Genomic DNA, 59,038 nt, shown 5'->3' with positions numbered 1-59,038 from the left:
TAATCGCACCCCCCCCGGCGCGTTTCCCCCCCCCCCACCCAAAACACCCCCCCCGAACCCCCCCCCCCCCCTTTAAACACGACGACGGCGCCGCCGCTCTCCTTCCTCCTCCTCCTCCTCTCCTCCTCCTCCTCCTCCCGGGGACTCACCTGGGGGGGCTGTAAGGTTTTTTTTTTTTATGGGGGGGGGGGGGGCAAAGAGAGGGGGGGGTGCGCATGCAGCTGGGGGGGGGCGCGGGGGGGGTACTCACAGTGCATGTCCCGCTCGTGCTCGTACTCGATGAAGGCGTAGCCGCGGGGTTTGCCGGAGCGCTTGTTGTACACCATGTAGATCTGATGGGGGGGGGGGTTGGGGTTATTTGGGGGGGTTTGGGGTTATTTATGGGGTTTGGGGGGTATTTATGGGGTTTGGGAGGGAGTTAGGGGGTATTTGTGGGGTTATTAATGAGGTCTTGGGGGGTCTGGGGGTATTTATGGGGTCCTTTATGGGGCTTGGGGGGTATTTGTGGGGTCCTTTATGGGGTTTGGGGGGTATTTGTGGGGTCCTTTATGGGGTTTGGGGGGTATTTGTGGGGTCCTTTATGCGGTTTGGGGGGTATTTGTGGGGTTTAGGGCGGTATTTGTGGGGTCATTTATGGGGCTTGGGGGGTATTTGTGGGGTTTGGGGGGTATTTATGGGGTTCTTTATGGGGCTTGGGGGGTATTTGTGGGGTCCTTTATGGGGCTTGGGGGTTATTTGTGGGGTTTGGGGGATATTTATGGGGTCCTTTATGGGGCTTGGGGAGTATTTGTGGGGTCATTTATGCAGTTTGGGGGGTATTTGTGGGGTTTGGGGGTTATTTGGGGGGTTTGGGGGTTATTTACGGGATCCTTTATGGGGTTTGGGGGGTTGGGGTTGTGTTTGGGAGTTAATATATAGGTTTTTGGTGGTTTCAGTTATATTTGGGGGTTATTTATTGAGTTTGGGGTTTTTGGGAGAGCTTTGGGGGTTATTTATGGGGTTTGGGGGATACTTATGGGGTTATTTATGGGACTTGGGGGTTATTTTTATGGAATTTGGGGGTTGTTTACGGGGCTGAAGGTTTTGAGGTTATTTATGGGTTTTGGGGCATCTTGGGGATCATTTATGGGGTTTGTTTTTTTTGGCGGGATTACGTGGGATTTTGGAGTTATGGGGGAGTTGGGGTGGAGGAAGGGGATTGGGGGAGTTGGGGATTTGGGGATTTAAGGGTAAAATTATAGGATTTAGGATTTTTTTGGGGGGGGACTCACCCGCTTGATGGGGCCGTACACCTCAAATTCCCGGCGCAGCTTGGACTCCGTCGTGTCGTAGTTCTGTTTTTTTTTGGGGGGGGGACAGAAATAGGGTGAGGGGCTGTGGCCCTACAAGCCGGGGGGGGGGCTGACCCCATAAATTTAGGGCACGGGGGGGGCGCAGCACTCACCACCCTGGCCACGAAGAGGGTTTTGAAGGCGTCTCCTTGGGCGTTGGGGTCGTTGTGGGGGTCCCCTAAATTTTGGGATCAGAACGGGGGGGGGTCAGGTGAGAAGTGAACCCCCCCTCCTCCCTTTCCCCGCCCTTTTTTGGGGTAAAAACCCCAAAACTTACACATTTTGAGCTCATTTTCCACCTCCTGCTGCCTCCGCTCTATCTTCTCTCGCCGCTGGGAATTTGGGGGGGGGGACAAAAATTTGGGGTGAAGCCGTGGGGGGGGGCCCAAAACCACACACGGGGGGGGTTTTGGGGTCCCCAACCCCATAAAGGGGGGGGTTAGGGTGATCCCAAAGCCCATCCCGTGCCCCTAAAGGGGTCCCCAAATTTGGGGGGGGGTCGTTAATTGGGGGGGGGGCACCGTACCTTCCGCTCCATGCGCTCCTCCCGCGTCTCGGCACGGGTCGGGGGGGGGGCGTCACGCGGGTCCTGGGGGGGAAAAGGGGGGGGTTATAGGGTCGGGAGGGGTTTTAGGGGGGGTTATGGGGTCAGGAGAGGGTTTTGGGGTTGGCAGGGTTTTATTGGGGGGGTTATGGGGTCGGGAGGGGGTTTTGGGGGGGTTATGGGATCAGGAGGGGGTTTTGGGGAGGGTTATGGGGTCGGGAGGGGTTTTAGGGGGGGGTTATGGGGTCGGGAGGAGGCTTTAGGGGGGTTATAGGGTTGGGAGAGGGTTTTTGGGGGGCGTCATATGGGTGCTGGGGGAAAAAGGGGGGTGTTATAGGGTCGGGAGGGGAGTTTGGGGGGGGTGAGTGGTTTTACGGGGGGGTTATGGGGTCAGGAAGGGGTTTAGGGGGGTATGGGGTCAGGAAAGGGTTTGAGGGAGAGGTTATAGGGTCAGGAAAGCTTTTGGGGATCACATTATGGGGTTGTGAGGGGTTTTGGGGGAGTTACTGGATCACATTATGGGGTCGTGTGGGGCTTGGGGGTAAGGGCAGGATGTTATAGGATCATGAGGTGTTGTGGGGGAGCTATGGGGTTGTGTTATGGGGTCGTTAGGGATTTGGGGGGACATTATGGGATCGTGAAGAGTTTAGGAGGTAATGGAGGGGTGTCATAGGGTCATGAGAAGTTTTTGGGGAGCTACGGGGTCATGTTATGGGGTCGTGAGGGGTTTGGGGGTAATGGGGGGATGTTATAGGATCACGAGGTACTTTGGGAGAGCTATGGGGTCGTGAGGGGTTTTGGGGTCCTGTTATAGGGCCGCAAGGCTTTTGTGGGGGATTATGGGGTCGTGAGGGGTTTTGGGGCAGTTACGGGTTTGTAAAGGTTTTTTGGGGGGGTTGGGGGGTAGGAGGGGATTCGGGGGGGTCTGGAAAAAGTGGGGGGGGTCTGGAGAAAGGGGGGGCTGACCTCGAACTCGCGGATGTAGGGCGCGATGCCGCTGTAGGGCTGGTTGTGGTGTTTCTCATGGGGCAGCTTCTCCAGGGGGGGCAGGTAGGGGATGGGGTCGCGGGGGGCGAAGAGCGCCAGCAGGTTGGGGGGCAGGAACTGCGTCATGGTGGGGCGATCTGGGGGGGGGGGGACACACAAAAAATAAGGGGAGGGGGCCTTAGGGATGCCACCCCCAGCCCCACAGACCCCAAGCCCCCAGCCCTGTGCTGCTGGACCCTATAGGAGGCCGGGCCAGGCCCTAAAATTGTCCCCATGCCCCCCCCCCCAAATGACCAACCCCCAGCCCCACCCCCAACCCTATAACCCCCCCGTAACCCCCCAGCCCGACCCCACAGACCCCAAGAGGCCCCCAGGCTCCCCCAAACCCCATAAATTCCCCCCCCCTCAAACCCCACACGCAGCCCCCAACCCCAAAAGCCCCCTCAGAGCCCCCCCCAGGCCTCACAACCCCTCACAGCCCCCCCCAAACCCCAAAATCCCCCCCAAAGCCCCCCCAGGCCTCCCTCTAGGCCTCCCCCAGGCCCCAAAGCCCCTCACAGCCCCCCCCAAACCCCCCAAATCCCCCCCAAAGCCCCCCCCCTTTGCTCCTCAGACCCCCCCCCAGGCCCTATACCCCCCCAAAACCTCCCAGCCCCCCCAAACCCCAAAAGCCCCCCCCAAAACCCTCAGAGCTCCCCCCCAGGCCTCACAGCCCCCCCCCAGGCCCCACAACCCCTCACAGCCCCCCTCAAACCCCAAAATCCTCCCTCAAAACCGCCCCCCTTTTGCTCCCCAGCCCCCCCCCAGGCCCTATAACCCCCCCCCAAAACCCCCCAGCCCCCCCAACCCCCCCCCAAACCCCTCAGAGCCCCCCCCAGGCCTCACAGCTCCCCCCCAGGCCCCAAAACCCCTCATAACCCCCCCAAACCCCAAAATCCCCCCCAAACCCCTCAGAGCCCCCCCCAAACCCCAAAATCCCCCCCCAAAGCCCCCCAGGCCCCCCCCAGAGCCCCCCCCTAGGCCTCACAGCCCCCCCCAGGCCCCACAACCCCTCACAACCCCCCCCCAAACCCCAAAATTCCCCCCCAAACCCCAAAATTCCCCCCCAGAGCCCCCCCCTTTTGCTCCCCAGGCCCCCCCCGACCCCCCCATCCCGTCACGTGACCTCCCCCCCCCCTCAGGCCCCCCCCTCACGGACCCCCCGGGCGCTCGCGCTCCCTCCGCCCGCTCCGGCCTGGCCGCCCTCGCGCCCTCTGCGCATGCGCGGCCGCCTCACGGCGGCGGCGCGCGGCGGGAGCCGGAACTCGCTGCGGGAAGGGGGCGGGGCCTGGCGGGAGGGGGGATGTGGGCGGGGCCTCTCCGGATCCCTCCGCGGGAGGAAAGGGGAAGGGGGGTGGAGCCACAGTTGTCATGGCAACAGGCGGGATCCTTCCGCCGATTCCCGCCACAAGTCCCCGCCCTAGCAACGGGGGGGCGGGGCCTTGCCACGCCCTAGCAACCGAAGGGGCGGGCCCTTAGCAACGGTGGTGAAGTGATTGACAGCCCCGCCCGTTGCCTAGCAACAAGGGGCCCGGCCATAGTAACCACCTGGGATCCCCCGGCCCCCCCCATAGCAACGGCCTGGCAACACCCCGCCTGTATCCTAGCAACGGGGGGGGGGTGACACCGCCTGTCGTTACCATAGCAACCGCCTGACAACCCCCTGCTCATCAGCTTTACCCCTTTACGGGGGGGGGAGCCACTGGGGCCTGGCCTGTTGTCACCCCCCCAGGCTTGTTGTCACCCCTCTGAGCCTGTTGTCACCCCCCCGGGCCTGTTGTCCCCCCCTCTCCGCTTGTTGTCACCCCCCCAGGCCTGTCGTCACCCCCCTCGGCCTTTTGTCACCCCCCCAGGCCTGTTGCCACCCCCCAGGCCTATTGTCACCCCCTCTCTGCTTGTTTTCACCCCCCCAGGCCTGTTGTCACCCCACTCAGCCTTTTGTCACCCCCCCCCAGGCCTGTTGTCACCCCCCCTCAGCCTGTTGTCACCCCCCCCTCCATCTTCTGTCACCCCCCCAGGCCTGTTGTCCCCCCTTGGCCTTTTGTCACCCCATTGGCCTGTTGTCACCCCCCTCCGGTCTGTTGTCACCCCCCCCCCCACATGTTGTCACCCCCCCCTCCTCCTGTTATTTTTAGCCCTGGGGGGGGTGACATGGCCGGGGAGGGGTGGGGGGGGGAACCCGACACCGTCCCCACGGTGTTTACGGGACAGAGCCGGCGGCGGGACGGCGGGGTCGGGGACACCCGGTGACGGGGGACACCCGGTGACGGAGGGGGGGACATTGGGGGGGGACACCCGGTGACAAGGGACAGAGGGGTTGGGGACACCCAGTGACAGGGGACGGAGAGGGGGGGGACGCCCGGTGACAGGGGATGGTGGGGTTGGGGACAACCGGTGACGGGGGACACCCGGTGACAGGGGACAGAGGGGTTGGGGACACCCGGTGACAGGAGACCCCCGGTGACAGGGGACGGGGGGGACACCCGGTGACAGGGGACACCCGGTGGGGGGGACACTGTAGGGGGGGGACACCGGGTGACAGGGGACAGTGGGGTTGGGGACACCCATTGACAGGGGACACCTGGCGACAGGGGACACCCGGTGACAAGGGACAGAGGGGGGGGACACCCGGTGACAGGGGACACCTGGTGACGGGGGCCGGGGTCACCCGGTGGTGGCCCCCCCCCCGGCCATGGAGCAGTGACAGGGGACAGCGGGGCTGGGGACACCCCAGTGACAGGGTTTGGGGACACTGTGACAAGTTAGGGACCCCCCAAAGACTTTGGGGGGGGGCAGTGGCACCCAGGGGACGTTGGCACCCCCCCATAACCCTATAGGGGACCTTGAGGCCTACACAGAATTTGGGGGGGGGGTGACCCCATATAGGGCCCTGTGGGGCCACCAAGGGCTGAGGGGTGGCCCCACACCGGCAGGGACCCCAAGGACCCTTTTGGGGGGGGCTCAGTGTGACAGAAGGTCCCAGGGGACCCCCAAAAGCTTTTAGGGCCCCCCCAAATCCATAGGGGCCTTGTGGGGCCTTCAAGGACTTTTAGGGTCCTCCCAAGGCCCTAGGGGCCTTATAGGGCCTCTAAGGACTTCTAGGGTTCCTCCATACCCATAGGGCCCATTTGGGGCCTTCAAGGATTTTGAGGGGCCCCCCAACTCCATAGGGTTCTTCTGGGGTCTTCAAGGACTTTTAGGGTCCCCCCAAGTCCACAGGGGCCTTGTGGGACCTTCAAGGACTTTTAGGGTCCCCCCATCCCCATAGGGTTCTTGTAGGGTCTCCAAGGACTTTTAGGGTGCCCCCATCCCCATAGGGTTCTTGTAGAGCCTCCAAGAACTTTTAGGGTCCCCCTATCCCCATAGGGTTCTTGTAGGGCCTCCAAGGACTTTTAGGGTCCCCCCAGCTCCATAGGATTCCTGTAGGGTCTCCAAGAACTTTTAGGGTTCCCCCATCCCCATAGGGTTCTTGTAGGGCCTCCAAGGAATTTTAGGGTCCCCCCATCCCCATAGGGTCCTTATAGAAACTCCAAAGACTTTTAGGGTTCTTCCATATTTATAGGGTCTTTATAGGACCTCCAAGTCTTTTAGCGGTTCCTCCACCACTATAGGGCCCTTATAGGACCTCCAAGTCCTTTAGGGCTTCCTCCACCCCCACAAGCCCCTTGGGGGGACCTCCAAATCCCTTAGGATCTCCCCACCTTCGCAGAAACCCCCCCCTCCCCGGGAGACCCCCTAAAACCTCACCCCACCCCGCCATTTCGGGGGGTCGTCCCCGAATCCTCGACGGGGACCATGGTGGAACCCACGGGCTGCTGCGAGCGGGTGGCCATCAACGTGGCCGGCCGGCGCTTCGAGACCTTGGGCCGGACCCTTCGGCGTTTCCCCGATACCCTCCTCGGGGACCCCCGGCGCCGCCGCCGCTTCTTCGACCCCCAACGCCGCGAATATTTCTTCGACCGGCACCGGGGAGCCTTCGGCGCCGTCCTCTACTACTATCAATCCGGTGGGAGGTTGCGCCGCCCTCCCGACGTCCCCTTGGACGTCTTCTTGGAAGAGTTGAGGTTCTACCAGTTGGGCGCCGAGGCCGAAGGCCGGGTGCGCGAGGCCGAAGGCTTGGGGACGGAGCCGGTGAGGCCGCTGCCCCGGGGCCGCCTTCGCCGCCGCGCTTGGTTGTTGTGCGAGCACCCCGAGAGCTCGCCCGCCGCCCGCGCCGTCGCCCTGCTCTCCGTCCTCGTCATCCTGGTCTCCATCGTCGTCTTCTGCTTGGAGACCCTGCCCCAATTTCGGGGCGGGGGGGAGGCGGCCGCGCAGGTGAGTTGGGGGCCGGGGGAGGCGGCGGCCTCGTCGGGGTCCTCGTCCTCGTTGTTTTCTCCTTCCTCGTCCTCGTTGTGCTCTTCTTCCTCGTCCTCGTTGTCTTCTTCTTCCTTGACCTCGTTGTCTTCTCCTTCCTCATCCTCGTTGTCCTCTCCTTCCTCCTCCTCCTCGTGTTCCTCATCCTCATCCTCCTTGTCCTTGTCCTCGTTGTCTTCTTCTTCCTCGTCCTCGTTGTGCTCTCCATCCTCCTCCTCCTCCTCGTGTTCTTCATCCTCGTCCTCCCTGTCCTCATCCTCATTGTCTTCTCCTTCCTCATCCTCGTTGTCTTCTTCTTCCTCATCCTCGTTGTGCTCTCCATCCTCCTCCTCCTCCTTGTGTTCTTCATCCTCGTCCTCCCTGTCTTCATTCCCATTGTCTTCTTCCTCATCCTCGTTGTCCTCTCCTTCCTCCTCCTCCTCATGTTCCTCATCCTCATCTTCGTTTTCCTTCTTGGCCTCATCCTCGTCCTCTCCATTCTCATCCTTCTCGTCTTCCTCATCCTCCTCATCTTCCCCATCCTCATCCTCCTCGTGTTCTTCATCTTCATCCTTGTTGTCCTCCCTGGCCTCATCCTCATCCTCTCCATCCTCATCTTCGTGTCCTCCCTGGCCTCATCCTCCTCGTCCTCTCCATCCTCATCCTCCTTGTGTTCCTCATCCTCATCTTCATCGTCCTCATCTTCATCGTCCTCTCCATTCTCGTTCTCATCCTCATCCTCACTCTCTTCTCCATCCTCATCCTCACTGTCCTCTCCATCCTCATCCTCACTGACCTCCCCAGCCTCATCCTCACCTTCCCCACCTTCATCATCATCTTCATTCACTTCTCAGCCTCCTTCTCCTCCTCCTCATCTTCATCATCCTCCCTCTCAGCCTCCTTTCCGCCACCACCCTCCGCATCTTCCTCATTCTTCTCGACCTCCTCTTCCTCATCAGCCTCCTTTTTAACTTAATTTTCTTATTTTTTTTTAATTCTCAGTCTCATCCTTTCCACCACCATCCTTTTCGATCTGCTCAGCGCCGCCACCACCACCTCAACTTCATTTCCTCAACTTCTCCCTCCTTTCCGCCACCATCTTCATCGCCTTTCTTCCTCCCGAGCTCTCCCTCATCATCCTCACTGTTGGCGCTCTCTTTTCCCGTCTTGCGATCATTTTTCATCATTTTCTCGTTGTCCTCGTTAGGTTCTTGTTACATTTTTATTCATCATTTTCCCGTTTTTCCATAATTTCTCTCCTTCATCTGTTTCACAATCGGCCTCGTCCCCGTTTTTCCACTCTTCCTCTTCCTCCTCCTCCTCCTCCTCTTTCTCCTCCTCCTCCTTCTTCCTCCTCCTCCTCTTCCTCCACATCTTTTTTCTGCTTTTTTCCCATTTCTGGTTGTCCTTCTCCTTTTCCTCCTCCCTCCTCCCTTGTTCTCATCGTTCTCATCTTCATCCTCCTCGTTGTCCTCCTCCTCTTCCTCCTCCTGGGACCCCAAGGCTTTGGTGGGCCCCGACCCTAATTAATCGATATCTGGGTGGGCTTCGACCTCAATTAACGGGCATCTGGGTGGGCTCTGACCCCAATTAACCAACGTTGGGGGGGGATCCCAGTGTCTGGGTGGGCTCTAACCCCAAAAAGCCATCATGGGGAGGGGGCCCCAATGTCCGGGTGGGCTCTGACACCCCATAACCCATCCTATGGGGGAGAACCCAACATCCGGGCAGGCCCTGACCCCAAAAACCCATCCTATGGGGGAGACCCCAACCTCTGGATGGGCTCAAACCCCAATAACCCATACCAGGGAGGGGACCCCAATCTCTGGATGGGCCCTAACCCCAATAATCCATTATACTGAGGGGACCCCAATGTCTGGGTAGGCCCTAACCCCAATAACCCATCCTGGGGAGGGAACTCCAGTCCCTGGGTAGGCCCAAACCCCATTAAGCAATTTTGGGGAGGGGATCCCAACCTCCAAGTAGGCCCTAACCCCAATAACCCATTCGATGGAGGCGACCCCAACCCCTTTAAGCTATTATGAGGAAACGACCCCAATATCTGGACGGGCCCTAACCCCCAAAACCCATCCTGGGAAGGGAACCCCAACCTCTGAGTAGGCCCTAACCCCATTAAACTATTATGGGGAGAAGACCCCAATGCCTGGGTGGGCCCTAACCCCAAAAACCCATTCTATGGAGGCGACCCCAACCCCTTTAAGCTATTATGAGGAAACGACCCCAATATCTGGACGGGCCCTAACCCCAATAACCCATCCCGGGAAGGGGACCCCAACCTCTGAGTAGGCCCTAACCCCATTAAACTATTATGGGGAGAAGACCCCAATGCCTGGGTGGGCCCTAACCCCAAAAACCCATTTGATGGAGGGAACCCCAACCCCATTAAGCTATTATGGAGAGAGGACCCCAATATCTGGGTGGGCCCTGACCCCAAAAACCCATCCCAGGAAGGGAACCCCAACACTTGGGCGTGCCCTACTCCCAAAAACCCCATTCTACCGAGCTCACCTCACCCCCTACCCATCCCCTAACCCCAATAACCCATTCTATGGAGGCGACCCCAACCCCATTAAGCTATTATGAGGAAATGACCCCAATATCTGGACGGGCCCTAACCCCAAAAACCCATCCAGGAAGGGGACCCCAATACTTGGGCGGGCCCTAACCCCCAAAACCCATCCCAGGAAGGGGACCCCAACCTCTGGGCAGGCCCTAACCCCAAAAACCCATTTGATGGAGGGGACCCCAACCCCATTAAGCTATTATGGAGAGAGGACCCCTATATCTGGGTGGGCCCTGACCCCAAAAACCCATCCCGGGAAGGGAACCCCAATACTTGGGCGTGCCCTACTCCCAAAAACCCCATTCTACCAAGCTCACCTCACCCCCTACCCATCCCCTAACCCCAATAACCCATTCTATGGAGGCGACCCCAACCCCTTTAAGCTATTATGAGGAAACGACCCCAATATCTGGACGGGCCCTAACCCCCAAAACCCATCCCAGGAAGGGAACCCCAACACTTGGGCGTGCCCTACTCCCAAAAACCCCATTCTACCGAGCTCACCCCACCCCCTACCCACCCCCTACCCCCCATAACCCCCCCTTTACACCTCCCCCACCCCTCCCTCACCCCCATCTCCCCCCTCCTCACCCCCATCTCCCCCCTCCTCACCCCCATCTCCCCCCTCCTCCTCCAGCAGCTCCCCTCGCCGCCCCCCAACACCAGCGACCCTACAACCTCTCCGACCACCCCGACCACCGCCCGCCCTTGGCTGGACGACCCCTTCTTCTTGGTGGAGACCCTCTGCATCTGCTGGTTCACCCTGGAGCTCCTGGTCCGGCTGCTGGCCAGCCCCAGCAAGGCGGCCTTCTTCCGCAACGCCATGAACCTCATCGATTTGGCGGCCATCGCCCCGTATTTCGTAGCCCTGGGCACCGAGTTGGCTCGCCGGCGCGGCGTCGGGCAACCGGCCATGTCCTTGGCCATCCTGCGGGTCATCCGTTTGGTGCGGGTCTTCCGCGTCTTCAAGCTCTCCCGCCACTCGCGGGGGCTTCAGATTTTGGGGCAGACGCTGAAGGCCAGCATGAGGGAGCTGGGGCTCCTCATCTTCTTCCTCCTCATCGGCGTCGTCCTCTTCTCCAGCGCCGTCTACTTCGCCGAGGCCGAAGACGCCGGCACCAGCTTCACCTCCATCCCCCAAGCTTTTTGGTGGGCCGTGGTCACCATGACCACCGTGGGCTACGGGGACATGGCCCCCGTGACGGTGGGGGGCAAGCTGGTGGGCTCGCTCTGCGCCATCGCGGGGGTCCTCACCATCTCCCTCCCCGTCCCCGTCATCGTCTCCAATTTCAGCTTCTTCTACCGCCGCGAGCTGCGGGGGGAGGAAGGGGGCGAGTGCGTCCCGGCCCCCCCTTGCCCCTTGCACCCCCCCGGCCCCGAGACCCCCGAGCCTGGATCGAAAGCTGGGGAGGGGGAGATGGTGGATGGGGAGGTGGGAGGGGGGGGCACCGGGGGGCCCCCGCCGTGGAGGTTGGTGACGCAGGTGTGAAAAGGGGGGGTAAAAAGGGGGTAAAAAGGGGGAATTGGGGGGGGAAATGGGGTGTGGGGGGGAGAGGGGGGAGAGAGGAGGAAGGGGGGGTGAGGATGGGGGTGCACGGGGGTGCAGGAGGGCGTGCGAGGATGGGGGGTGCACGGGGGTGCACGAGGGTGTGCAAGGATTTGGGGTGCACGAGGTTGTGCAAGGATTTGGGGTGCACGAGGGCACACGGGGGTGTGCAAGGATGGGGGGTGCACGAGGGTGTGCAAGGATTTGGGGTGCACAAGGATGCACGAGGATGCACAAGGACATGGGGTGCACGAGGGCGCACGAGGGTGTGCAAGGATGTGGGGTGCACAAGAGTGTGCAAGGACACGAGGTGCACAAGAGCGTGCAAGGATTTGGGGGTGCACAAGGGTGTGCATGGATATGGGGTGCACAAGAGCGTGCAAGGACACGGGGTGCACAAGGGTGTGCGAGGCTGTGGGGTGCACAAGGATGCACGAGGTCATGTGAGGACACGGGGTGCACAAGAGCACACGAGGCTGTACAAGGACCTGGGGTGCACGAGGGCGTGCAAGGATGTGGGGTGCACAAGGATGCACAAGGCTGCACGAGGACACGGGGTGCACGAGGGTGCACCAGGGTGCACAAGGACACAGGGTGCACGAGGATAAAGGGGTGCACAAGGACACGGAGTGCACGAGGGTGCACGACGGTGCACGAGGACACAGGGTGCACGAGGGTGCACAAGGACACGAGGTGCACGAGGACACGGGGTGCACGAGGATGCACGAGGGTGCACAAGGGGGCACGAGGATAAACGCGTGCACGAGGACAGGGGGTGCACGAGGATGCACGAGGCCAAACGGGGGCGCACGGGGCACAAGCGGCGTCGCACGAGGATGCACGAGGACTCATGAGGATGCACGAGGACTCACGGGGATGCACGAGGACTCACGAGGAGGCACGAAGGGGGTCGCACGAGGACACCTGGGGGGGTGCACGAGAGGGCGTGAGAACGCACGAGGACGTGCAAGCGTGCACGAGGACTCACAAGGACTCACGAGGGTGCACGGGGGGGGGGGGAAACACCCCAAGAACAGCCCCCCCCCCTCCCTGTACCCCTCTTTGCACCAGGACCCCGGGGGATAACGACGCACGAGGGGGGTGGGGGAGCACGGGGGGGGGTTCACGAGGGTGCACGAGGACACGGCGCCCCCCCCTCCCTCCCCAACCCCCCCCCCGGCCCTCCCCAACCCCCCCCCCTCTCCGGTTACGGCCCCAAATAGCCGCCGGCGGCCGCGGTGGCATCCGGGAACCCGATCCGGCCTCGTGCGACGCACGAGGGGCACGGGGGGGGGGTGGGGGGCAAAAGGGGGGGGCCAAAGGGGGGAGGAGAGGGTTTTTTTTGTGGGGGGGGCACGGTGGGTGTCCCCCCCCCCCCCCTCGAGTGTGGTGACCCCGCGGGAGGACAATAAAGGTGACGGCTGGTGACTGAGAGGGGTCGCGGGGATGGGGGGGGCACGGGGGGGGCACGGGGGGGGTCATAGGGAAAGGGGGGGGCATGGGGGGGAAAAGGGGGGGCATGGGGGGGTCATGGGGGGTCATGGGGGGGTCATGGGAAAGGGGGGGTCATGGGGAAAAGGGGGGGGTCCAAGGGGGGTTTTGGGGGGGTGTAATGGGGCTGGGGGGGTCACAGGGAAAGGGGGGGTCACAGGGGGGTCATGGGGGGGTCATGGGAAAAATGGGGGAGGCACGGGGGGGTCATGGGGCTGGGGGGGGCACGGGGGGTCTCTGGCTCCTGCTGAGGTTAAATTGGGGGGGGGGGGGGAAGCAAAGAGGGGGGATACCCGGGGGGGGAGGGACGGCACCAGAGTGCGGGGTGGGCCCAGTGGTTCCCAGTGATTCCCAGTCAGTTCCCAGTCCCTTCCAGTCTCCTCCCAGTCCTTCCCAGTGCCTTCCAGTCCCTCCCAGTTCTTTCCCAGTCCCTCCCACTGCCACCCAGTCCCTTCCCAGTGCCCTCCAGTCCCTCCCAGTCCCCTCCCAGTCCTTCTCAGTGCCCTCCATGTGCCCTCCAGTCCCTTTCCAGTCTCCCCCAGTCCCTCCCAGTCCCAACCCAGTCCTGCCCAGTGCTCTCTAGCCCGCCCCCAGTCCTCTCCAGTTCCCTCCCAGTCTCTACCAGTCCCCCCCAGGTCCCACCAGTTCCCTTCCAGTCCCTCCCAGTCTCTCCCAGTGCTCTCCCAGTCCCCTCTCAGTCCTCCCCAGTACACCCTAGTCCACCCAGTCCCTCCCAGTAACTTCCCAGTAACCTCCTAGTGCCCTCCCAGTGCCCTCCAGTCTCCTCCCAGTCCCCCCCCACTTCCTTCCCAGTCCCTCCCAGTGCCCTCCAGTCCCCCCAGTCCCTCCCAGTCCCCCCCATTCTCTCCCAGTCCCTCCCAGTCGCCCCGGCCCCCCCTTGGAGGACCAACCACTCCCTTGGAGGACCGACGCCTCCGTCCTCCACCAGGGGGCGCTGTGGCCCCGCCCCTAACCGGAAGCTACCTCTACGGACCCGGAAGCGTTGCCAAGAGAAACCGGAAGCGTCCCCAAGCGGACCGGAAAGGTCCCCAAGCGAACCGGAAACGGCACCGAGAAGACCGGAAACAGCACCGAGCGGCCCGGAAACGGCACCGTTCGGACCGGAAACGGCACCGAGCGCACCGGAAGCGCCCCCTAAACGCCCCCGGAAGCGGCGTTAAACCGGAAGCGGAAGCTCCCCGGTGCCGGCGATGCGCTGCGAGCTGCTCGGTGAGGCCGGGCCGGTGCCGCTGCCCGACGGCGTCCCCGTGCTGCTGGGCCGCGGGCCCGAAACCGGCGTCACCGACCGGAAGTGCTCCCGGCAGCAGGGTACGGGCGGGGGGAGGGGGGCACTGGGAGCCCCCAGGGCCCCCCCAGGATCCCCCCGACCCCTTCAGGACCCCCTCAGACCCCCCCGGGACCCCCCCGGCCTCCCCAGACCCCCTCAGGACCCCCCCGGGACCCCCATAAACCCCCCCGGGACCCCCCAGGACCCCCTGGGACCCCTCCGGGACCCCCCCGGGACCCCCATAAACCCCCTAGAGACCCCCCAGAACCCCCTCGGACCCCCCCAGACCCCCTCTGGACCCCCCCGGGACCCCTCAGGACCCCCCCGGGACCCCCCCAAATTGAGGGGGGGCTCTGGTGCCTTTGTTTCTCATCCCCCCTCTCCGTTTTCCCTCCCCCCCCAGTGGAGATCGTCGCCAACTACGCCGAGGGCACGGCCGAGGTCACCCAGGTGGGGGGGGAGGATTTGGGGGGGTCCTGGGGGATTTGGGGGATCTGAGGGGTGTTTAAGGGGGTTCTGGGGGAGATTTGGGGGTCCTGGCGGAATTTAGGGGGGGATTTGGGGGTCCTGGGGGGGGTCCTGGGGGATTTGGGGGGCGTTAGGGGGGTCTGAGGGGCATTTGGGGGGGTCCTAGGTGGGATTTGGGGGGGTTGATGGGGTCTGAGGGGTATTTAAGGGGGTCCTGGAGACGTTTTGGGGTCCTGGGGGGGTCTGGGGTAGATATGGGGGGTCCTGGGGGGATTTGGGTGTCTGGGGGAGGGTCTTGAGGGGGTTTGGGGGGGGTCCTGGGGGAATTAAGGGGTTTGGGGGGATTTGGGGGTCCTGGGGGGGGTCCTGGGGGATTTTGGGGTCCTGGGGGGATTTAGGGGGGCTAAGAGGCATTTAAGGGGGTCCTAGGGGGATTTGGGGGATCCTGGGGGTACTTGGGGGTCCTGGGGTGTTATGGGGGGTTGGGAGGGTCCTGGGGGCATTTGGGGGGGGGTCTCAGGGGCATTTGGGGGGGTCCTGGTGGGATTTTTGCACCTGGGAGGGGGGAAATTGGATAATTTGGGGCAGATTTGGGCAATTTTAGCTTTCGGGGAGATCGCAGGGATTTAGGGGGGCACCTGGGGGTCTCCCTGACGCCCCCCCCCTCAAAAAAAAAACAGCGAGGGGTCAACCCCACCTCAGTGGGGGGGGTCCCGTTGGGCCGGGGGGGCCGGGCCACGCTGCGGGGGGGGCAGCGCCTCTGCCTGGTCAACGGCCTCTACCCCCTGGAGCTGCGCTTCCATGACCCCCGCCCGCCCCCCCGAGCCCAAAAACGACCCCGAAGCCCCTCGCCGGGACCCCCCCGGCCTCTCCGACGCCCCCCCCCACCGCGCCCCCCCCCTCGTGGGAGCACCACGGCCCCCTCCTTGTCTACACCCCCCCCGGGGTCCAGCCCCGCAGCCAGGTAAAGGGGGGGGGGGGCACAAATTTGGGGCTTTCCCCTTATTTAAAATTATTTTTTTCAATCCGGGGGGGCTCCTCTCAATGTGGGGGGGCTCCCTCTTCTTTTTAACCACCCCTTTTTTAATTTATTTTTAATTCCCCCCCCCCCAGATCGCAGCTTTTGACCTCGATGGGACCCTCATCACCACCAAATCGGGGAGGGTCTTCCCCACCGGCCCCGATGATTGGAGGTGAATTTTTTTTTTAGGGGGGGGGAAACGGGGACTGGGGGGGGCAAATTTCAAGCTGCCCCCCCCTCAAAATCCCCCCCTTTTTCCTTTTTCAGGATCCTTTACCCCGAAATCCCCAAGAAGCTCAAGCAGCTGCAGAGCGACGGCTACAAGGTGAGCCCCCCCCTCTAATTTTACCCCCTCCCACCCCCCAAAAAAACATTTTCTGACCCCCCCCGGATATTTTTGGGCCCCCCCCCGCCCCGTTAACCCCCCCAGCTCGTCGTTTTCACCAACCAAATGGGCATCGCCCGGGGGCGCCTGCGAGCCGACGACTTCAAGGCCAAGGTGGAGGCGGTGGCGCGGCGCCTGGGGGTGCCCCTGCAGGTGGGTGCCCCCCCCCCAAAAAAAAAAAGCCCCCCCCAAACCCCCCCCGGGGCTTTTTGGGGTCTCCCGGGACCCTCCTCGTTCCTGGGGGGGGTTCCGGGGTTCTGTGGTTTAAGGGGGGGCGCTGGGACCCCCTGATTTGGGTGCCCCCCCCCCCCTTCTTCCAGGTGATGGTGGCGACGGCGCCGGGGATCTACAGGAAGCCGGTGTTGGGGATGTGGGACCATCTGTGTGAGAAGGTGGGGGGACTGGGAGCACTGGGGGGGGACTGGGAGCACTGGGAGGGGCTGGGAGGGGCTCAGGGGTGGCTGGAGGGGCACTGGGAGGGGTCTGGGGAGGTTCATGGGGGAGTTTAGTGGGGTTTTGGGGCACTGGGAGGGGACTGGGAGCACTGGGAGGGGGTGAGGGGGCACTGGGAGGGGCTGGGGGGGCACTGGGAGGGACTGGGAGGGGTTTATGGGGGGTTTAACGGGGTTTTGGGGCACTGGGAGGGGACTGGGAGCACTGGGAGGGGTTCATGGGGGGTTTATGGGGGGTTTAATGGGGTTGGGGGGCACTGGGAGGGGACTGGGAGCACTGGGAGGGGCTCAAGAGGGACTGAGGGGGCACTGGGAGGGGTTTATGGGGGGTTTGATGGGGTTTTGGGGCACTGGGAGGGGACTGGGAGGGGCTCAGGGGGAACTGGGAGGGGCTGGGAGGGCACTGGGAGGGGCTCTGGAGGGACTGGGGGGGAATGGGAGGTCCTGGAGGGGGTACTGGGAGGCACTGGTGAAGAGTGGGAGGGGACTGGGAGGTGTTGGGGAATGCTGTGAGGCACTGGGAGGGAACTGGGAGTTACTGGTGGGAAACTGGGGGCAACTGGGAGTTACTGGGGGTCACTGGGAAGGAACTTGGGCCAGCTGGAAAGGAACTGAGGGGAAACTGGGAGCTGCTGGGGGGCACTGGGAGCAACTGGGAACTACTGGGGGTCACTGGAAGGGAACTGGGAGGGAACTGGGAGCTACTGGGAGGGAACTGGGAGCTACTGGGAGGTCACCACCCCGGGTTTCTCCCCCAGGCCAACGGAGCCGTGGCGGTGTCAGTGCCGGGCAGCCTCTACGTGGGGGGTGAGTTTGGGGGGGGGTTGGGGGGGTGAGGGGGGGTCGTGGGGATTTGGGGGGGGGTCAGGGGGGTGGGGGAGGGGCTCTGCCCCCCCCTCACCCCCCCCTTTTTTTTCCCTCCCCCCCCCAGACGCCGCCGGCCGCCCCCCGAATTGGGCCCCGGGGCGCAAGAAAAAAGATTTCTCCTGCAGCGACCGCCTGGTGCGACCCCCCCCAGCGCCTCCCAGTCCCTCCCAGTGCCCTCCCAGTATCCCCCCAGCGCCTCCCAGTCCTTCCCAGTGCCCCCCAGTTCGCTCCCAGCCCCCCCAATTCCTCTCCCCCCCCCCCAGTTCGCCCTGAACGCGGCGCTGCCCTTCCACACCCCCGAGGAATTCTTCCTGGGCTGGGCCCCGGCGCCCTTTGACCTGCCGACCTTTGACCCCGTGAGTAGCCCCCCCCTTTGCCCTCTGACCCCCCCCGTGACCTCTGACCCCTAATTTTGACCTTTGACCCCCCAAAAAAGCGAACTTTGGACCCCGAGGCTCCGCTCCACGACCCCCCCGACGTCCCCCTGCTCGCCCCCGGCCCTGAGGTGGTGGTGGCCGTCGGCTTCCCAGCGGGTGAGTGACCCCTGACCTTTAACCCCAACCTTGACCTTTGACCCCTAACATGACCCTTGACCTCTAACCGTGACCTCTGACCCCTAACCTTGACCTCTGACCCCTAACCTTGACCTTTGACCCCCCCACACAGCGGGCAAATCGACCTTCCTCAAGACCCACTTCGTCCCCGCCGGCTACGCCTACGTCAACCGGGTAAAAAAAGGGGGCATTTTTTGGGGGGAGGGGGCGTTTTTTTGGGAAGGGGGGGCCCAGCTTTTATTGGGGAGGTGCCTGGGGGTCCCGTAACCCCCCCGGACCCCCCCATTTTTGCCCCCCTCCCCCCCCCCCCCAGGACACGCTGGGCTCCTGGCAGCGCTGCGTGGCCACCACCGAGGCCGTAAAGAAAAGGGGAGGGGGCGTTTTTTAATTTGGGAAGGGGGGGCCCAGCTTTTATTGGGGAGGTGCCTGGGGGTCCCGTGACCCCCCCAGACCCTTTATTTTCCCCCCCCCCCAGGACACGCTGGGCTCCTGGCAGCGCTGCGTGGCCGCCACCGAGGCCGCCCTGGCTCAGGGGCGCAGCGTGGCCGTGGACAACACCAACCCCGACCCCGAAGCGAGGCAGCGGTGAGCCAAAACCCCCCCAAATTAAAAAAATTAAATAGGGGAGGGGGCACGGACCCCCCCTACATTTAAATTACCCCCCCCTCATTTAAATTACCCCCCCACAGGTACATTGCATGCGCCCGGGCGGCCGCCGTGCCCTGCCGCTGCCTCCTCTTCACTGCTTCCCTGGAGCAGGCGCGGCACAACAGCAGGGTGGGTGCAAAAAGGGGGGGCCCCCCCGCGTCCCCCCCAAAATTTGGTGGTCGGGGAGACCCCCCCCAACTCGTTAACCCCCCCCCGGTTTATAAAACTTTGCCTTTTTTCCCCCAGTTTCGGGATATGACGGAGAGCGGCCACGTCCCCGTCACCGACGCCGTCCTGCATGGCTACAAGTAAGTGGGGGGGCCGGGGGGGGTTTGGGGGTCCTGGGGGGGCTTTTAGGGTCCGGGGGGGTCCCTGGGGAACAGCCCCCCCCATGCAATTCCCCTTTTCCTCCAATTTCCCTTTTTTCATCCCTTCTTCCCATGGGGATTGCCCCATTTTGCTCTATTTTTTCCCATTTTGCCCCATTTTTGCTGCCCCCCCCCCCCCAATTTTTCCCCTATTTCCTCCCATTTTCGCCCTATTTCGTCCCCATCACCTCCTTTTTTTGCTGTCCTCTCCATTTTTGCCCCCTTTCCTCTCTTTTTTTCCTTCTTTCCTCCTATTTTTACCGATTTCCTCCCATTTCTCCTTCATTTCCACTCCGATTTTCTATTTTGCCCCTTCCTTCCCATTTTCCCCCAGTTTCCTCCAATTTTTGCCCTATTTTCTTCCATTGACCCCCCATTTCTTCCCATTTTATATTTTTGCTCCCTTTTCCCCCATTTTTCCCCTATTTTCTTCCCTTTTACCCCCATTTCTTCCTATTTTGCCCATTTTTTCCCCATTTTTCCTCCATTTCTCCCCATTTTGGCCCTACTTTCTTCCCATTTTGACCCATTTTCTCCTATTTTTGCTCCATTTCTCCCTATTTCCTTCCACCTTTCTCCAAACTTTTCCTCTTTTTACCCATTTCATTCTTTTTTCCCCAAACTTTTCCTCCCTTTTTCCCAAACTTTTCCACTTTTTACCAATTTCACCCCTTTCCCCCCAAAACTCTTCCCCCATTTCCTCCCATTTCTCCCCGATTTCCTCCCATTTTTCAATTTCTGCCCCATTTCGGCCCCATCTTTTCCTCTTTTTACAAATTCCCCCCTTTTTCCCCAAAAAAACCTTCCCCACCCTCCACCTCCTCTTGAGGATCTCCCCTCATTCCCCTCCCCCCTTCCCCCAAATTTCCCCCATTTTTCCCCCATTTCCCTTAAACATTTCTCCCCCCTTCCCACCCATTTCACTCCTTCACCCCCGTTTTGCCCAAATCTGCCCTTTTTCTCCCCAGAAACCGCTTCGTGGAGCCGACGCTGGCCGAGGGCTTTGTGGGGATCCTGCGCGTCCCCTTCGTGCCCCGTTTCCGCGACCCCGCGCGGCGTCGCCTCTTCGCCCAGTTCAGCGACGGATGAGCCCCCCCGGACCCCCCTTTGACCCCCCCCCTTTTAAATAAAGCTGTGAGACCCCCCCCAAAGGCTTTTTTTTGTGCCCCCCCCTCTTTTTGTGCCCCCCAAGTCATTTTATGCTGCCCCCAGTTTCTTTATGGCCCCCCTCGAGCCTTTTTGTTCCCCCCCAAGTCTTTTTGTGCCCCCCCAGCCTTTTTTATGCCCCCCCCAAGTCTTTTTGTGCCCCCCTGAGACTCTTTGTGCCCCCCCCAAGCCTTTTTTGCCCCCCCAGTTTCTTCATGGCCCCCCCTTGACCCTTTTTGTGCCCCCCCAGCTTTTTTTATGCCCCTCCCAAGCCTTATTTTTGCCCCCCCCGCCTTTTTAGTGCCCCCCCCAAGCATTTTTTTATGGCTCCCTCAAGTCATTTTGTCCCCCCCCACCTTTTTTATGCCTCCCCGAGACTTTTTGCCCCCCCCCAAAGTCTCTTTGTGCCCCCCCGAGCCTTTTTTTGTCATCCCCCCCCCCAGGCCAGAGGCAGCGGCTCCAAAACGGGGGGGTTTTATTGTACAAACAGCTGGGGGGGGGGGTGTGGGGGGGTCACGGCGTCTCCATGCTCTCGCCTTCTGTCGGGGGGGCGGTTTTGGGGGGTGAGGGGCCAGGTTGTGCCCCCCCCGTGTCCCCAAATCCCCCACGGAGCCCCCCCAAACCCCCTTCTGCCCTCCCCAACCCCAAAAAGCCCCCCCAAAGCCCCCTCCCACCCCCCTCCCCACCCCATAACTCCCCACTCATCCTATAAACCCCACCCCATAGCCCCCCTAAACCCCCCTCTGGGCCCCCCCAACCCCAAAACTCCCCCCCCACACCCCAAAAAGCCCCCCCCGACCCCAAAACCTCCCCCAAAGCCCCCTCCTGTCCCCCTTCCCCACCCTATAACTCCCCATTCATCCTATAAACCCCACCCCATAGCCCCCCCAAACCCCCTTCTGGGCCTCCCCAACCCCAAAACTCCCCCCCCACACCCCAAAAAGCCCCCCCCACCCCAAAAAGCCCCCCCTCAACCACCAAAAGCCCCCCCAAAGCTCCCTATCCACCCCCCTCCCCACCCCATAACTCTCTTCTCATCCTATAAACCCCACCCCGTAGCCCCCCCAACCCCAAAACTGCCCCCCCCAACACCCCAAAAAGCCCCCCCACACACCCCAAAACTCCCCCCCAACCCCAAAAACCTCCCCCAGAGCCCACTTCCCCACCCGATAACTCCCTTCTCATCCTATAAACCCCACCCCGTAGCCCCCCCAACCACGAAACTCCCCCCCCAACCCCTTGTCTGGGCCCCCCCAGACCCCAAAAAGCCCCCCCAACCCCAAAAAGCCCCCCCCGACCCCAAAAAAAGCCCCCCCTCACTGAGCTCGTTGAAGAGGAAGGCCTCCTGGTACTCCTTCATGTACTGCGTCGAGCGTGACTCGTCCAGGAACAGCGAGTACACCCTCTTGATGTCCTCCACCTGCACTTCCGCCCCCTGGGGACCCCCCCAAAACCCCCCCCGTCACCCTTAGAGACCCCCTCCGTAAATTTCCAGGGCGGGGGGGGGCACCCCGAACCCCCCCGTACCCAAAAATCCCCCCCCATACCCCAAAATCCCCTCCCAGTTCCGCGAAATCCCCTCCAAAAACCCTCCCCGTGCAACGAATCCTCCCCAAATTCACCGCTTTTAAAGCTGGGGGGGGGCCAAACGGCTCTGCCCCCCCCCAGACTACAAAAGCAGCCCCCCCCCAGCAAAAAAAAGCCCCCCCCACCTTGCGTTTTCGGGCCACGAGGCTGGCGGCCGTGATGAGCTGGATGGCGTAGCGCAGCGACGTCTCCAGCCCGATGCGGGTCAGCACCGAGTAGGCGTCCTCCGTCATCTCCACGTCCTCCTCCTCGCAGCTGGGGAGGGTTTTTTTAATGGGGGGGGGCACGGGGATAAAGTGTGGGGGGCGTGGGATAAAATGGGGGGGGGCACGGCGAGATTTGGGGGCGCCCTGTGAGGTTTGGGGGCGCCCCAAGGCGAAAGGACGCAGCAAAAAGCGGCGAGGGGCGCACAAGGGAAGGGGGGGGTTAATGATTTAATTGTGGGGGGGGGATTTTAGGGTCTGGGGGGGAGATTTATGGCTTGGGGGGGATTTATGGCCTGGGGGGGGATTTTAGGGTCTGAGAGGGGGGAATTTTACGGTCTGAGGGGGGGAGATTTATGGCTTGGGGGGGGATTTTAGGGTCTAAGGGGGGGGATTTATGGTTTGGTGGGGGGATTTTAGGGTCCGGGGGGGTAGATTTTAGGGTCTGGGGGGGAAGATTTATGGCTTGGGGGGCATTTTAGGGTCCGAGGGGGGGGATTTATGGCTTAGGGAGGGATTTTAGGGTCTGAGGGGGGGATTTATGGCTTGGGGGGCAGATTTTAGGGTCTGAGGGGGGGGAATTTATGGCTTGGGGGGGGATTTTAGGGTCTGAGGGGGGATTTTAGGGTCTGAGGGGGGGGATTTATGGTTTGGTAGGGGGATTTTAGGATTTCGGGGGGGGATTTATGGCTTGGGGGGGATTTTAGGATTTCAGGGGGGGGATTTATGGCTTGGGGGGGATTTTAGGATTTCAGGGGGGGGATTTTAGGATTTCAGGGGGGGGATTTATGGCTTGGGGGGAGGATTTTAGGGTCTGAGGGGGGGATTTTAGGGTCTGGGGTGGGATTTTAGGGTCTGGGGTGGGATTTTAGGGTCTGAAGGGGGGAATTTTAGGGTCTGGGGGGTGGATTTATGGCTTGGGGGGGGCCCCTACCGGATTTTAAGGATCTGCTTGGTCTCCTTGTCGCTGTAGGGCGCGGTGGAGATGATGAGCAGCCGGTCCAGGAGGTCGATGGGGAGCCCGTGGGGGCTCTGATAATTGGTACCACGGATGCTGGAGAGGCGGGGGGGGGCCAGAAATATTCGAGGGGGGGGCCCAGGTTGGCGTGGGGCCCCCCCAGACCCCAAAAAAGCCCCCCCTTTACCGGGTGATGCCACGGTTTGTGGCCATGATGAGGACGGGGGCCATGTCGCTCTCCAGCGCCCGGTTGAGGAAGGAGAAGCACTCGATGTCCAACATGTGCACCTCGTCGATGAATAAAACCTTTTTGGGGGGGCCCGGGGGGGTTAAATTGGGGGGGGCACATCGCAGGACCCCCCCCCGGTGTTTTTTTGCCCCCCCTTTTTACCCCGGGGATGACTTCGGCTTTGCCTTCCTCGCGCCACTCGGCCACCTTGGCGTTGATCTGCTCGCGCACCTCGGTTTTGATCTCCCCGGTGTCTCCTGCAGGGGGGGGGCAAAAAACAGTAAAAAAATAACCGTGGGGGGGTTAAAATAAATTGGGGGGGGTCCGGGGGGGGCGTCATTACCCGAAAAAAGGGCGAGGAAGCCCTGAGTGCGGCTGTTGATGACGTCGATCTCGTGCAGGGACACGGTGTGCACCACCTCCTTGCGCTTCTGCAGCTCGCCGTCGGGGCACTGCACGAATTTTGTCTGGGGGGGGGGGACACTTAAAGGTCAAGGACCCCCCCTCAATACCCAGGAGCCCCCCGGGACCCCCCCCAAATTAAAAACCTGGGAGCCCATGGCGTCGTAGTCGCGCGCCCGCGTGAAGGAGCGGCCCAGCTTGGAGATCTTCCCCGTCGCCTTGTCGATGGTGATCACGTCCCTGGGGGGGGTGGAAATAAAAAAAAAAGGGGCTCAGCCCCCCCAGCTCAGCACCATTTTACCCCCTCCCCAAATTGGGGAGGCTCCCGACCCCCAGCCCCTTTCGTTTTGGCTCATTTCACCTTTTTTTTCTGCTTTTTCCCCCCGTTTTTCCGCTTTCTTTCGCTCCACTCCAAAAAATATATTTTTTTTTTCCCATTTTTTGGCCCTTTTCACACCTTTTTTGGTCTTTTCACACCTTGTTTTGGCTTTTCCACACCTTTTTTGGCTTTTTTCCACACCTTTTTTGGCCTTTTCACCTCTTTTTTTGCCCTTTTCACCCCTTTTTTTGCCCTTTTCACCCCTTTTTTTTGCCCTTTTCACCCCTTTTTTTTGCCCTTTTCACCCCTTTTTTTTGCCCTTTTCACCCCTTTTTTGGGGCTTCTTCACCCATTTTCACCCCTTTTCGGGACTCCCCTGTCCACTTCTTTTCCCTTTTCACCCCATTTTGGGGGTTTATTGCCCTTTTATCCCTGGTATCCCTGCCCTTTTTATCCATGGTTTTGGGGGTCCCACTCCATGATTTTGGGGCCTATCCCCACGATTTTGGGGTCCCTGCCCCATTATTTGCCCCCCTCCGATAAATTTGGGGTCCCCCCCATAATTTTGGGGCCACCCCACAGATTTTGGGGTCCACTTACCCCACCTGAACCTTCTCCTCGGTGACCAACTCCATCATTTTGGTGCCTCCTCACGATTTTAAGATCGCTCCCCATGATTTTGGGGTCCCTGCCCCATTATTTGGGCCCCCCCGATAAATTTGGGGTCCCCCCGATAAATTTTGGGGTCACCCCATAAATTTTGGGGTCCACTCACCCCGCCTGGACCTTCTCCTTGGTGAGCGACTCGATCATTTTGGTGCCCAGGTCGTAAATGGTTTCCATCTCGGTGGTCTTCAGCGTCAGCTTGCCCACCTTGGCGCCCTGGGGGGGGGTTTATGGGGTCAGGACCCCCCTCCCAGTGCCCCTCAGTACAAACCAGTACAAACCAGTGCCCTGCTCACCGTGCCGGTGGCCGGCCGGTCGATCTGGATCTCCACCACCTCGCCCTCGATGATCTCCGTCTCCTCCCTGCGGGGATGGAGGAGTCCCCAAATGATCCCAAAATCGCCATAATTTACCCCAAAGTCACCCTAAATGACTCCGGAATCGGCCTAAATTACCCCAAAATCATCCCAAAGTGTCCCCGAAGCACCCAAAGCTACTCCAGAGCATCCCCTAAACACCCCAGAATGTCCCCAAAGCGCCCCTAAACTCCCCAAAGCGCCCCTAAACTCCCTAAAATACCCCTTAAATGCCCCAAACTGTCCCCAAAGCACCCCCAAACTCCCTAAAATACCCGAAAGCGTCCCCAAATTCACTAAAAGACCCCTTAAATGCCCCAAAGTGCCCCCAAAGCACCCCTAAACTCCCTAAAATACCCCTTAAATGCCCCAAATTGCCCCCAAACTCCCTAAAATACCCCAAATTGCCCCCAAATTCTCTAAAATACCCCAAACTGCCCCCAAAGCACCCCCAAACTCCCTAAAATACCCCTTAAATGCCTCAAAGTGCCCCCGAACTCCCTAAAATACCTCTTAAATGCCCCAAGCCACCCCCAAAATGCCCTAAAATACCCCTTAAATGCCCCAGTACTCCCCAAACTGCCCCCAAACTCCCTAAAATACCTCCTAAATGCCCCAAACTGCCCCCAAACCATCCCCAAACTCCCTAAAATACCCAAAAGCGTCCCCAAACTCCCTAAAATTCCCCTTAAATGTCCCAAACTGTCCCCAAAGCGCCCCCAAACTCCCTAAAATACCACAAACTGCCCCCAAATTCCCTAAAATACCCCCTAAATGCCCCAAACTGCCCCCAAACGCCCTAAAACACCCCTTAAAAGCCCCAAAGCGCCCCCAAACTCCCTAAAGTACCCCAAAGCGTCCCCAAATTCCCTAAAATACCCCTTAAATGCCCTAAAGTGCCACGAAAGTGCCCCAAAACTCACCAAAATACCCCTCAAATGCCCCAAAGCGCCCCCAAACCCCCCCCAGAACGCCCCCAAAGCACCTCCCAACCCCCCCCCCAACATCCCTAACCACCCCGTACGCCCCAAAATCCCCGGAATCCTCCCCAAAACCCAGCCCCTCACTTGATCCGGACACCGATGGAGCGGCGGAAAGCCTGGGTGAGCGCCTCGGTGCGGCTCATCTCCAGCGAGAAAATCTCGCTGCCGGCGATGGCCGTGAAGGGGGTGTCAGCCCCCAACGCCTGCGCCATCCCTAAAAAGAAACAAAAAAACACCTCGAAAAGGCTCGAAACGATATCGCGACAGGCGTTATGTCGCGATAGGGCCCTACCCATGGCGATAGCGGTCTTCCCCGTGCCGGGCTGGCCGGCGATGAGGACGGCGCGCCCGGCGATTTTCCCTTCCTTGATCATCTCCAGGATGACGCCGGCCGCCCGCCGAGCTGCCAGTTGGCCCACCATGCCCTGAGAAACCTTGGGGGGGGGCGTGGGGGGGTCACAGGGACGTCCATGCCCCCCTGTGACCCCCCCCAAATTATTTTGGGCCCCCCTGAAAAGGGTTTGGGGAAATTCGGTACCTGGCGGGGTTCCAAAGCGTCGTCCAAGCCCAGCCCGCGGATGTGGGAGTGGGCGCCTGGGGGGATGGGGGGGGAAAAAAAGGGGTTATGGGGGGGGCATGGAAATTTGGGGGGGGGGTAGGAAGATGGGGAGGGGGTGAGGAAAGTGGGGAGGGGGGTAAAAAGTTTAGGGGGGGGTAAAAAGTTTGGGGGGGGGTGAGGGAATTGGAGAGGGGGATAAAAAGTTTTGGGGGGGGTCAGGAAATTGGGGAGGGGGTAAAAAGTTTTTGGGGGGGGGGGTCAGGAAATTGGGGAAGGGGGTAAAAAGTTTGGGGGGGGGTCAGGAAATTGGGGAAGGGGTAAAAAGTTTTTTGGGGGGGTCAGGAAATTGGGGAGGGGGTCAGGAAATTGGAGGGGGGCAGTAATTTATGGGGTGGGGGGGTCAGGAATTTGGGGAGGGGGTCAAGAAGTTTGGGGAGGGGACACAAATTTGGGAACGGGACTAAGAAATTTGATGGGGGGGGGGTCAGAAATTGGGGGAGGGGATTAAGAAGTTCGGGGGGGGTCAGGAATGTGGGGAGGGGGTGACGAAGTCGCCCCCCCCCCCCACCCGAGCACCCACCGATGCGCTCGATCCGTGTCACGTCCCGGACCTCCGGCACCTTGGGGGTCTGCGATGGGGGAAGGGGGGAGAAATGGGTGGGTGAGGGGGGGGCCAGGACCCCCTCTTGTGCCCCCCCCCGCTCCATCTGCATCTCCTGAGCCCCCCCCCATCACCCTCAAACCCTCTCAAGACCCCCCCCCAGACACTCAAGACCCCCTCAGGACCCCCCCAGGCCCCCTCAAGACCCCCCCAAGACCCTCTCAGGACCCCCCTCAAGTCCCCCCAGGCCCCCCCATCCCCTCAGGACCCCCTGAACCCCCCCCCAGACCCTCAAAACCCCCTCAGGAAACCCCTAGGCCCCCCCCAGGCCTCCCCTCAGCCCCCCCCCGGCCCCTCAAGGCCTCTCTCAGCCCCCCCCCACCCCCTCAGGACCCCCCCAAAATCCCCCCAGACCCCCTCAAAACCCCCCCAAGACCCCCCTCAAGTCCCCCCAGGCCCCCCCATCCCCCCAGGATCCCCCCAGGACCCCCCCATTTGCCCCCAGGCCCCCCCCCGGCCCCGCACCGCCGTTGCCATGGCGCTGCTGCCTCGCGCGCGCGCTCCTCTCCCCCCTTTCCTCCGCGCTGCGGAAGTGACGCCACACGCCGCGCGCGCCGGAAGCGACACTCCCCCCTATACCCTTCCCCTTCACCTCTCTATGGTCTTGCGGTCCGCCAGCCACGCCCACTTCCCCGAGTAGGCGGGGCCTCCACCCCGGTCCCTCACGTGGCAAGCGGCTCGCCCAATCCGCGGCGGAGAGGGGCGGGGCCGAGGGGGTGGGCGGGGCTTCGGGAGGGGGCGTGGCCAGGCGGGGGTGGGGGGCGCCAGGGGTCAGACCGCGCGCGGCCGGGGGAGCGCGAGGGAGGTGAGAGGGGGCGGGGCCCCCCCCCGCGACCCCCCCCCCGGGGGCCCCCAAAGGTCTGGGGGGGGGCTTCAAGGGGGGGGGGGGGGGGCTTAAAAGGGGGGTTGGGGGGTCCTGGGGAGGGGCTGGGGGGGTCAAGGGGGGGCTGGGGGGTCCCAAGGGGGGGTCCCAAAAATTTTTGGGGGGGGGTCCCAAATTTTTTGGGGGGGGTCAAAGGGGATTTTTTTGGTGGGGGGGGCTGCGGGGGTCCCAAAAGTTTTTTTGGGGGGGGGGGGGGGCAAGGGAGGGGCTGGGGGGGGCCTGGGGATTCGGGGGGGGTCCCAAAATTTTTTTTGGGGGGGCAAAGGGGATTTTTTTGGTTGGGGGGGGCAAGGGAGGGGCTGGGGGGGCCTGGGGGGACCCAAGGGGGGGTCCCAAAATTTTTGGGGGGGCTCAGGGCTCAAGGGGGTTTTTTGGTTGGGGGGGGTCAAGGGAGGGGATAGGGGAGTAAAGGGGGGGCCTGGGGGGTCCCAAGGGGGGGTCCCAAAGTTTTTTAGGGTGTGGGGGGGGCAAAAGGGGGGGCTGGGGGGGTCACGGGGAGCCGGGGGTTCTCAAGGGGGGTCCCAAAAGTTTTTAGGGGGTGGGGGGGGGCAAAGGGGGGGGCTCAAGGGGATTTTTTTGGCATGGGGGGGTCAAGGGAGGGCTGGGGGGGTCGGGGGGGTCCCAAAAGTTTTTTTTTGGGGGGGGGGGGGCAAGGGATTATTGGGGGGAGGTCCTGGGGGAGGTCTGGGGGGGTTTTAACAATTTTTTTTGGGGGGGGGCGGTCCCGGAAGGGGCTCAAAGGGAGGGGTTGGGGGGGGGCGGGGGGGTCTGGGGGGGCAGGGTGTTTTTTTTTTTGTGGGGGGGGGTCTCAAGGGGGGGTCCCAAATTTTTATTTTTTTTGGGGGGGGGGTCAAGGGGGAGATTGGGGGGGGGCAAAGGGGGAGTTGGGGGGGGGGACAAAGGGATTTTTTTTAGGGGGGGCTAAAAAGGGGATTTTGAGGGGGGGGCAATAATTATTGGGGGGGGGGTCCAGTGATTAATGGGGGGGGGTCTGTGATTATTTGGGGGTCCTGCGATTATTTGGGGGGGGGTCCAATAATTATAGAGGGGGGGTGCACATGGGGGGGGGGGGCAATTTTTTTTTGGGGGGGGGGGCTCCTATGGGGCCAAAACCAAATTGGGGGGGGCCACACAGAGCCCCCATTTTTTTTTTTTTGGGTGACTTTTTTCCTTGGGGGGGTCACTAAAAGGGGGGTGCCCCCCCCCAATTTTAGTGACCCCCCCCCCGTGCCCCCCCCCCCCTTCAAGGCACCATGCCGCTGGCCCGCAGCGTCTCGGTGAGCTCCCTGCCGGGGCTGGAGGATTGGGGGGGCCCCCCCGAAAACGCCATCCTCTTCGAGGTCGCCTGGGAGGTGGCCAATAAAGGTGACCCCCCCGCGGCCCCCCCCCAATAATTTTAGGTGCCCCCCCCCTCCATTATACCCTATAATAACCCCCCCATGCCCCCCCCAAATCCCCTCCCAGTCCACTTTGGCCACCCTTTAGCCCCACTTCACCCCCCCAAATCCCCTCCTGCGCCCCCCCCCTCAATTTTTTTCCCCCTTAACGCCCCCCCCGTGCCCCCCCCCAATATTTTTCATGCCCCCCCCATTTCTACACACTACAAAATCCCCCCCATGACCCCCTAAATCCCCTCCCAGTCCACTTTGGCCACCCTTTAGCCCCATTTCACCCCCCCAAATCCCCTCCTGCGCCCCCCCCTCAATTTTTTTCCCCCTTAACGCCCCCCCCGGGCCCCCCCCATATATTTTAGCCCCCCCATCCCCATTATATTCTACAATTCCCCCCCCAAACCCCCCCTAAATCCCCTCCCAATCCACTTTGGCCACCCTTTAGCCCCACTTCCCCCCCCCATATCCCCCCCCTGCGCCCCCCCCTCAATTTTTTTCCCCCTTAACGCCCCCCCCGGGCCCCCCCCCATAATTTTAGATGCCCCCCTTTTTTATACATGACAATATTCCCCCCCCATACCCCCCCCAAATCCCCTCCCAGTCCACTTTGGCCACCCTTTAGCCCCATTTCACCCCCCCAAATCCCCCCCTGCGCCCCCCCCCAAAATAAATTTCCCCCCTAATGACCCCCCCGGCCCCCCCCCATATATTTTAGCCCCCCCATCCCCATTATATTCTACAATTCCCCCCCCAACCCCCCCCTAAATCCCCTCCCAATCCACTTTGCACACCCTTTAGCCCCACTCCACCCCCCCAAATCCCCTCCTGCGCCCCCCCCCTCAATTTTTTTCCCCCCCCCGCGCCCCCCCCGCAGTGGGGGGCATCTACACGGTGCTGCAGACCAAGGCGCGGGTGACGGCGGACGAATGGGGGGAGGGCTACGTGCTGGTGGGACCCTACGTGGAGAGCAGCGTGCGCACCCAGGTGGAGCTGCTGGACCCCCCCCAGCCCGCCCTGCGCCGCACCCTGGAAGCCATGAACGCCCAGGGGTGTAAGGTGGGGGGGGGACATCGCGGGGGGGGCGTTAAATTTGGGGGGGGGGCTGTTAAAGTAAAGAGGGGTGGGGTATGGGGTCGGCAAAGGGGGATGTGGGGGGTATGGGGTGGTTAAAGGGGGGAGTGGGGGGCATAGAGGTAGGATGTTTGAGGTGGGGGGGGGATAAAGTGGGGGGGGGACATCGTGGGGGGGTGTTAAATTTGGGGGGGGGGCTGTTAAAGTAAAGGGGGGTGGGGTATGGGGTCGGCAAGGGGGGATGTGGGGGGTATGGGGTGGTTAAAGGGAGGAATTGGGGGCTCAAAGGGGGGGCACAGGGGTGGGATGGGCAAGGAGGGGGGGATAAAATGGGGGGGGGACATCGTGAGGGGGGTGTTAAATTGGGGGGGGGGCTGTTAAAGTCAAGAGGGGTGGGGAATGGGGTCAGCAAGGGGGGTATATGGGGGGTATGGGGTGGTTAAATGGGGAGTGGGGGGCATAGGGGTAGGATGTTTGAGGTGGGGGGGGGATAAAGTGGGGAGGGGACATCGTGGGGGGGGGTTAAATTGGGGGGGGGGCTGTTAAAGTAAAGGGGGGTGGGGTATGGGGTCGCCAAGGGGGGATATGGGGTGGTTAAAGGGGGAGTGGGGGGGAATGGGGGGCATAGGGGTGGAATTTTTAAGGTGGGGGGGGATAAATAAGGGGGGGACATCGTGGGGGGGTGTTAAATTTGGGGGGGGGCTGTTAAAGTAAAGAGGGGTGGGGTATGGGGTCGGCAAGGGGAGATGTGGGGGGTATGGGGTGGTTAAAGGGGGGAATTAGGGGGGATGGGGGCACACTGGGGTGGGATTTTTAAGGTGGGGGGGGGATAAATAAGGGGGAGGCATCGTGGGGGGGTGTTAAATTTGGGGGGGGGCTGTTAAAGTAAAGAGGGGTGGGGTATGGGGTCGGCAAGGGGGGATAAGGGGGGTATGGGGTGGTTAAAGGGGGGAATTGGGGGAGATGGGGGGAGTGGGGGGGATGTTTAATGGGGGGGGGACACCGTGGGAATAGGGTCTTTGGGGGGGGGGCATGGTGCTTGTAGGATTGGGGGGAAATGGGGTCAGGGTCGTTAAGGGGGGGCAAATAGGGTCAGGGGTCACCGGGGGGGGAATGGGGGCAAATATGGGGACAGGGGTGCCAAGAGGGGGGCAGAATATTCAAGGGGGGGGGACATGGGGATAGGGTCTTTGAGGGGGGGGCACGGGGTGCTTATAGGGTCGGGGAGATATGGGGTCGGGGAGGGCAAATAGGGTCACAATGGGGACAGGGCCCCCGAGGGGTGGTTGGGGGCACCCAGGGACACATCGGGGGGGGTTGTGGGGCCGGGGGGGGGCTCAGGGGCCTTATAGCACCCATGGGTGGGGGTGACCCCATTGGGGCCCCTCCCCTCACGCGTGGGGGGGGTTATTTTTAGCTCCCGGTTCAAATTTCCCCCCCCCAGCCCCGTGCGGGAAAGGGCAGAAAAGGTCACGGCCCCCCCCCATCCTGCCCCCCCCCCAGCAGTTGTGTCCCGGGGGGGTGGGAACGGATTTTTTGGGGGGGTTTTAACCCTTTCTGGGAGGATCCCAAGCCCTTTTGGGGAGAATTAGCCCATTTTGGGGAAATATTAACCAATTTGGGGGAGTTTTAGCCCATTTTGGGGGGGCATTAGCCAATTTGGGGGAGTTTTAGGTCACTTGTGGGGAGTATTAACCAATTTGGGGGAGTTTTAGCCCATTTGGGGGGGGTATTAGCCAGTTGCAGGGGGTGTTAGCTCATTTTGGGTGAGTACTATCCAATTTGGATGATTTTAGGTTATTTGGGGGAGTTTTAGCCCATTTGGGGGGAATATTAGCTGTTTTTAGGGGAGTTTTAGCCCATTTGAAAGAGTTGTAAGGCCATTTTGGGGGAATATTCGCTGATTTGGGGGAGTATTAACCAATTTTGGGGAGCTTAAGCCTGTTTGGGGGGAATATTAGCCAAATTTGGGGAGTTTTAGCCCATTTAGTGGAGTATTAGGCCGTTTGGGGGTACCACTAGCCCATTTTGGTGAAGTCTTAGCCAACTTTGGGGAGTTTTAGCCCATTCTGGGGAAGCATTAGCCCATTTTGGTGAAGTATTAGCCAACTTCAGGGAGTTTTAGCCCATTCTGGGGAAGTATTAGTTAATTTCGTGGAAGTATGAGTCAATTTGGGTTAGATTTAGGCCATTTAGGGAAGCGTTAGCTTGTTAGGGAGGGTGTTGGCCCGTTCTGGGGAAATATTAGCCAATTTTGGGGGAGTAGTAGCCCATTTTGCTGATCTTTAGCCCATTTTGGGGAGCATTAACTGGTTTCAGAGAGTATAAGCCCATTTTATAAACTCATTTTGGGCTCCAGGAACTGGTTTTGGGACCCCATTCATTCATTTTGGGTGGCTTAACCCAATTTTGCTATCATTTACCCCATTTTTTACAGTCCATTAGTTGATTTGGTGGGGCTCACAAACCCATTTTGGGGGGCATTAACCCATTTTAGGGCCCTATTAACCCATCAGTGGACCATTAACCCATTTTTGGGGTCCATTAACCCATTTTAGGGCCCTGTTCACCCATTTTGTGAGGCATTAACCCCTTTCAGGGCCCCGTTAACCCATTGTTGTGGGCATTAAACCATTTTTGGGGTCCCATAAACCCATTTTAGGGCCCTGTTTACCCATTTCAGTGCCTCATTAACCCATTTTTGGGGGCATTAACCCATTTCAGGGCCCCGTTAACCCATTGTTGTGGGCATTAACCCATTTTAGGGCCTTGTTCACCCATTTCAGGGCCTCGTTAACCCATTGTTGGGAGCATTAACCCACTTTTGGGGTCCCATAAACCCGTTTTAGGGCTGTGTTCACCCATTTTGTGAGGCATTAACCCATTTCAGGGCCCCATTAACCCATTGTTGTGGGCATTAACCCATTTTAGGGCCCTGTTCACCCATTTCAGGGCCTCGTTAACCCATTGTTGGGAGCATTAACCCATTTTTGGGGTCCCATAAACCCATTTTAGGGCCCTGTTCACCCATTTCAGGGCCTCGTTAACCCATTTTTGGGGGCATTAACCCATTTCAGGGCCCCATTAACCCATTGTTGGGGGCATTAACCCATTTTTGGGGTCCCATAAACCCATTTTAGGGCCCTGTTCACCCATTTTGTGAGGCATTAACCCATTTCAGGGCCCCATTAACCCATTGTTGTGGGCATTAACCCATTTTAGGGCCTTGTTAACCCATTTCAGGGCCCCGTTAACCCATTGTTGGGAGCATTAACCCACTTTTGGGGTCCCATAAACCCATTTTAGGGCTGTGTTCACCCATTTTGTGAGGCATTAACCCATTTCAGGGCGCTGTTAACCCATTTCAAGGCCTATTCACCCAGCCCTTCCAGCATCACCCTATACCCACGCAGACCTTTTTGGGACACAACGGGGTACTTTTGGGGTTGCTAACCCTTTTGGGGTGCCCCTTTTGGGGTTTTAGGTGCATTTCGGGCGCTGGCTGATCGAGGGGAGCCCGGCCGTGGTGCTCCTGGATGTGGGGGCGACCGCCTGGAGCCTGGAGCGTTGGAAGGGGGAGCTGTGGGAGAGCTGCGCCATCGGCATCCCCTGGTACGACCGCGAGGCCAACGACGCCGTCCTCTTCGGCTTCCTCGTCGCCTGGTTCCTCGGGGAGGTGGGTTTTGGGGTCCCTTAGGGGGTTTTGGGGTCCCTTAGGGGGTTTTGGGGTCCCTTAGGGGGTTTTGGGCATCTTTTGGTGTGTTTGGGGTGCCCTGGTGCGACTACGAGGCCAATGATGCCGTCCTCTTCGGCTTCCTCGTCGCCTGGTTCCTCGGGGAGGTGGGTTTTGGGGTCCCTTAGGGGGTTTTGGGGTCCCTTAGGGGGTTTTGGGGTCCCTTAGGGGGTTTTGGGGTCCCTTAGGGGGTTTTGGGCATCTTTTGGTGTGTTTGGGGTGCCCTGGTGCGACTACGAGGCCAATGATGCCGTCCTCTTCGGCTTCCTCGTCGCCTGGTTCCTCGGGGAGGTGGGTTTTGGGGTCCCTTAGGGGGTCTTGAGGGTCCCCAGGGGGGTTTGAAGATCCCTAGAGGGGATTTGGGGTGTCCTGGTATGAGTGGGAGATCAATGATGCACTCCTTTTTGTCATCTTTGTTGCCTGGTTCTTTGGAAAGGTGGGTTTTGGGGTCCCCTAGGGGGTTTTGGGGTCCCTTAGGAGCTTTTGGGGTCCCTTAGGGGGTCTTGAGGGGCCCTTAGGGGGTTTTGGGCGTCTTTTGGTGGGTTTGGAGTGCCCTGGTACGACCACAAGGCCAATGATGCCGTCCTCTTCGGCTTCCTCGTCGCCTGGTTCCTCGGGGAGGTGGGTTTTGGGGTCCCCTAGGGGGTTTTGGGGTCCCTTAGGGGGTCTTGAGGGTCCCCAGGGGGGTTTGAAGATCCCTAGAGGGGATTTGGGGTGTCCTGGTATGAGTGGGAGATCAATGATGCTCTCCTTTTTGGCATCCTTGTTGCCTGGTTCTTTGGAAAGGTGGGTTTTGGGGTCCCCTAGGGGGTTTTGGGGTCCCTTAGGAGCTTTTGGGGTCCCTTAGGGGGTCTTGAGGGGCCCTTAGGGGGTTTTGGGCGTCTTTTGGTGGGTTTGGAGTGCCCTGGTACGACCACGAGGCCAATGATGCCATCCTCTTCGGCTTCCTCGTCGCCTGGTTCCTCGGGGAGGTGGGTTTTGGGGTCCCTTAGGGGGTTTCGGGGTCCCTTAGGGGGGCTTGAGGATCCCTAGAGGGGTTTGGGGTGATCCCTAGAGGGGTTTGGGGTGCCCAGGTATGAGTGGGAGATCAATGACACTGTGCTCTTCGGCTTCCTTGTCATCTGGTTCCTTGGGGAGGTGGGTTTTGGGGTCCCCCAGGGGCTTTTGGGGTCCCTTGGTAGTGTTAGGAGTGGCCAGAGGGGTTTTGAGGGACCCTTAGGGGGGTTTTGAGGGTCCCTTAGGGTGTTTTAGGGTCCTTTAGTGTGGGGTTTGCAGACCCCATGGAGGATTTAGGGCTCCCTGGTGGGCTTTGGGGGCCATCCGTGTGAGGATTTAGGAATCCTGTATAGGATTTGCAGGCCCAGGGAGAATTTTGGGATCCTGTGTGGGGTTTGGGGGCCATCTCTGAGAGGATTTAGGGATCGTATATAGGGTTTGGGGACCCCATGGAGGATTTAGGGATCTTGTGAGGGGTTTAAAGTTCATCCCTTTAATGATTTAGGGATTCTGTGTAGGATTTCTAGGCCTCAGAGAGAATTTAGGGATCTTGTATGGGGTTTATTGGCCATTCTTGTGAGGATTTAGGGATCCCTAGTGGGATTTTCAGGCCCCAGACGGGATTTAGGGATCCTATGTAGGGTTTGGGGACCCCATGGAGGATTTAGGGATCCTGTGTGGGGTTTGAGGGGCTTCCCTATGGGGATTTAGGGATCCTGTGTGGGGTTTAGGAACCCCGTGGACGATTTAGGTCTCCCTGGTGGGCTTTGGCTGTGCCGGGGTGGAGTGGGGTGTATAGTTTTGGGGCTCCCCACATTTTTTGGGGCCCTTTTGTGACCGATGGGGGGGGGTTTTGGGGCCAGTTCGCAGCGCAGAGCGAGGGGCACCCCTTCATCGTGGGCCACTTCCACGAGTGGCTGGCGGGGCTGGGGCTGGTGCTGAGCCGGGCGCGGCGCTTGCCGGTGGCCACCATCTTCACCACCCACGCCACCCTCTTGGGCCGCTACCTCTGCGCCGGCAGCGTGGATTTCTACAACAACCTGCAGAACGTGAGTTGGGGGGGGGAATTTGGGGTTTAGGGGGTGTTGGGGGGGGAAATTTGGGGTTTGTGGGGTGTTGGGGGGGGGGAATTTGGGGTTTTGGAGGGGGAAATGGGGGAGAATTTGGGGTGTTGGGGGGTGTGGGGGGGGTGTAGGGGGTATGGGGATGGAGGGGGTGTGTGGGGGATTTCTACAACAACCTGCAGAACGTGAGTTGGGGGGGGGAATTTGGGGTGTTGGGGGTGTGTGTGTGGGGAATTTGGGGTGTTGGGGGGGGATTTGGGGTGTTGGGGGGGAATTTGGGGTGTATGGGGGGGGAATTGGGGAATGGGGGCTTGGATGGGGAGGAATTGGGGTGGGGAGGATTTCTACAACAACCTGCAGAACGTGAGTTGGGGGGGGGAAATTTGGGGTGTTTGGGGGGGGATTTGGGGTGTGTGTGGGGAATTTGGGGTGTTGGGGGGGGAATTTGGGGTGTTGGGGGTGTGTGTGGGGGAATTTGGGGTGTTGGGGGGGTATAGGGGGGAATTCAGGTGTGGGGGGGCTGCTGGGGGGGGAATTTGGGGTGTTGGGGGGAATTTGGGGTGTGGGGGGTGAATTGGGGTGTGAGGGGGTGTGGGGATGGGGCATATGTGGGAGGAATTGGGGTGGGGGGTATGGGGGGGGAATTTGGGGTTTTAGGGAGTGTGTGGGGGGGAATTTGGGGTGTGGGGGGGTGTGGGGATGGGGGATAAGTGGGGGGAATTGGGGAGGGGGGAGGTTTATGGGGGGAGGAATCACCCATGGGAAGGGCCGGAACCACCGGAGGGCGGAACCTTGGGCGAGGGCACACGGGGCCGGGGGGGACCCTTGAGGCAGCTGCACCCCGAGCCCCTGGGGGACCGGAATAGGGGGAACACCTCCCAAAATCGGGTCTGGGGGGGCTCTGGGGCGCTCTGTGACCCCCGGGACCCCCCCGTAACCCTTCTGGGACCCCCCCCCTGCAGTTTGATGTGGATAAGGAGGCGGGAGAGAGGCAGATTTACCACCGCTACTGCCTGGAGCGGGCGGCCGCCCACTGCGCCCACGTCCTCACCACCGTCTCCCACGTCACCGCCGCCGAGGCCGAGCACCTGCTCAAGAGGAAACCTGGTGGGGACCCCCCCCCAAAAGCCCCCTGGCTTGTGGGGACCCCCCCGAAGCTTCCCCGGGGAGTGGGGACCCCCCCCCCAGCTTGTGGGGACCCCCTTGAGTCTCCCCAATAACCCCCACAGGGATGGGGACCCCCATGACCCCCCCAAAGTCCCCCTGGGGATGGAGACCCCCCTGAAACCCCCCCGGGGGTTGGGGACCCCCCTGAAGACCTCCTGGGTTGTGGGGACCCCCCCAGGGCCCCCCCAGCTTGTGGGGACCCCCTTGAGTCTCCCCATGGCTCCCCACAGGGATTGGGACCCCCATGACCCCCCCAAAGTCCCCCCAGGGGTTGGGGACCCCCCCGAAACCCCCCCGGGGGTTGGGGACCCCCCCAGAGCCCCCCCAGCTTGTGGGGACCCCCTTGAGTCCCCCCAAGAACCCCCACAGGGATGGGGACCCCCCTGAAGACCTCCTGGGTTGTGGGGACCCCCCCAAAACCCCCCCGGGGGTTGGGGACCCCCCCTAAATCCCCCCCAGGGGGTGGGGACCCCCCCCAGAGCCCCCCCAGCTTGTGGGGACCCCCTCGAGTCTCCCCATGGCCCCCCACAGGGATGGGGACCCCAAACCTCCCTGAAACCTCCTCAAAACCCTCTTCCAACCCCCCCAGACCCCCTCAAAATCCTTCCCAGGACCCCCAATCCCCCCCCCCAAAACCCCCCCAAACTCCCAGGATCCCCCCCCAAAAAAAAAACAACACCCTAAAACCCCTCCCAAGAGCCCAAAACCCCTTCCAGGAGCCCCTAAACCTCCCCAAAACCCCCCCAGGACCCCCAAAATCCTTCCCAGGACCCCCAACCCACCCCCAGATTCCCCCCCCCAAAAAAACACCACCCTAAAACCCCTCCCAAGAGCCCAAAACCCCTCCCAGGAGCCCCTAAACCTCCCCGAAACCCCCTCAAAACCCCCTTCCAATCCCCCCAGCCCCCCCAAAATCCCTCCCAGGACCCCAAACCCCCCCTCAAACCCCCAGGACCCCCCCCTCCAAAAAAAAAAAAACACCCTAAAACCCCTCCCAAGAGCCCCAAACCCTTCCCAGGAGCCCCTAAACCTCCCCGAAACACCCCCAAACCTCCCCGAAACCCCCCCAGGCCCCCTCAAAATCCTTCCCAGGACCCCCAACCCCCCCCCCCAAAAAAAAACAAAAAAAACAGGAGCCCCCCCCAAAAAAAACCCACCCTAAAACCCCTCCCAAGAGCCCCCAAACCTCCCCCAAACCCCCTCAAAACCCCCTTCCAACCCCCCCAAAACCCCTCCCCGCCTCTAACCCCCCCCCCTTTACCCCCTGGGGGGGGGATCTCCCCTTCACCCCCCCTTGTGACCCCCCCGTGCCCCCCCCCCAGACCTGGTGACCCCCAACGGGCTGAACGTGCGCAAGTTCTCGGCCATGCACGAGTTCCAGAACCTGCACGCCCAGAGCAAAGCCCGGGTCCAGGAATTCGTCCGGGGGCACTTTTACGGGTGAGGATTTATTTTTTTTGGGGGGGGGGGGGACACGCGACACCCCCAAATCGAGGGGCTGGGGGGGTTGGAAGGGGATTTGGGGGGGTTTGGGGAGAGTTTTGGGGAGTTTTGGGGGGGAGTTGGAGGGGTTTGGGAAGTTTTTTGAGGGGTTTAGGGGATCCTGGGAGGGGTTTTAGGGTATTTTTTTTGGGGGGGGGGGGCCTGGGAGTTTTGGGGGGTTCTGGGGGGGGGCTTGGGGGTCCTGGGAGGGATTTTGGGGGGGGTCTGGGGCGGGTTTGGGGAGGTTTGGAGGGGATTCAGGGGGTTTTGGGGAGGTTTTTGGGGGGTTTGGGGGAGGTTTAGGGGCTCTTGGGAGGGGTTTTAGGGTGATTTTTTTTTGGGGGGGGGTCCTGGGAGTTTGTGGGTTTTTTTGGGGGGGGTCGGGGGTCCTGGGAGGGATTTTGGGGGGGTCTGGGGGGGTTTCGGGGAGATTTGGGGGAGTTTTGGGGGAGTTTAGGGGCTCCTGGGAGGGTTTTTGGGCTCTTGGGAGGGGTTTTAGGGTGATTTTTTTTTTGGGGGGGGGTCCTGGGAGTTTGGGGGGGTTCTGGGGGGGGGTCGGGGGTCCTGGGAGGGATATTGGGGAGGTCTGGGGGGGTTCGGGGAGATTTGGGGTGGGGTTTGGGGTCTCTTTTTTGGGATCTGTTGGGATTTTTTGGGCTCTGTCGTTTATTTTTGGGATCTGTAAGTTTTTGGGGTCTGTTGGGGTTTTTTGGATCTGCATTTTTTTGGGGGGCTCTGTCGGGGTTTTTTGGGCTCTGTCAGGATTTTTTGGGGTCTCATTTTTTTGGGATCTGTCAGGGCTTTTTGGATCTGTGTTTTTTTGGGGGACCCTGTCGGGGTTTTTTGGGTCTGTTGTTTATTTTTGGGATCTGTCGGTTTTTTTGGGCTCTGTCGGGGTTTTTTTGGATCTGCGTTTTTTTGGGGGGCTCTGTCGTTTTTTTGGGGGGTCTGTTGGGGTTTTTGGGCTCTGTTGTTTATTTTTGGGATTTGTCAGTTTTTTTGGGGGTCTGCCGGGGTTTTTTGGATCCGTGTTTTTTTGGGGGGCTCTGTCGGGGTTTTTTGGGGTCTCATTTTTTTGGGGTCTGTCATTTTTTTGGGGGATCTGTCATGTTTTTTGGTCTCTTTCGGGTTTTTTTGGGCTCTGTCGGGGTTTTTTTGGATCTGCGTTTTTTTGGGGGGCCCTGTCGGGGTTTTTTGGGGCTCTGTGGGGGTTTTTTGGGGTCGGGGGGCTGTGCGTGACCCCCCCCTCGTTGCAGGCACCTGGATTTCGACCTGGACAAGACGCTTTTCTTCTTCATCGCGGGGCGCTACGAGTTCTCCAACAAGGGCGCCGACATCTTCCTGGAGGCCCTGGCGCGGCTCAACTACCTGCTGAGGGTGGGGGCGCGGGGGGGGGACACCTGGGGACATTTGGGGACACTTGGGGACACTTGGGGACACGTGGGGACACTTGGGGACATCGGGGAGGGGGACACCAGGGGGGATATTGGGGTGGGAGGGACATCAGGGGACATTGGGGTGGGGGGGGACATAGAGGGGACGCTACCTGCTGAGGGTGGGGGCGTGGGGGGGGACATTTGGGGACACCTGGGGACACTTGGGGACACGTGGGGACATGTGGGGACACTTGGGGACATCGGGGAGGGGGACACCAGGGGGGATATTGGGGTTGTGGGGACATAGGGGGGACATCGGGGGGACATTACCTGCTGGAGGGGGGGTGTGTGGGGGGAAATTGGGGGAGGGGAACATTTGGGGGGGTCACCGGGGTGGGGGGGACACTTGGGGACATTTGGGGACACGTGGGGACACTTGGGGACATCAGGGAGGGGGACACCAGGGGGGATATTGGGGTGGGAGGGACATCAGGGGACATTGGGGTGGGGGGGACATAGAGGGGATGCTACCTGCTGAGGGTGGGGGCGCGGGGGGGGGACACCTGGGGACGTTTGGGGACACTTGGGGACACGTGGGGACACTTGGGGACATCGGGGTGGGGGACACCAGGGGGGATATTGGGGTTGTGGGGACATAGGGGGGACATTGGGGGGACATTGCCTGCTGAAGGGGAGGGGACATGAGGGGTTGGGGGCATTGGGGGGGGTCACCGGGGTGGGAGGGACACCTGGGGACACTTGGGGACACTTGGGGACATCGGGGAAGGGGACACCGGGGGGACATTGGGGTGGTGGGGACATCGGGGGGACATTTGGGGACAAGGACATTGAGGGTTATTTGGGGTCATGGGGGTTATTTGGGGACATGGGGGGTATTTAGGGTCATGGGGGGAATTTAGGGTCATGGGGGACATTTGGGGACATGGGGGACATTTAGGGACACAGGTTATTTGGGGTCATGGGGGTTATTTAGGGTCATGGGGGTTATCCGGGGACATTTGGGGACAGGGGGGACATTTGGGGTCACAGCACATACCCGGGACCAGACCAGGAGGACACACTCGGGGATGGGACACCTCTGAGTCCCGGGGTGTCCTTTTAGGGCCGGGGGGGTGACATTTGGGGCTTTTTGGGGCCATTTGGGGCCATTTAACCGTGTCCCCCCCCCAGGTGAACGGCAGCGAGACGACGGTGGTGGCTTTCTTCATCATGCCAGCTCGCACCAACAACTTCAACGTCGAGTCCCTCAAGGGCCAGGCCGTACGCAAGCAGCTCTGGTGAGCCCCCCCCCGACCCCAAAAACGTCCCTAAAATGTCCCCAAATCCCCCCCCCGGCTTAATTTTGCCCCCCCCCCCCAAAAAACAGGGACACGGCCAACACGGTGAAGGAGAAATTCGGCAAGAAGCTCTACGAGTCCCTGCTGGTGTAAGCAAAAAAGGGGGGGGAGAAGAGCTTAGGGGGGGGTTCGGGGGACACGAGGGGACCCCAAAAAATTGGGGGGGTCCCTCTGAAGCCCCCCCTTTGCCCCCCCCTCAGGGGGAACCTCCCCGACATGAACAAAATGCTGGACCGGGAGGACTTCACCATGATGAAGCGCGCCATCTTCGCCACCCAGGTGGGCTCCCCCTTAATCCCAAAATTGGGGGGGGCACGCAGGGTCTTCATGTGACCCCCCCCCGACCCTATTTGTCTCCCTGCCCCCCCCCCAGCGCCAATCCTTCCCCCCCGTGTGCACCCACAACATGCTGGACGACGCCACCGACCCCATCCTCACCACCATCCGCCGCATCGGGCTCTTCAACAGCAGCAACGACCGCGTCAAGGTGACCTCGGGAAGGGGTCCTGGAAGAAAAAGGGGGGGCCCGGGGGGGGGCTTTTATTAACCCTGCCCCCCCCCCCCGTGTCTTCTGTGCCCCCCCAGATCATCTTCCACCCCGAGTTCCTCTCCTCCACCAGCCCCTTGCTGCCCGTCGACTACGAGGAGTTCGTGCGCGGCTGCCACCTCGGCGTCTTCCCCTCCTATTACGAGCCCTGGGGCTACACCCCGGGTACTGAACCCCCCCCCCCGAGACCCCCCCCGTTTCCTCACAGCCCCCCCCGACACCCTGGGACCCCCCCCGCGTCGCTGACCCCCCTAATTTTTTGTGTGCCCCCCCCCTCAAGCTGAGTGCACCGTCATGGGCATCCCCAGCGTCTCCACCAACCTCTCGGGCTTCGGGTGCTTCATGGAGGAGCACATCGCCGACCCCTCGGCCTACGGTGAGCCTATAGGGTCAGGGCTGTCCCCCTGTCCCCTTTGTCCCTTTGTCACCTCGTCCCCTTTGTCCCTTTGTCCCCTTGTCCCTTTGTCCCCCTGTCTCCTTATCCCATTGTCTCCCTGTTCCCGTTGTCCCCTTCTCCTCTTCTCTCTTCGTTCCCGTTTCTTGTTCCCTGTTCTTTGTCCCTTTGTCCCATTGTCCCCCTGTCCCTTGTCCCACTGCCCCCAAACCCCTTTTGGTGTCCCCATTACCCATCCCCACATCCCTCCATTCCCCCCTTCCCTGCGTCCCCACGTCCCCCCCATCCCCGTGACCCCGTATCCCCGTGCTTTGACCCCGTTTCCCCACCTTCTGACCCCATTTCCCCACGTTTTAACCCCATTTCCCTGCATTCTGACCCCGTTTCCCCGCGTTCTGGCCCCATTTCCCTGCATTCTGACCCCATTTCCCCACGTTTTAACCCCATTTCCCCACCTTCTGACCCCATTTCCCAACCTTCTGACCCCATTTCCCCACCTTCTGACCCCATTTCCCCGCGTTCTGACCCCATTTCCCCGCGTTCTGACCCCATTTCCCCGCGTTCTGACCCCATTTCCCCGCGTTCTGACCCCATTTCCCCGCGTTCTGACCCCATTTCCCCGCGTTCTGACCCCATTTCCCCGCGTTCTGACCCCATTTCCCCGCGTTCTGACCCCATTTCCCCGCGTTCTGACCCCATTTCCCTGCGTTCTGACCCCATTTCCCTGCGTTCTGACCCCATTTCCCTGCGTTCTGACCCCTTTTCCCCACATTCTGACCCCATTTCCCCGCGTTTTGACCCCCCTTTCCCTGCATTTTGACCCCCTTTCCCTGCATTCTGACCCCATTTCCCCACCTTCTGACCCCTTTTCCCCACGTTTTAACCACGTTTCCCCGTGTTTTGACCCCATTTCCCTGCGTTCTGACCCCATTTCCCCACATTTTGACCCCATTTCCCCGCGTTTTGACCCCATTTCCCCACGTTTTAACCCATTTCCCTGCGTTCTGACCCCATTTCCCTGCGTTCTGACCCCATTTCCCCGCGTTCTGACCCCATTTCCCCACATTTTGACCTCATTTCCCTGCATTCTGACCCCTTTTCCCCACATTCTGACCCCATTTCCCCACATTTTGACCCCATTTCCCCACGTTTTAACCCCATTTCCCCACGTTTTAACCCCATTTCCCCACGTTTTAACCCCATTTCCCCACGTTTTAACCCCATTTCCCTTCATTCTAACCCCATTTCCCCACCTTCTGACCCCCGTTTCCCCGCGTTCTGGCCCCGTTTCCCCAATTCTGACCCCATTTCCCCACGTTTTAACCCCATTTCCCCACGTTTTAACCCCATTTCCCCACGTTTTAACCCCATTTCCCTGCATTCTGACCCCTTTTCCCCACGTTTTAACCACGTTTCCCCGCGTTTTGACCCCATTTCCCCACCTTCTAACCCCATTTCCCCGCGTTTTGACCCCATTTCCTCAATTCTGACCCCGTTTCCCCGCGTTTTGACCCCGTTTCCCCGCATTTTGACCCATTTCCCTGCGTTTTGACCCCGTTTCCCCAGGGATTTACATCGTGGACCGGCGATTCCGGGCCCCCGAGGAGTCTTGCGCTCAGCTCACCGCCTTCCTCTACGGCTTCTGCCAGCAGAGCCGGCGGCAGCGCATCGTCCAGCGCAACCGCACCGAGCGCCTCTCCGACCTCCTCGACTGGAAATACCTGGGCCGGGTGAGCTGGGGGCACTGGGAGGGTCCTGGGGGGGCTTTGGGGGGGTCCTGGGGGGCTTTGGGGGGGTCCTGGGTGTGCATCGTGCAGCACAACTGCACCCAGCGCCTCTCCGACCTCCTCGACTGGAAATACCTGGGCTGAGTGAGCTGGGGGCACTGGGGGGGCTTGGGGGGGCTTTGGAGGGGTCCTGGGGGGCGTTGGAGGGGTTCTGGGGGGCTTTGGAGGGGTCTTGGGGGCTTTGGGGGGGTCCTGGGGGGCTTTGGAGGGGTCCTGGGGGCGCATCGTGCAGCACAACTGCACCCAGCGCCTCTCCGACCTCCTCGACTGGAAATACCTGGGCCGGGTGAGCTGGGGGCACTGGGAGGGTCCTAGGGGGGCTTTGGAGGGGTCCTGGGGGGCTTTGGAGGGGTCCTGGGGGGCTTTGGGGGGGTCCTGGGGGGCTTTGGAGGGGTCCTGGGGGCGCATCGTGCAGCACAACTGCACCCAGCGCCTCTCCGACCTCCTCGACTGGAAATACCTGGGCCGGGTGAGCTGGGGGCACTGGGAGGGTCCTGGGGGGGCTTTGGAGGGGTCTTGGGGGGCTTTGGGGGATCCTGGGGGGCTTTGGGGGGGTCCTGGGGGGATGAGGAGGGACCTGAGGAGATGAGGAGGGGTCCTGGGGGGATGAGGAGGGGTCCTGGGGGTTTCAGAGGGGTCCTAAGGGGATGAGGAGGGGTCTGAGGGGGTTTGGAGGAGTCCTGGGGGGCTTCAGAGGGGTCCTGGGGGGCTTTGGAGGGGTCCTGAGGGGCTTCAGAAGGGTCCTGGGGGGATGAGGAGGGACCTGGGGGGTTTCCGGGGGTCCTCAGGGGATTTTTGGGGTCCCTGGGGTCCCAGGGGGAGTTCCTGGGGGTCCCAGGGGAGATTTTGGGGGTCCTGGGGGGGGGATCCCTGAGGTCTCGAAGGGGTTCTGGGATCCTGGGGGGTCCCAGGGCGGATTTTTGGGGTTCTGGGGGGGTGTTCCTGGGGTCCCAGGGAGGTCCTGGGGGTCCCTGGGGGGTCCCTGGGGGGATTTTTGGGGTGTAGGGGGGGTCCGGGGGGGGGTTCTAGGGGGGATTTTGGGGTTCTGGGGGGGTCCTGAGGGGATTTTTGGGGTCCCAGGGGGGATTTTGGGGGTCCTGGGGGTCCCGGGGGGCGGCTTTGGGGTCCTGGTGGGGCTGGGGCTGGGTTCCAAAGAGGAGAGGGGAGGTCGGGGGTCCTTGACCTTTGACCCCTGAGCCTGCCCTTGACCCCTGACCTTTGACCTTTGACCTCTGCCCCCAGTACTACACCTCCGCCCGCCGCATGGCGCTGGCCAAGGCCTTCCCCGAGCACTTCACCTACGAGCCCCCCGAGGCGGCCGCGGCGGTGAGCGACGGCGACCCCAAAATGGCCCCAAACGGCCCCAAAATGGCCCCAGGGGTCCCCAGGTGTCCCCTGGTATCCCTTGGGTGGCCCCTGGGTGGCTCCAAATGGCCCCTGGGTGTCCCCAAATGTCCCCTGGGGTGTCCCTAGGGTGTCACTAGGTGTCCCTAGGGTGTCACTGGGTGTCCCCAAATGGCCCCTGGGGGTCCCCAAATGGCCCCAAAGGTCCCCAAGTGTCCCCTGGTATCCCTTGGGTGGCCCCTGGGTGGCTCCAAATGGCCCCTGGGTGGCCCCAAATGGCCCCAAGTGTCCTCAGGTGTCCCCTGGGTGGCCCCAAATGGCCCCAAGTGTCCCCAAATGTCCCCTGGGGTGTCCCTAGGGTGTCACTGGGTGTCCCCAAATGGCCCCAAGGGTCCCCAAGTGTCCCCAAATGGCCCCAAAGGTCCCCAAGTGTCCCCTGGTATCCCTTGGGTGGCCCCTGGGTGGCTCCAAATGGCCCCTGGGTGGCCCCAAATGGCCCCAAGTGTCCTCAGGTGTCCCCAAATGGCCCCAAGTGTCCCCAAATGTCCCCTGGGGTGTCCCTAGGGTGTCACTAGGTGTCCCTAGGGTGTCACTGGGTGTCCCCAAATGGCCCCTGGGGGTCCCCAAATGGCCCCAAGGGTCCCCAAGTGTCCCCAAATGGCCCCAAAGGTCCCCAAGGGTCCCCTGGTAACCCCAAGGGTCCCCAAGTGTCCCCTGGTGTCCCTTGGGTGGCCCCAAGTGGCCCTTGGTATCCCTTGGGTGGCCCCAAATGGCCCCAGATGTCCCCAGGGGTCCCCAAATGGCCCCAAGGGTCCCCAAATGGCCCCTGGGGTGTCCCTAGGGTGTCCCCAAATGTCCCCTGGGTATCCCTGGATGTCCCCTGGGTGTCCCCAAATGGCCCCAAAGGTCCCCAAGTGGCCTGTGGTGTCCCTTGGGTGGCCTCTGGGTGGCTCCAAATGGCCCCAGATGTCCCCAAGAGGCCCCAAATGGCCCCAAGTGGCCCCTGGGGTGTCCCTGGGTGTCCCTAGGGTGTCACTGGGTGGCCCCAAGGGTCCCCAAATGTTCCTAGGGTGTCACTCCTCCCTCCCAAGCCCCCTACACCCCCCCAACCCCCCCAAAACTCCCCCAAACCCCTTCCATCGACCCCCCCACACCCCCTACACCCCCCAAACCCCCCCAAATCCCCCCAAAACCCCCCAAATACCCCCAACCCCCCCCCAAACCCCTTCCATCGACCCCCCCCCACACCCCCTACACCCCCAAAACCCCCCCAACCCCCCCCAAATCCCCCCAAAACCCCCCCAAACCCCTTCCATCAACCCCCAACCCCCCCCAAATCCCCCCAAACCCCTTCCATTGACCCCCCCACACCCCCTACACCCCCCAACCCCCCCCCAAAACTCCCCCAAACCCCTTCCATTGACCCCCAAACCCCCCCAACCCCCCCAAATCCCCCCCAAATCCCCCCCAACCCCTTCCATCGCCCCCCAAACCCCCCCAAATCCCCCCAAACCCCTTCCATTGACCCCCCCACACCCCCTACACCCCCCAACCCCCCCCAAACCACCCCCAAACCCCTTCCATTGACCCCCAAACCCCCCCAACCCCCCCCAAATCCCCCCCAAATCCCCCCCAACCCCTTCCATCGCCCCCCAACCCCCCCCAAACCCCTTCCATCAACCCCCCCCCCAAAAACCCCCCAAATCCCCCTAAACCCCTTCCATCGCCCCCCCAAACCCCTTCCATTGACCCCCAAATCCCCCCAAACCCCTTCCATTGACCCCCCTACACCCCCCCAACCCCCCCAAAACCCCCCAAAACCCCCCCAAACCCCCCCAACCCTTTTTTCCCCCCCCCCCAGGGTTTCCGCTACCCCCGCCCGGCCTCGGTGCCCCCCTCCCCGGCTCTCTCGCGCATCTCCAGCCCCCGGCACAGCGACGAGGAAGAGGAGGACGAGCGCTACGACGAGGAAGAAGAGGCCGCCAAGGACCGCGCCAACATCCGCCGCCCCCCCAGCCCCCTCGCCGCCCCCACCAGGAATTAAAAACCCCCGCTTTTTAGCTCCCCCCCCCCAAAAAAAAACCACCAAAAACTCCCACCCATCCCCTCCGTGCCAGCCCCACGGTATGGAAATTGGGGAAATTGGGGGATTTGGGGGGGTCGCGGGGGGGTCAAAGGTTATGGGGGGGGGCACGGGGGTGTCCTCTTTACCCTGCTGACCCCCCCCCAAAAAAAAAAAACCCACCCAAAAACTCCCACCCATCCCCTCCGTCACCATGCCAGCCCCACGGTATGGAAATGGGGGAAATTGGGGGATTTTGGGGGTTTTGGGGGGGTCAAAGGTTATGGGGGGGGGCACGGGGGTGTCCTCTTTACCCTGCTGCCCCCCCCCAAAAAAAAAAAAAACAAAAAAAACTCCCACCCATCCCCTCCGTCACCATGCCAACCCCACGGTATGGAAATGGGGGAAATTGGGGGATTTTGGGGATTTTGGGGGGGTCAAAGGTTATGGGGGGGGGCACGGGGGTGTCCTCTTTACCCTGCCCCCCCCCCCAGGGGTGTGGTTATTTGGGGGGGGGGCGCAGGACCCCCCCATTTACCCTGTATGCCTTTTGGTACACGATTATGGGGGGGGCACCCCCTTTTTACCCTGCCCCCCCCCCCCCAGGGGCACTGTTACATGGGGGGGGGCATAGGGACCCCCCCCCCAAGGTCACAGTTATGGGGGGGGCACAGGGACCCCCCCTTTACCCTGTTTCCCCCCCCCCAGGGGCATAATTATTTGGGGGGGGGGGGCACAGGGACCCCCTTTTTACCCTTTTGCCCCCCCCCCAAGGGAAACGATTACAGGGGGGGGGCACAAAACCCCCTATTTTTACCCTGCCCCCCCCCCAAAAAAAGAAAAACGCCCCCATGGGGTCGCTCCCACAGCACATGGGGGGGCCCCATGGTGCCCCCCCCCGCCCCCCCAGCGCTCAGCCCTGCCCCCCCCACAGCACTTTTATTATTATTTTTTTTGGGGGGGGGGGAATTTATGGGGTGCCCCCCCCCCCCTCACCGTGCTTACAAGGCTCAGCCCCACTTCACTCCACGGTGCCTGGGCTCCCCCCCCCCCCCAAATTTTTTTTGGGGGGGGGGGCTATGGGGCAGCATGCCCCCCCCCCCCCCAAAATGTGGGTCTGGGGGGGGGGGGGAGCCCCAAATTTATCCGTCCATCCCCCCCCCCGCGGCGCAGTGGACAATAAAGGTGCTTCACCGCCCCCCCCCCGTGCTGTTTTTTTTGGGGTTGGGGGGGGGGAAATGGGTGATTTGGGGGAAAATGGGGTGGTTTTGGGGCTTCTCTTTTCCGGGGGGGGGGGCAACGTGGATGGGTGAGGGATTTGCCCCCCAAACCTAATCCCAATCCTAAAAATAACGCTAACCCTAATCCCCTAATCCCAAACTAAACCCTAACCTTAATCCCAACCCCAAACAAAACCCTAACCCTAATCCCAACCCCAATCCTAATCCTAACCCCAACCCAAACCCCAACCCAAACCCCAACGCTAACCCCAACGCTAATCCCAACCCCAACCCTAATCCCAACCCCAATCCTAACTGTTACCCTAATCCTAACACTAATCCCAATCCTAACCCTAATCCCAACCCTAATCGTAACCCTAATCCCAACCCCAACACTAATCCTACTCCCAACCATAGCCCTAACCCTAATCCTAACCCCAACCCCAACCCTAATCCCAATCCTAATCCCAATCCTAATCCTAACCCCAATCCCAACCCTAATCCCAATCCTAATCCCAATCCTAATCCTAACCCCAATCCCAACCCTAATCCCAATCCTAATCCTAACCCTAATCCTAACCCCAATCCCAATCCTAATCCTAACCCCAATCCCAATCCTAACCCCAATCCTAATCCTAACCCTAATCCCAACCCTAATCCCAATCCTAATCCTAACCCCAATCCCAACCCTAACCCCAATCCTAATCCCAATCCCAACCCTAATCCCAACCCTAATCCCAATCCTAATCCCAACCCTAATCCCAACCCTAACCCCAATCCTAATCCCAATCCCAATCCCAACCCTAATCCCAATCCTAATCCTAACCCTAATCCTAACCCCAACACCAATCCTAACCCTCACCGGGGCGCCCCCTCATTTACAGCAGAGAGCCAGCCGCCCGTTTTGGGGCAATTCAACCAGATTTTATTATTAACAGCGCTTTTTCCTCAGGGCGCAGTGGCAGATTTTGGGGTTCCCCCCTCGATTTGGGGACACCCCCAACTTTTTGGGGACACCCCCATTTTTGGGGGACCCCCTGGAATTTGGGGACTCCCCCCCATTTTTGGGGACCCCCCCTGGGTTTGGGGACTCCCCCCCATTTTGGGGGACCCCCCCCTGAATTTGGGGACTCCCCCCCATTTTTGGGGGACCCCCTGGAATTTGGGGACCCCCCCCATTTTTGGGGACCCCCCCTGAATTGGGGACCCCCCCCCATTTTTGGGGGAACCCCCCCCGATTTGGCTCCCCCCCAGCTCTCCCGCCCCTCGCTATATAAGGGCGATTACGTCACGCGGGGGGGCGTGGCCACGCGTTGCCAGGCAACGCCCTCAGAGGGATTCCCTCAGCCCCGCCCCCAAGACCCGAGGGGCGTGGCCTCAGGGGGCGAGTCCGTCCGGGCCTTTCCCATTGGCCGCCGAGCCGGCGAAGGGGCGAGGCCTAGCTGCGCGCGGGAGGACGGCTCCCATTGGCTGACTGCGGGGGGGGAGAAGCTGCAAGGTGCGCTGCTATTGGCCGCCGTCGGGGGCGGGGATGTGAGGCGCGCTCCTATTGGCTGCGGGCGGGGGTGGGGCGGGGCGGAGGAACCATGGCGGCGGCGGTGGGCGCCCGGTGCTGGGGCAGCAGAGCGGTGAGTGGGGGGCTGCGGGGGGGGGAAGCGCTTCCGGGGCGCGGGACTACTTCCGGGGCGGGGGCGGGGCCTCGAAGACCCCCGGGGTCGCCTGTGGCCCCCCCCAGTCCTCCCAGTGCCCCCCAGTAGTTCCCAGTGCCCCTCCCAGTGCCCCCCAGTAGTTCCCAGTGCCCCTCCCAGTCCTCCCAGTAGCTCCCAGTAACTCCCAGTGTCCCTCCCAGTCCTCCCAGTAGCTCCCAGTTCCCCCCCCAGTAGCTCCCAGTTGCTTCCAGTAACTCCCAGTTCCCCCCCCAGTAGCTCCTAGTGCCCCCCAGTAGCTCCCACTGGCCCCCCAGTCCTCCCAGTTGCTCCCAGTAGCTCCCAGTACCCCTCCCAGTTCCCCCCCAGTCCTCCCAGTTGCTTCCAGTAGCTCACAGTGCCTCCCCCAGTCCTCCCAGTAGCCCCCAGTAACCCTCTGGTCCTCTCAGGGTCCTTCCCAGTCCTCCCAGTGCCCTCCCAGTACGCTCTCCAGTCATTCCAGTAGCCCCCAGTAACCCTCTGGTCCTCCCAGGGTCCTTCCCAGTCTCTCCCAGTGCCCTCCTCTGTCATCCCAGTCCTCCCAGTGGCTCCCAGTACACTCCCAGTAACCCCCAGTAACCCCCTGGGTTCTCTCAGGGTCCTTCCCAGTCTCTCCCAGTCTCTCCCAGTACCCCTCTGGGCCATACTGGACACCTGCAGCCCTGAACAGGCCCAGGCCCCGCCCCCTTTCCCAGGTCCTGCTGGCCACGCCCCCTTTCCCAAACCCCGCCCCCTTTCCCAAGCCCCGCCCCCTTCCACGACCCCGCCCTGACCTAAGACCAAGGCCCCGCCCCTTTCCCAGCCCCCTCCCTATGGCCCCGCCCACTCTCAGGCTCCACCCCCCTCCACGCCCCCTCCCCATTGGCCACGCCCACTCCCCCCTTGACCACACCCCCTCCCCAGTGGCCACGCCCCCTCCCCAGCTCCCTGCCCCCCCCCGGGGCCTTCTGGGGGCCCAAAATCGGAGCCCCCCCCCCCCAAACCCCCCCCATTTCCCCCCCCCCCAAAAAAACTCCCCCCCCAACCCCCCCAAGCCCCCCCCACCCATTTATTGCCCCCCCCCCCCATTTTATTGCCCCCCCCATTTACCCCTCCCACCCCCCCATTACAAGGGGGGGGGGCTCAGCTGTGCCCCCCCCTCCCCAAAATGTGCCCCCCCCTCCCCAAAATGTGCCCCCCCCCCCCCAAAATGCCCCCCCCCCACCTTCAGCCTCCTCCAGCAGCTCCCAATGGCGGCGGCGGGGGGGGGCAAAGTCCATGGGGGGGGGGCGTGGCCAGGCAGGGTGGGCGTGGCCAGGATCTTAAGTGGGCGTGGCCACACCTGGCCCCGCCCACAACCCCCCCCCCCCAAAAAAAAAAACTCGCCCCCATTGCTCTGCACCCCCTCCCCGGCTGTTAACTGGGTTTTACTGGTCCCATACTGGGTTTTACTGGTCCCATACTGGGATGAACTGGTCTCAGACTGGGATGAACTGGGAGGGGGGGGGTCATGGTGCCCCCCCCCAATTTTTTGTGTCCCCCCCCCCCCAGGTTCTCGCGGCCCTGCTGGGCCCCCGGCGATCCTACAGCAGTGTTTTTAGGGTAAGGGGGGGGCAATGGGGTCGGGGGGGGGTAATGGGGTCGGGGGGGGGCAATGGGGTCGGGGGGGGTAATGGGGTCATGGGGGTCCCCAATGGGGTCATTTTTTTTGAGGGGGGGTCCCAATGGGGTCAGTCCTTTGGGGGGGGTCTCAATGGGGTCAGTTTTTGGGGGGGGTCCAATTGGGGTCCCTTTTGGGGTCTCTCCCTTTTGGGGTCCCCCCCTGACTTTTGGGGTCCCTTTTGGGGTCCCTTTTGGGATCCCTCTGTTTTGGGGTTCCCCCCATCTCGGGGTCCCTTTATGGGGTCCCTTTTGGGGTCCTTTTCAGGGTCCCTCCATTTTGGGTCCCCCCCCACTTTTGGGGTCCCTTTTGGGGTCCCTTTTGGGTTCCTTTTTGGGATCCCTCCCTTTTAGGGTCCCCCCCTTGAATTTTGGGGTCCCATTGGGGTCCTTTTCGGGGTCGCTCCGTTTTGGGGCCCCCCCTGACTTTTGGGGTCCCTTTTGGGGTCCCATTGGGGTCCCTTTTGGGGTCCCTCTATTTTGGGGTCCCCCCCTCACTTTTGGGGTCCCATTGGGGTCCCTCCCTTTTAGGGTCCCCCCCGTGACTTTTGGGGTCCATTTTGGGGTCCCCCAGTCTTGGGGTCCCTATTGGGGTCTCTTTTGGGGTCCCTCCCTTTTGGGGTCCCTTTTGGGGTCCCTCCCTTTTAGGGTCCCCCCCCTTACTTTTGGGGTCCCCCCCTGACTTTTGGGGTCCCCCCCCTCACTTTTGGGGTCTCTTTTGGGGTCCCTTTTGGGGTCCCATTGGGGTCCTTTTCAGGGTCCTTTTCGGGGTCCCTCCCTTTTAGGGTCCCCCCCCTGACTTTTGGGGTCCCCCCCCCTCACTTTTGGGGTCTCTTTTGGGGTCCCTTTTGGGGTCCCATTGGGGTCCTTTTCAGGGTCCTTTTCGGAGTCCCTCCCTTTTAGGGTCCCCCCCCTGACTTTTGGGGTCCCCCCCCCTCACTTTTGGGGTCTCTTTTGGGGTCCCTTTTGGGGTCCCATTGGGGTCCTTTTCAGGGTCCTTTTCGGGGTCCCTCCCTTTTAGGGTCCCCCCCCTGACTTTTGGGGTCCCCCCCCCTCACTTTTGGGGTCTCTTTTGGGGTCCCTTTTGGGGTCCCATTGGGGTCCTTTTCGGGTTCCTTTTCGGGGTCCCTCCCTTTTAGGGTCCCCCCCTGACTTTTGGGGTCCCCCCCCTCATTTTTGGGGTCTCTTTTGGGGTCCCTTTTGGGGTCCCATTGGGGTCCTTTTCAGGGTCCTTTTCGGGGTCCCTCCCTTTTAGGGTCCCCCCCCTGACTTTTGGGGTCCCCCCCCTCACTTTTGGGGTCTCTTTTGGGGTCCCATTGGGGTCCCTTTTGGGGTCCTTTTCGGGTTCCTTTTCGGGGTCCCTCCCTTTTGGGGTCCCCCCCTGACTTTTGGGGTCCCCCCCCTCACTTTTGGGGTCTCTTTTGGGGTCCCTTTTGGGGTCCCATTGGGGTCCTTTTCGGGTTCCTTTTCGGGGTCCCTCCCTTTTAGGGTCCCCCCCTTGAATTTTGGGGTCCCATTGGGGTCCTTTTTGGGGTCCCTCCCTTCTGGGCCCCCCCCCCCCAACTTTTGGGGTCCCTTTTGGGGTCCCATTGGGGTCCTTTTCAGGGTCCTTTTCAGGGTCCCTCCCTTTTGGGGTCCCCCCCTCACTTTTAGGGTCTCTTTTGGGGTCCCATTGGGGTCCCTTTTGGTGTCCCCCCCTGACTCTTTGGGTCTCTTTTGGGGTCCCTTTTGGGTTCCTTTTCGGGGTCCCTCCCTTTTAGGGTCCCCCCCCTGACTTTTGGGGTCCCCCCCCTTCATCTTTGGGGTCCCTTTTGGGGTCCTTTTTGGGGTCCCTCCCTTTTAGGTCCCCCCCCCTGACTTTTGGGGTCCTTTTTGGGGTCCCATTGGGGTCCTTTTCGGGTTCCTTTTCAGGGTCCCTCCCTTTTGGGGTCCCCCCCTCACTTTTAGGGTCCCCCCCCCTTCATTTTTGGGGTCTCTTTTGGGGTCCCGCAGGCGGCCGACCTGCGGGTGGAGCTGAGCAGCAACCCCAAAACCAAACCCGAGGGGGGGGCCCTGAGTTTCGGGCAGATCTTCACCGACCACATGCTGACCGTCGAGTGGAGCCGGGGGGGGGGCTGGGGGCCCCCCCACATCCGCCCCTTCCAGGACCTGCGCCTGCACCCCGCCTCCTCCGCCCTGCACTACGCCGTCGAGGTGGGCCCCCCCCCCAAAAAAATACCCCCCCCCTAAAAAATAAGACCCCAAAACGGCCACGAAATGCGGCCCTAAACTGCGTTGAGCTGGCCCCCTCCCCAAAGAAAATGCCCCCAAATGCCCCCAAATGTCCCCAAAAGAGTGCCCCAAAATGCCCTGATGCCCCCCCAAAAATGACCCAAAATGCCCCCAAATGTCCCCAAAAAATGACCCAAAATGCCCCAGAACATCCCCAAAAGAGTGCCCCAAAATGCCCTGACACCCCCCCAAATAAAAGTCCCAAAATGTCCCCAAAAGAGTGCCCAAAATGCCCCCAAATGTCCCCAAAAAAATGCACCCAAATGCCCCAAAACGTCCCAAAAAGAGTGCCCCAAAATGCCCTGATGCCCCCCCAAAAGAGTGCCCCAAAATGTCCCCAAATGTCCCCAAAAGAGTGCCCCAAAATGCCCTGACACCCCCCCCAAAAAAAAGACCCCAAATGCCCCCAAATGTCCCCAAAAGAGTGCCCCAAAATGCCCTGATGCCCCCCCCAAAAAATGACCCAAAATGCCCCCAAATGTCCCTAAAAAAATGCACCCAAATGCCCCAAAACGTCCCCAAAAGAGTGCCCCAAAATGCCCTGACACCCCCCCAAATAAAAGTCCCAAAATGTCCCCAAAAGAGTGCCCAAAATGCCCCCAAATGTCCCCAAAAAAATGCACCCAAATGCCCCAAAACGTCCCCAAAAGAGTGCCCCAAAATGCCCTGACACCCCCCCAAATAAAAGTCCCAAAATGTCCCCAAAAGAGTGCCCCAAAATGTCCCCAAATGTCCCCAAACCAGTGCCCCAAAATGCCCTGATGTCGCCCCCCAAAAATGCACCCAAATGCCCCAAAACATCCCCAAAAGTGTCCCAAAATGCCCTGACATCCCCCTCCAAAAAAAATTGCCCCCAAAATGCCCCAAAACGTCCCCAAAAGAGTGCCCCAAAATGCCCTGACACCCCCCCAAAAAAATGACCCCAAATGACCCCAAAAGAGTGCCCCAAAATGTCCCCAAGTGTCCCCAAATCAGTGCCCCAAAATGCCCTGATGTCCCCCCCCAAAAATGACCCAAAATGCCCCCAAATGTCCCCAAAAGTGTTCCCCAAAATGTCCTGACATCTCCCCAAATAAAAGTCCCAAAATGCCTCAGAATGTCCCCAAAAAAGTGCCCCAAAACGCCCCCAAATGTCCCCAAAACAATGGGGCAAAGCAGCCCCCCTCCCAGTGCCCCCAGTGCCCCCCCAGCCCCCTCCCAGTACTCCCAGTGCCCCCAGTTCCTCCCAGTCCCTCCCAGTACCCCCCAGCCCCATTCCCAGTGCCCCCAGTTCCTCCCAGTGCCTCCCCAGCCCCATTCCCAGTGCCCCCAGTACCCCCCAGTGCCCCCAGTGCCGCCCCAGCCCCCTTCCCAGTGCCCCCAGTCCCTCCCAGTCCCTCCCAGTGCCGCCCCAGCCCCATCCCCGGTGCCCCCAGTGCCCTCCAGCCCCTTTCCCAGTGCCCCCAGTTCCTCCCAGTCCCTCCCAGTGCCCCCCTAGCCCCATCCCCAGTGCCCCCAGTTCCTCCCAGTCCCTCCCAGTGCCCCCCGGCCCCATTCCCAGTTCCCCCCCCCAGCTCTTCGAGGGCATGAAGGCGTTCCGCGGCGCCGACGACAAAATCCGCCTTTTTCGCCCCGAACTCAACATGAGGCGCATGGGGCGCTCCGCACAGAGGGTCTGCCTGCCCGTGAGTCCCCCCAGTGGCCCCCCCAGTGTCCCCATTGTCCCCCCCAGTGTCCCCATTGTCACCCCCAGTGTCCCCATTGTCGCCCGTGTCCCCATTGTGTCCCCATTGTCCCCTGTTGTCCCCTATTGTCCCCCCATTGTCCCCCATTGACCCCCATTGTCCCCCCATTATCCCCCATTATCCCCCATTGTCCCCCCATTGTCCCCATTGTGTCCCCATGTCCCCATTGTCCCCATTGTGTCCCCATTGTCCCCCATATTCACCCGTGTCCCCATTGTGTCCCCATTGTCCCCGTTGTCCCCAGTGTTCCCATTGTCTCCATTATGACCCCATTGTCCCCCGTGTTCCCATTATGACCCCATTGTACCCCATTGTCCCCCCCATTGTGTCTCAATTGTCCCCCCATTGTCCCCATTGTGTCCCCATTGTCCCCTGTTGTCCCCCATTGTCCTCCCCATTGTCCTCCCCATTGTCCCCCCATTGTCCCCGTGTTGACCCCATACACCCCCCCCGACCCTATATACCCCCCTGACCCCATATACCCCCCCCACCCCATTGCCCCCCCATATCCCCATTCCCCCCCAACCCCATACACACCCCCCTGACCCCACATCCCCCCCCTGACCCCACATCCCCCCCCCGACCCTATAACCCCCCCCGACCCTATATACCCCCCCCAACCCCATATACCCCCCGACCCCATTGCTCCCCCATATCCCCATTCCCCCTCCACTGCCCGGACCCCACACACCCCCCCGACCCTATATCCCCCCCCGACCCTATATCCCCCCCCCGACCCTATAACCCCCCCCCGGCCCTATACAACCCCCCTGACCCCATATACCCACCCGACCCCATTGGCCCCCATATCCCCATCACCCCCCCGACCCCATATCCCCCCTCCCAACCCCATACCCCCCCCCCGACCCCACACACCCCCCTGACCCTATATACCCCCCTGACCCTATAAACCCCCCCCCGACCCCATATACCCCCTTTACTCTCCATATCCCCATTCCCACACGCCCCCCCGGACCCCATACACCCCCCCTGACCCTATATACCCCCCCTGACCCTATATGACCCCCCTGACCCCATATACTCCCCTGACCCCATTGGCCCCCATTCCCCTTTACCCCCCATATCCCCATCCCCCCCCAACCCCATACACACCCCCCTGACCCTATATCCCCCCCCCGACCCTATATCCCCCCCCCTGACCCCATACACCCCCCCCGACCCCTATACACCCCCCCCGACCCCATATCCCCCCCCCGACCCCATATACCCCCCCCGACCCTATAAACCCCCCCCCAACCCTATATACCCCCCCCGACCCCATATATCCCCCGACCCCATTGCCCCCCCATATCCCCATTCCCCCTCCACTGCCCGGACCCCATACCTCCCCCTCGACCCTATACCCCCCCCCCACGACCCCACACACCCCCCCGACCCTATATACCCCCCCCGACCCTATAACCCCCCCCCGGCCCTATATACCCCCTTTACTCTCCATATCCCCATTCCCCCCACCCCCTTTTACACCCTTCACCCCCCTGACCCCACATCCCCCCCCTGACCCCATACACCCCCCCCGACCCTATAACCCCCCCCGGCCCTATAACCCCCCCCAGGCGTTCGACGAGGCGGAGCTGCTGGAGTGCATCCGGGCGCTGGTGAGGCTGGAGCAGGACTGGGTGCCCCGCGCCGAGGCCGCCAGCCTCTACATCAGGCCCACCTACATCGGCACCGAGGTGGGTGCCATTTGGGGTTTTTTATAGGGTTTTGGGGTTTTTGTAGGGTTTTGGGGGTTTTTATGTCTCGGGGGGGTTTCTATGTTTTGGGGGGGTCGATTTTGGGGAGGTTCTATGGGATTTAAGGGGTTCTATGGGATTCGGGGAATTCTATGTTGGTTTCTTTTGGGGGGGGTTTATAGGGTTTTTGGGGTTTTTATAGGGTTTTGGGGGTTTTTATAGGGTTTTGGGGGTTTTTATGTCTGGGGGGGGTTTCTATGTTTTTGGGGGCGTCTATTTTGGGGAGGTTCTATGGGATTTTGGGGGGTTCTATGGGATTCGGGGAATTCTATGTTGTTTTTTTTTTGGGGGGGTTTATAGGGTTTTTGGGGTTTTTATAGGGTTTTGGGGTTTTTATAGGGTTTTGGGGGTTTTTATGTCTCGGGGGGGTTTCTATGTTTTGGGGGGGATCTATTTTGGGGAGGTTCTATGGGATTTTGGGGGGGTTCTATGGGATTTGGGGTTTTTATAGGGTTTTGGGGTTTTTATAGGGTTTTGGGGTTTTTATAGGGTTTTGGGGGTTTTTATGTCTCAGGGGGGCTTCTATGTTTTGGGGGGGTCGATTTTGGGGAGGTTCTATGGGATTTTGGGGGGTTCTATGCGATTTGGGGGGGTTTAGAGGGTTTTGGGGTTTTTATAGGGTTTTGGGGTTTTGGGGTTTTTATAGGGTTTTGGGTCTTTCTACGTCTTGGGGGGGTTTCTATGTTTTGGGGGGGTCTATTTTGGGGAGGTTCTATGGGATTTTGGGGGAGTTCTATGTTTTTTTCGGGCAGGGGGGTTATAGGGTTTGGAGAGTTTTTATAGGGTTTTGGGGGTTTTATAGGGTTTTGGGGTTTTTATAGGGTTTTGGGGCTTTCTACGTCTCGGGGAGGTTTCTATGTTTTGGGGGGGTCGATTTTGGGGAGGTTCTATGGGATTTTGGGGGGTTCTATGGGATTCGGGGAATTCTATGTTGGTTTTTTTTGGGGGGGGTTTATAGGGTTTTTGGGGTTTTTATAGGGTTTTGGGGTTTTGATAGGGTTTGGGGGTTTTTATGTCTTGGGGGGGTTTCTATGTTTTTGGGGGGTCTATTTTGGGGAGGTTCTATGGGATTTGGGGGGGGTTATATGGGATTTGGGGTTTTTATAGGGTTTTG

At 61.1% G+C, this 59,038-nt stretch overlaps 6 protein-coding genes across 6 annotated transcripts; 4 read left to right on the top strand and 2 right to left on the bottom strand.

Moving 5' to 3' along the window:
• Positions 1 to 157: 157 nt before the first annotated feature.
• LOC311429228 (U1 small nuclear ribonucleoprotein 70 kDa-like) lies at positions 158 to 4,181 on the bottom strand. Its single transcript, XM_084540340.1, has 7 exons — positions 4,061 to 4,181; positions 2,842 to 2,999; positions 1,858 to 1,920; positions 1,609 to 1,663; positions 1,445 to 1,509; positions 1,272 to 1,334; positions 158 to 332 (listed from the first exon to the last, which is right to left on the bottom strand). Exons 2-7 carry the CDS (start codon positions 2,986 to 2,988, stop codon positions 177 to 179), a joined length of 549 nt encoding a protein of 182 aa, XP_084396466.1. The 5' UTR covers positions 2,989 to 2,999; positions 4,061 to 4,181; the 3' UTR covers positions 158 to 176.
• A 1,914-nt stretch (positions 4,182 to 6,095) lies between these two features.
• KCNA7 (potassium voltage-gated channel subfamily A member 7) lies at positions 6,096 to 11,306 on the top strand (the record flags this gene model as incomplete). Its single annotated transcript, XM_084540341.1, has 2 exons — positions 6,096 to 7,215; positions 10,455 to 11,306. The coding sequence occupies exons 1-2, from the start codon at positions 6,697 to 6,699 to the stop codon at positions 11,304 to 11,306; spliced, it is 1,371 nt and encodes a 456-aa protein (XP_084396467.1). The 5' UTR covers positions 6,096 to 6,696.
• A 2,645-nt stretch (positions 11,307 to 13,951) lies between these two features.
• On the top strand, positions 13,952 to 20,056 carry PNKP (polynucleotide kinase 3'-phosphatase). Its single transcript, XM_084540339.1, is given in 17 exon segments — positions 13,952 to 14,183; positions 14,546 to 14,592; positions 15,291 to 15,429; positions 15,432 to 15,574; positions 15,724 to 15,803; positions 15,899 to 15,956; positions 16,062 to 16,169; positions 16,337 to 16,408; positions 17,227 to 17,275; positions 17,400 to 17,470; positions 17,599 to 17,691; positions 17,772 to 17,868; positions 18,002 to 18,063; positions 18,365 to 18,474; positions 18,579 to 18,666; positions 18,784 to 18,845; positions 19,874 to 20,056. Coding segments are annotated over 17 exon segments (1,518 nt in total). The 5' UTR covers positions 13,952 to 14,065; the 3' UTR covers positions 19,995 to 20,056.
• A 453-nt stretch (positions 20,057 to 20,509) lies between these two features.
• On the bottom strand, positions 20,510 to 27,546 carry RUVBL2 (RuvB like AAA ATPase 2). Its single transcript, XM_084540338.1, has 15 exons — positions 27,440 to 27,546; positions 26,894 to 26,942; positions 26,293 to 26,348; positions 26,047 to 26,188; positions 25,839 to 25,968; positions 24,712 to 24,778; positions 24,525 to 24,631; positions 23,577 to 23,670; positions 23,372 to 23,495; positions 23,191 to 23,285; positions 22,987 to 23,105; positions 22,776 to 22,895; positions 21,764 to 21,893; positions 21,372 to 21,486; positions 20,510 to 20,590 (listed from the first exon to the last, which is right to left on the bottom strand). The coding sequence occupies exons 1-15, from the start codon at positions 27,449 to 27,451 to the stop codon at positions 20,565 to 20,567; spliced, it is 1,386 nt and encodes a 461-aa protein (XP_084396464.1). The 5' UTR covers positions 27,452 to 27,546; the 3' UTR covers positions 20,510 to 20,564.
• Positions 27,547 to 27,759: 213 nt separating this feature from the next.
• GYS1 (glycogen synthase 1) lies at positions 27,760 to 48,827 on the top strand. The gene is made up of 17 exons (XM_084540336.1): positions 27,760 to 27,779; positions 29,106 to 29,222; positions 30,123 to 30,304; positions 33,804 to 33,995; positions 35,912 to 36,097; positions 37,075 to 37,219; positions 38,602 to 38,719; positions 40,018 to 40,138; positions 41,329 to 41,435; positions 41,525 to 41,584; positions 41,696 to 41,774; positions 41,869 to 41,982; positions 42,081 to 42,207; positions 42,323 to 42,418; positions 44,003 to 44,166; positions 45,466 to 45,549; positions 47,429 to 48,827. Exons 2-17 carry the CDS (start codon positions 29,111 to 29,113, stop codon positions 47,609 to 47,611), a joined length of 2,070 nt encoding a protein of 689 aa, XP_084396462.1. The 5' UTR covers positions 27,760 to 27,779; positions 29,106 to 29,110; the 3' UTR covers positions 47,612 to 48,827.
• A 1,271-nt stretch (positions 48,828 to 50,098) lies between these two features.
• Positions 50,099 to 57,864, top strand: LOC311429225 (branched-chain-amino-acid aminotransferase, mitochondrial-like; the record flags this gene model as incomplete). The annotated part of the gene is made up of 5 exons (XM_084540337.1): positions 50,099 to 50,477; positions 52,065 to 52,115; positions 54,165 to 54,365; positions 55,997 to 56,107; positions 57,745 to 57,864. Coding segments are annotated over exons 1-5 (525 nt in total), but the record flags the coding sequence as incomplete, so codon positions are not given.
• Between the last annotated feature and the right edge of the window lie 1,174 nt (positions 57,865 to 59,038).

The sequence above is a fragment of the Aythya ferina genome (genome assembly GCF_964211825.1).
Source record: "Aythya ferina genome assembly, contig: HAP1_SCAFFOLD_449, whole genome shotgun sequence".
Lineage (NCBI taxonomy): Eukaryota > Metazoa > Chordata > Aves > Anseriformes > Anatidae > Aythya > Aythya ferina.
This window is presented reverse-complemented; position numbering and strand designations above follow the sequence as displayed.

Bases quoted from the DNA above. Each gene is read 5' to 3' on its own strand.
- RUVBL2 (XM_084540338.1), bottom strand. The intron at 26,349-26,893 runs GTGGGTGCTCGG...CCATCCCCCCAG, and splicing joins GACACGGATCGAGCGCATCG to GCGCCCACTCCCACATCCGC. The intron at 23,106-23,190 runs GTAAAAAGGGGG...CCCCCCAAAAAG, and splicing joins AAGCCGAAGTCATCCCCGGG to GTTTTATTCATCGACGAGGT.
- LOC311429228 (XM_084540340.1), bottom strand. From the start codon at position 2,988: ATGACGCAGTTCCTGCCCCCCAACCTGCTGGCGCTCTTCGCCCCCCGC. The intron at 1,510-1,608 runs GTAAGTTTTGGG...CCCAAAATTTAG, and splicing joins GGAAAATGAGCTCAAAATGT to GGGACCCCCACAACGACCCC. The intron at 333-1,271 runs GTGAGTCCCCCC...CCCCCCCATCAG, and splicing joins TGTACGGCCCCATCAAGCGG to ATCTACATGGTGTACAACAA.
- GYS1 (XM_084540336.1), top strand. From the start codon at position 29,111: ATGCCGCTGGCCCGCAGCGTCTCGGTGAGCTCCCTGCCGGGGCTGGAG. The intron at 37,220-38,601 runs GTGGGGACCCCC...CCCCCCCCCCAG, and splicing joins CCTGCTCAAGAGGAAACCTG to ACCTGGTGACCCCCAACGGG. The intron at 44,167-45,465 runs GTGAGCTGGGGG...CTCTGCCCCCAG, and splicing joins ACTGGAAATACCTGGGCCGG to TACTACACCTCCGCCCGCCG.